The sequence below is a fragment of the Periplaneta americana genome, chromosome 17 (genome assembly GCF_040183065.1).
Source record: "Periplaneta americana isolate PAMFEO1 chromosome 17, P.americana_PAMFEO1_priV1, whole genome shotgun sequence".
NCBI classification, from domain to species: Eukaryota; Metazoa; Arthropoda; class Insecta; order Blattodea; family Blattidae; genus Periplaneta; species Periplaneta americana.
This window is the reverse complement of record NC_091133.1, coordinates 125,314,662-125,386,750: the sequence shown is the minus strand read 5'-3', so window position 1 is coordinate 125,386,750 and position 72,089 is coordinate 125,314,662. Positions and strand designations below refer to the sequence as shown.

General features: G+C 35.5%; 3 protein-coding genes across 4 annotated transcripts; all 3 read right to left on the bottom strand.

The window, feature by feature from the left end:
• Positions 1-20,346: 20,346 nt before the first annotated feature.
• Atg6 (Beclin-1-like Atg6) lies at positions 20,347-41,774 on the bottom strand. The gene is made up of 7 exons (XM_069816224.1): positions 41,483-41,774; positions 36,867-37,179; positions 36,117-36,174; positions 35,269-35,456; positions 28,575-28,848; positions 21,754-21,968; positions 20,347-21,640 (listed from the first exon to the last, which is right to left on the bottom strand). The coding sequence occupies exons 1-7, from the start codon at positions 41,592-41,594 to the stop codon at positions 21,514-21,516; spliced, it is 1,287 nt and encodes a 428-aa protein (XP_069672325.1). The 5' UTR covers positions 41,595-41,774; the 3' UTR covers positions 20,347-21,513.
• Positions 41,775-46,330: 4,556 nt separating this feature from the next.
• Positions 46,331-52,952, bottom strand: LOC138693155 (uridine diphosphate glucose pyrophosphatase NUDT14-like). Its single transcript, XM_069816845.1, has 6 exons — positions 52,777-52,952; positions 52,397-52,440; positions 48,867-48,931; positions 48,564-48,771; positions 48,254-48,330; positions 46,331-48,165 (listed from the first exon to the last, which is right to left on the bottom strand). The coding sequence occupies exons 1-6, from the start codon at positions 52,855-52,857 to the stop codon at positions 48,014-48,016; spliced, it is 627 nt and encodes a 208-aa protein (XP_069672946.1). The 5' UTR covers positions 52,858-52,952; the 3' UTR covers positions 46,331-48,013.
• A 981-nt stretch (positions 52,953-53,933) lies between these two features.
• Positions 53,934-61,383, bottom strand: LOC138692564 (uncharacterized). 2 transcript variants are annotated; one of them, XM_069815540.1, is made up of 3 exons: positions 59,672-59,794; positions 58,641-59,517; positions 53,934-54,815 (listed from the first exon to the last, which is right to left on the bottom strand). In XM_069815540.1, exons 1-3 carry the CDS (start codon positions 59,689-59,691, stop codon positions 54,126-54,128), a joined length of 1,587 nt encoding a protein of 528 aa, XP_069671641.1. In that variant the 5' UTR covers positions 59,692-59,794; the 3' UTR covers positions 53,934-54,125. The 2 variants fall into 2 exon arrangements, with proteins under 2 accessions (XP_069671641.1, XP_069671640.1); XM_069815539.1 differs by having other exon boundaries at positions 58,641-61,383.
• Between the last annotated feature and the right edge of the window lie 10,706 nt (positions 61,384-72,089).

Genomic DNA, 72,089 nt, shown 5'->3' with positions numbered 1-72,089 from the left:
GTCATGGTCTAAGGCAGCGTTTCTCAAACTTTTTTTTGAAGTGGGGACCACTTTTTAAAGTCAGAACAGTTCCGCGGACCACCTTACTCTTGTTCCCTTCGAAAGCAAATTCATCATTTTCACAGCATATTTTAAAACCAGTATACTTATATTTTAAAATTGAATTAAGGTTCGATACTTTGGTCCCCTGTTATGAATTCGGGTGGTCCCTGGCTGGATTACAGGCGCGGCGCCAGATGTGCAGGGAAAAGATGGCGAGAAACACCACGTGTATAGTGCTTTAAATCCCTCTTTTGTTGCTGAGAGTAGAGTGGGGAGTCGATAGACGGGTAGGATAATAAATTTCATAAAATGTCAGTACTGAGAGAAAAAGTGAAATTCGATTGCCATGTGTCATTTCCAAACTCTGAGATTTTAAGCTATAGTGTGATACGCAATTAGTTTGAATTTTATTTTTTCTTCTGTCTTTTTTGAAGGACCACAAGGGCAGACCTCGAGGACCACAGGTGTGAGAAACGCTGGTCTAAGGCATCCTGCCTAGAACTCGCGTTATGGAATACGCTCTGGTTCGAGTCCTCATGGGGAAAGAAATTTTCTCATGAAATTTCGGCCAGTGTATGAGACCGGTGCCCACCCAGCATCGTGATTTACTTGGGGAGCTACGATAGGTAGCGAAATCCCGTTACGAAAGCCAGCTATAACGATTGAGGGGATCATCGTGCTAACCACACGATACCTCCATTCTGGTTGGATAATCGTCCACTTCTGTTTCGGCATGTGGACGTGAGGCCAGCAGCCGGCTGGTCGGTCATGGTCCTTGGGATCACCTTCATTTCACTCAGACGCTAAATAACCATAGCAGTCTATAAATAAATATCAACTATGGGTCATTAGTAGACCTACTTTTCTTAAGGAATAACAATGAATACCGTAAGTAACCATACAATATCTACTCAAACTGTGCAATCTATATTCATAGCGTTCTGCCCCAGGGCAGAAATTCCAACCAGTTTCTGCAAACCCAACAATGTCCAATCTTCTCTATTTTCTGTCTTTCTTTTTGTCTCCTCAGGTATTTAAAAATAGGCTTAAGGACTTTACTAATAGACGGTAGTATATTATACACACTATTTAAAGGGTGTAATTGATATTTGTTATTAAAGTGTTGTATCAGTAAAGAAATGTGTTATGTCAGTGAAGTGTGTTGTGTCAGTGAAGTGTGTTATGTAAGTGAAGTGTGTTTGTCAGTGAATCTTTACAGTTTATAGTGGGAGTGCAAAGTATTTGAACAGTGAAATGTTTTTGAAGCGTTAGTGAAATCAGGATAGAATCAGTGAAATGTGTCGTAGTTCCAGTGCAGTGAGTGAGTTGACAGCGAAATGAGTGTAGTGCTGAAAGGTACTTGTGCAGGTATGAACATGTCATACTCGTGGGTTTTAGTTCGAACTAAGGGTTAAGATACAAATTAGATTTACTTTAAATGTTATTTTAAGTAATCGTGCTTCATTTAATTTAGGATGCTCCCTGTTATTATTATTATTATTATTATTATTATTAATTATTAGTATTATTATTAATTTACTATTAACTTTGTTTATTATTATCATTATTGAGTGTAATTAGTTACCACTGCCACCGGGTATATACCCATTTGCAGTGTGAATAAATACATACATACATACATATGATCCATATATCTTAATGTCGTCTATCATCTGATATATTCTGTTCCAAACTTTTCTCCCGTTCACCATTCTTTCCAGTGCATCCTTCAATAGACAGTTTCTTCCCAAACCAGTGGCCCAGCCAATTTCTTTTTATCTTCCTGATCAATTTCAGCATCATTTTTTCTTCACCCACACTATCCAATACGGCTTCGTTTCTTATTCTGTCTGTCCATTTCACATGTTCCATTCTTCTCCATAACCACATTTCAAATGCTTCTAGTCGCTTCTCTTCACTTCAGCATTATGTCCATGTTTCTGCCTCCACAAAATGCCACACTCCACACGAAGCACTTCACTAGTCTCTTCGTTAGTTCTTTTTCCAGAGGTCCGCAGAAGATGCTCCTTTTTCTTCTCTCTCGATTGGATTGCGTCATGTGTCTTTCCTGAATGGACATTCGATAGTTTACATCTGGAATCTGGAATCTTTTATCGTGGAAAGACTCATCATGTCATGTTTACAGTTTTTCTTGGGAAAGATAAATACTGTAGCTTCTCGTTGCTTTCCTCACACCACTCTCTCTTTCGCATCTTAAAAAATCCCAGCACGTCCACAGTGAAGATGAGGAGAGTGGATTTGAGTAATTATGCCCTTCGGACTTCACGGAAATTCACCGCAAGGATTAAATATCAGTTCTATCAGGGTTTTTGACCCGACCACAGACCGGGAAATCCCAATTAGCCTTTGCTCTCCGTGTAATCTATATTGAAGTAAAATGTCTTAATTTCGGAATTACAGCGAATGCCTTTTGTGTGCATATTAAATGACACAATGTAGGAATGTCCTAAGAATATGACCTCAAGAAAATAAAAATATAAACGATTATATATTCGCAACACATTAAAGAAACTGAGTTGTTGAGAAACGCGTAAAACATATAATCAGAAAGAATGAGTCATCTTCCTAACACTAATTTTTTCTATGTTTATGTCATTAGCGCAAGCTAATGTGTGAATGGAAGGGAGATACGTAGTTTGTCTCGTAAGTAAACACTCCAGACAGACAGAACAATGGAAGGGACAAAGCTACCAGAATACACAATTAAGAGGATTCACAGTTAACAACCCATCTTCTCAAGTACTGCCCACTTGCAATTGTGTAATGGTAATGGTTGGAATTACATAACCTACGGAACACCTGCCTTTGCCTGAGAGCTGGACATTTTATTGTCAAAGAAAATTTTATTCTCATGAAAAAGTACTATAAATAATTCCAGGGCCTATACGAAAAAAAGTTTCATTACTTTTTTTTTCTTTGTAGTGTATTTAAATGCACCAATGCGACTTATGTCAGTACATTTACTGGAATGTAAAAGAACTCCTACGGGACAAAATTCCGGCACGCCCGTGACGCTATCGCTATAATCTCGGCAGTTACGAGCGTCGTTATACAAAACATTATTATTATTATTATTATTATATTATTATTATTATTATTATTATTATTATTATATTATTATTATTACTATTATTATCATTATTATTATATTATTATATTATTATTATATTATATTATTATATTATTATTATTATTATTATTATTATTATTATTATTATTATTATTATTATTATAATGCGGATGACGTGGATATGTTAGGAGAAAATCCACAAACGATTAGGGAAAACACGGGAATTTTACTTGAAAGAAGTAAAGAGACAGGTTTGGAAGTAAATCCCGAAAAGACAAAGTATATGATTATGTCTCGTGAAGAGAATATTGTACGAAATGGAAATATAAAAATTGGAAATTTATCTTTTGAAGAGGTGGAGAAGTTCAAATATCTGGGAGCAACAGTAACAAATATAAATGATACTCGGGAGGAAATTAAACACAGAATAAATATGGGAAATGCCTGTTATTATTCGGTTGAGAAGCTCTTATCATCCAGTCTGCTGTCGAAAAATCTGAAAGTTAGAATTTATAAAACAGTTATATTACCGGTTGTTCTGTATGGTTGTGAAACTTGGACTCTCACTTTGAGAGAGGAACATAGGTTAAGGGTGTTTGAGAATAAGGTTCTTAGGAAAATATTTGGGGCTAAGAGGGATGAAGTTACAGGAGAATGGAGAAAGTTACAAAACACAGAACTGGACGCATTGTATTCTTCACCTGACATAATTAGGAACATTAAATCCAGACGTTTGAGATGGGCAGGACATGTAGCACGTATGGGCGAATACAGAAATGTATATAGAGTGTTAGTTGGGAGATCGGAGGGAAAAAGACTGTTAGGGAGGCCGAGACGTAGCTGGGAAGATAATATTAAAATGGATTTGAGGGAGGTGGGGTATGATGATAGAGAATGGATTAATATTGCTCACTGCTACTTTTGAACAATCAAGTGTCTCTTAGACATGAATTGTGCTGTAACCTGTAAGCTAGAGTAGGCCTGCTTTTTGCACGTCAAATAACATCCGCCCTGCAAATAAGTTATCGTACTTGCATTGAAAGGTCCTGGATGGCCATGTTAAGGGTTATATGTCATGCCTTGATCTGTTCATAGTTCATAATGCATGATAAGGTCACTTCACAATAATTGACATCAGTACAGCTGTTACCATCGAACTTACTTTCCGCCTTCTGACATTCCATTTTCAAATAAATGGAACAAGGTTGCTAATAATAAAATTAATCGCATTAATAACTACTAATTTTGTTACACAATATTAAAACTCGACTTTCATTTGTTCGACTTATTTATTCGTCTACAATATATTGGTTTGTATCTCCTCACATTTAGAAATTATTATATAAACCTTCTGTCTATATTGTGACTTTTGAACCAGCAGGATATGTTACGAAACCAGATGTAGAAAACATTAAAGAACTCCTAAATGACGTCTTTCAGAATTGCGTTTCTACAACCAACCATTTTCTTACACATCAGAATCCCCATGTTAACAATTACTGAACATACAGTAATATAACTTTTTCCCTCTTTCCATTAAAAAAATAGTGTGTAACGGTTTTAAAATAAAGGATTTAAATTTGATAAATTTGTAGAGTGTGCAGATGAGTGAAATTTAAATTAAAAGCCACACGTGATGCTTTAGTTTTCTCCCTGAAAAATCGTTGGACATAAGATATATGCCGCCTTTACTTTCTCATTAGAGGATGAATTGAATTTAAAGTCTTGAAAATACATCAAATTTATATCAATGAATATTATATTTTATACATAAAAATCACACATATTTCAGAACATGTACTCACAAACACAAAACCAAAGGCATGGATATAAAACATTTCTTCGAACCCAAGTGTTTAACGAGCATTGCTTTTAACTATAGTTACTAATATTGGCCTTAGAATTTATAACAAATTAATAAAGAAATACGCACATTTATTTAACCCGAACACTTTGACATTTAAAAATTATGTAAGCAATTTGTTATGAGTAATTATTAATTTTTAGATTTTTTATTTTACTGTAATTTATGCATGTAAATTTATTACGTATCGAATCTTCCCCTGAGCACGAGAATATTCTCTTTCAGGGGAGTGCTAGAATGTTGTAAATTTACCATTTCTTTGTATTGTATTTTTCTGGCAATAAACAATATATTATTATTATTATTATTATTATTATTATTATTATTATTATTATACTTACAAATGGCTTTTAAGGAACCTGGAGGTTCATTGCCGCCCTCACATAAGCCCCATTGGTCCCTATTCTGTCCAAGATTAATCCAGTCTGTACAATCATATCCCACCTCCCTCAAATCCATTTTTATATTATCCTCCCATCTACATCTCGGCCTCCCCAAAGGTCTTTTTCTCTCCGGCCTCCCAACTAACACTCTATATGCATTTCTGGATTAGTCCATACGTGCTACATGCCCTGCCCATCTCAAATGCCTGGATTTAAATTTATTATTACTACTATTATTATTATTATTATTATTATTATTATTATTATTATTATTATTATTATTATTACCGGTATTATTGTGATATTACAAAAATCTATTTAGATATTTTCGCGAAAATACTAGTTTTCAGCACTCTTGTTGCCCAAATACTGGTATAGGGCATGCTATCTGTCCATCCATCCATTCCTGTACAACAGTCTCATCTAGACTATTGCATGAATTTGGTCCTTATTCAGCATGTACGACTTTACTCTTATCCTAAAATGGTACAAATGAAATACAACAACAACAACAATAATAATAATAATAATAATAATAATAATAATAATTTATTTTATTTTATTTATTTATTTATTTATTTATTTATTTAGAATATTAACGTGCAAAAACAACAGCACAAGGCCAATTACAGTTTTGCACGATACAAAACAGAACAAAACAACAAATGATGATGAGAATGAATGATAGAAAATGGCAATGAGATGAAATACAAACAATATAATGGTCTACATCAATCATTGATCAAATAATAATTATAAAATTATAAAATTAGTACAATGAGAATTGAAATAATGAATCAATAGACCAAATGCAAGAAATATATGGACAAATAATTATTAAAATTAGATCAGTGAGTTAAAACTCAAAGATATACTACACATTAAATGGATCCAAGTTGAATCCATGCAAATTAGCATATTTAATGCATCTGCAGACCGGAGAGAGAGATTTAGGATTCTTATTATAAAACAATTTATGAAATCTTAAACCATTAGCAGGAATACGAAGACTGATATTGCTTATGAAAGATTCACAATCAATATCACCCTTAATGACTTTGCAAAAAAATAAACAGGTTTCCCCACGTTTCTATTAAATTCATAATCATTACTGTACTTACAAAAGAATTTGTAAAAATCTTAAATGAGATTTCAAAAAAATTATTAGTGATTTTCAATGAGTTTCAGAATGTAATGAGAATTTTCAATAAGAATGAACATATCGAAGAATTTGTTAACTTCTGATGAAAGTTCTGGGGTTAGGGGTTTATCAGTAATTGCAACATCCGGAAATTCAGATGTTTACATAATGGCAAACAATTTTGTTCGCTGAAAGCACACTGATTAAATGAAATAAAACAATTGAACAGCACAGAGAGTCTTTCATACATTAATTATCCTTCAAAACTATGCGCACGAAAAAGAGTGGAGAGGAAATTACAGTAATTCTAAATTACACAGCATAACTTTTAAATGAATAAATCTTGAATGGATATATTACTAAATATTAGAAATAGTCTTCTCTTCCATATTGTTTCTTCGTGTAATGGATTTGTTTGTTTTATTAGGTTATTTTACGACGCTGTATCAACATCTAAGGTTATTTAGCGTCTGAATGAGATGAAGGTGATAATGACGGTGAAATGAGTCCAGGGTCCAGCACCGAAAGTTACCCAGCATTTGCTCATACTGGGTTGAGGGAAAACCCCGGAAAAAACCTCAACCAGGTAACTTGCCCCGACCGGGATTCGAACCCGGGCCACCTGGTTTCTCGGCCAGACATGCTGACCGTTACTCCACAGGTGTGGACCAGTGTAATGGAGTTACAGTACTATGTTCATAATTAGAGACAGGGAACAAATATAGATTTGTTAAATAGTCACTGTTTTTTAATCCAATTTTATTTCCAGGTATAAATATCGTCTGCTGAGGATGTATGGCTGTAAATACAGCAGACCTGGTTTGATTGTTGACAATAAATAAAAGAGTCGTATCTTACCTTGAATTTTGTTTTTTTTTTCAGTACAAAATGGTCGTGCTTGATAAATAACTACATGAAAAATGTTTTTTTTTGTCAAATTGCCAATAATTTATAATTAGTAGTATTTAAAACTTATGAAAAAAAAAAACATGAGTGAAATTGCGTAAAATCATTAAAACTCATTGTCAAGTACTTGTACTTTTACTTTATAATAATTTAATTTTTATTACTTTCTTTTATATGTTGAATAATTTCCATAATTTTTAAGAAATTACTTCTGTCAGTGCTAGGGATGCCAACTTTCTGTTGCCGATTCCTGGACAAAATCAAAATTTTACATTTTGGCATAAATGGAAATAATGACAAGAAATAACCATAGAGGTGTATGTACTGAAATTTGAATACTAGATAGACAGTAGGCCTATTAACTTTTTAATCATTAGTCCCTCTTAAACCTGTATATTTTTTTCCACGTTTAGCTGCACAAATGATACTAGGATTGTCTTTAAGAAACTGGACAATTTCAGAACATGATACTCCAAAATTAACTTTTAGTCGCAACTCTGCCTTGATCAGATTTTCAGACAGTTTGTTTCAGTTATCTGTATAGATGTGACCGAGTAAACTGAAAATTCTTTCACAGAAGGCATTAGATACTGGAACTGGAATTACAAATTTCAGTAATTCACAGCATATCCACACACTGTTCATCAGAAGCATTATATCCATACACACTTCTTAAGATACTGAGGCAATCATTTCATCAAACTGAATATCCAGCTTGTTCAGACAGCACAAAATTTCAATTCCTGGATATTTCGACATACAGAGCAGAATCAAAATGTTGCCTGGACCAAAAGTCCATTTTCTGGACTGTCCAGGTGAAACCTGTAGCAGTGGCATCTCTCCTGGCATTGGCTTAGTTGTAACCCACTTCTGAGGTTGGGGCACCTGGAAGGCGGAGTTACATTACCCCGATGATATGATAGGATGATTGTAAGGTCTTAAAACTAAACTTAAGGTAAAATGTTTTTAATGTTATGTTTTATTTAACGACACTCGCAATTGCAGAGGTTATATCAGCGTCACCTGATGTGCCGGAATTTTGTCCCGCAGGAGTTCTTTTACATGCCAGTAAATCTACTGACATGAGCCTGTCGCATTTAAGCACACTTAAATGCCATCGACCTGGCCCGGGATCGAACCCGCAACTTTGGGCATAGAAGGCCAGCGCTATACCAACTCACCAACCAGGTCGACTTTAAGATGTATGTAGCCTACACCTTTACATACAAAAAATTTTGTTTTGCATAATTTTGCTCTGTAAAATTTTTATACAATTGAGAATGGTACCAGAAAGAGAGTGAAGTGAATGTCTAAATTGTTTATAAAAATTATTTTGTTTATAATTTTGACATACAACTTGAAACATGATAGCTCATGCAGTTTTTAAGATAGAGCCACAATTTTTTCACTGTTTTATAGCTAAAACTATTCTTTAGTGCCTGACATAGAGCTATTTTTCATTTTCATTTACATTAATTAAATATTATCATATATGTAACTTATACTAATATTTTATGTTGCATATGTCATGTAAAAAATCCATAGATAATTATTAACTAAATTAATGTTATTTTACTCATTGTCAGGCACTAGGGGACATTTCAAGCTTCAAAATGACACCAATATGTTCTTGGTATCACCATATTTGACTGAGATATCATGTTTAAAAGAATTAAATATTCTAAAATTACTATTTACAGGAAATGAACTACAAACTTTCAGAGCCTAGAAGACTGCATCATCATATGTCACCCCTTAAGCAGCTTCATGTCGGCCCAGTTTCAGCTTCTTTCTGCCTCTCAAATACCTCCTCCTTGTTTTAACTTCAGGTGTTGAATGTTTTTTGGCATTTTTGTCCTTATTTTCCATTGATGCAACAAATCCTGCGATGGTGTTTGTCCCAGGGTTTATGCCCATCCTCCTCAGAATTTTAATTTCTACTTTTGGACTCTTATTAAAATGACGTACAACATCACTGACACACAAATTTACAGTTTTATGACTAACAGTAAAAGATTATAAATTACTTCATTATGAAAAAAGTGTTTTCAATCTAATGATCATGCCCTGATATCTATGCATTTATTTTGGGACTAGAAAGAAGTTTATTTTCCAAGCAATGCTGGACGAGGGGATTGACAGCTACGAAGATCACTCCAAAAGTAATCCTTACTTACTTACTTACAAATGGCTTTTAAGGAACCTGAAGGTTCACTGCCGCCCTCACATAAGCCCGCCATTGGTCCCTATCCTGTGCAAGATTAATCCAGTCTCTATCATCATACCCCACCTCCCTCAAATCCATTTTAATATTATCCTCCCATCTACGTCTCGGCCTCCCTAAAGGTCCTTTTCCCCTCCAGTCTCCCAACTAACACTCTATATGCATTTCTGGATTCGCCCATACGTGCTACATGCCCTGCCCATCTCAAACGTCTGGATTTTAAGTTCCTAATTATGTCAGGTGAAGAATACAATGCGTGCAGTTCTGTGTTGTGTAACTTTCTCCATTCTCCTGTAACTTCATCCCTTTTAGCCCCAAATATTTTCCTAAGCACCTTATTCTCAAACACCCTTAACCTATGTTCCTCTCTCAGACTGAGAGTCCAAGTTTCACAACCATACAGAACAACCGGTAATATAACTGTTTTATAAATTCTAACTTTCAGATTTTTGGACAGCAGACTGGATGATAAGAGCTTCTCAACTGAATAATAACACGCATTTCCCATATTTATTCTGCGTTTAATTTCCTCCCGAGTGTCATTTATATTTGTTACTGTTGCTCCAAGATATTTTAATATAGTAATCCACAATATTTATTTAAAAATTACATTCTTATCCTACAGCTTTGCTATTTTCATAGAATGTAGATACATCCTTCAGGAACAATACGTCACTTTTCCACTTAATCCCCGCACCTTTCAATTGCCTTACACCACCTTGGAATGAGGGCCTGTATACCTGCACACTAAAAGTCTGAAGCAACACGTCTGAGCTACTCTCTGGCACCACTCACGGGAATGACTTAAATTAAATTTGAATACAAGGGGGAAGGATGTATCTATGACCTCCATAAATTGCAAAAGTTTAGAATAAAAAATAAATTTTAAAAAGTGTTGTGCATTACTTTTGGAGTGATCTTCGTAGAAGTGATGACGCAGAATTTTGGAAAATGGGACTTATCTGAAAAACCATAAGGCATAAATCGAAAATTCTTATATCAAATTAAAGGGGAGAAAATTCTCTATTAAAATAGTTATATTTTGAAAATTCTAATTTTTCATCATATTTTGCGTTTTGTGGGTGTACCTTAACCTAAATTCCAGGCCATGGGCGAACACAGGAATAATCCCCTTTAAGGGAAGAGGATGGTATTTTTTGGTGAAAAATGAGTAAATTTTCAAAAAACAATTTTTTTCCTTAAAATACTCTGTGATATGTGTAGAATACATTGTATAATATTTTGTGGGTATTTGTGCCCTTATCGGTTGTTGAGACGCCATTTTTAAACTTCCTGCGCTCTGGATTTTTAAATTACACCGCACTTTGTTTGTTGTTTCCGGAACTTCATTTTTTTTTTCAAAACCAAATTTTTCTTTAAAATACTCTGTGATGTGTGTGGAATACATTGTATAACATTGTGTGGGTATCTGTACCCTTATTGGATGTTGAGACGCCATTTTTAAAGTTCCTGCGCTCTGGATTATTAAATCACACCCCCTTTGATTGCTGTTTCTGGAGCTTTATTTTTTTTGCTACATAGCCAGACAAAAATCGATATAATTTTTGAACTATTAAAGATATATGAATGAAATTTAGAATACACATTCTCTAGACTACTAGGATACTTTTCTCTGTAACAGAATTTCCCTAATTCATTTCATTTTAAAAATAAGTCTCTCTGTTGCAAGAAAGAAAATAAAAAAAAAATGTTATTAAATTTTAATTGTTTATTTTACAAATGTAGGAACTAATATCAAAATTCTGTCATAGACAGTTTGTAGAGCGTGCTTTTACAAATAAATTGTAACATTGTGTTTGAATTTATCTTTAAAAATGGCTTGGATATATCGAGTTTAGTAAAATCCTGCATTGGGTACATTTTTTTTTCAAATCTGGCTCCCAAATAATTTATTCAAAATATTTATATTTTGTTGAGTTGCTATAGCCGTGAGCTCTCTACATACAAAAAATTAATATTTTACACCAAATAGGAAAAAGGTTTTAAAAATTACCATCCTCTCCCCTTAAGGAAAAATTCCTGTGCTCTAACCGGGAATCGAACCCAGGACCTCATGAACTATATAGCTAGAAGCTCTGACTACTAAACCATGAGGTTGGTCATGTGCCATGGATTATTATTATTATTATTATTATTATTATTATTATTAGTATTATTATTATCATTATTATTATCATTATTATTATTATTATTATTATTATTATTATTATTATTATTATTATTATTTATCAAAGATTACGAATTTCACATTCTATGAGTTTCACACATAAGAAATGGAATGTGGCACAGCCAAAACTAGTAGAGCCCAGGAGGGTTTGGAAAACAGTACAGGGAACAATACATTAAAAAGTTCTGGATGGGAGAGAAGGCATGAAATGGGTAAACAAGCAACAACAAATTTAAGAGTTAATATTTCATAGTGTATGTTCTCAGTACCTGTTACACTTTTCTTACAATGTTAAATTATATAATAATTTTCAAACATGGAGTATAACAAGGAATTATTGTTAAGTGCAATGTTCAACAACCATCTTTTCAATAATTTTACGAGGTTGTGACAGGGACTCTGGTTTTCCAGCATCCAAATATATTATAGTACTATTCTTCTTCTTCTTCTTCTACAAAAGTATTCTGGATCACTAGCCTTTCTATATATGTAAATTGGTGGGTTAATATGTAAAGGGAGTGGTATAATTACACATTTTCAGTTTCATAGCACAATAAAGTTATTCCGAATATATTAAAAACTTAGCAAGCATAGCCTACTTAACGTTCTCCTCCAAAGGAAGTCTGACTTTCCTGTCACCAGAAAGTAACTCAATTGCTGTTACTAAATAACAAGACATTTTCACTTGTAGATAATATCACCATTAACTATAATATTTACAACATTACAATATTTGTACTCTGTTGAAATTGCTGAAAGGTTATCTTTGTGGTCAACACATTTATGGCCTTCTTTCTTCAGGTTAAAGTACTTTTATGTTCACACCTAAAATTTTGTTGACCTTGATTACCTTCCTACAACAATTGTACTAATTTAACATTACATATAGTATAGCACACAGCTTGGATACTTCGTTTAGTCTTTATATAAAAAAAAAAACGAATATTTTTCTTTGCTTCACTTAGACTTTCATATATCTTCAAACATCTATTATGCTGATCAACTTTTTCATGAACAAATTGAAACACAGAAAGATACAACATACATGTCAACAAGAAATTTTAATGCATATCTTACATCTTAGATTTGATGATTTCTTTTACATACAATTTTAGGTTATATAATTTATAGATTCTTATAAATGCAATATACAATTTAGAAACGTTGCTGGGTGTTATAATGATAATTTTATTTTTTAAACTACAAGAATAGTAGAAAACGTTAAAAGTTCGAAGAACATTATCATATGACGCTTCTAAGAAAATATCCTCCTACTCATTACGAAAGTCAGCAAGATTTTTTATTTTTTTATACATCAATATAGAAATTCTCATTGAGAAATTTAACTGTATGGGACTTCAGATATGGTATCTCATCTGTTTGAATCTGTACTGTTTCAGAAATACACTTCCTGTATTCTACATAACCTCATAAATTAAGAGTAAATCATCTTCTAATGTGAAAGAAATCAGATTATTTTTGTACCGTTACAAGATGCAGTGGTGTGTGTGTAGGGTATGTTAATATGTGTAGAATGCTTTATGCACTCATAGTAATAAATGCCATAAGAAAAATTGTTTAAAGGTTAATATGATCTTACAAGTACAAAAGAGAATTCAGTAACCGACTTTCAAAAACACACACAGACACAGACATAACACCACGTGATATTTTGGACACTTCATACAATTTTCATAACGAATTCACCACACAAGAAAGAAATGTAATATATTATAATAACAATATTGAGTACGTTAGTTTACAAGAATAAGATTTATATTGGTCATCCATTTGCACACATTTAGAGAAATTGTTGTGAAACTAAAGTTTACATTACACTTGACATGTAATATTTACGAGATGTTATCCTGTTAGAACAAAAAATAAGTTATATTGACACACAGTGACGATATGATGTGATCATTTTTGAGAGCCATCATGTAATTCCACTAGTTGTTAGAGTACAGATGGCTTGTCTTGGTCTTCAGGAACACGACGTCCATTGTTTCAACATACATTTGATGAGGCTGTATTTATTATGCATGCTCAAGAACAAACAAGTGAACATCTAGTCTTGTACTAAGAACTGAACTGTTTGATGGTAATAAGTTCTGTCACAGATTCCCTTCCACATACATGTAGTCAAAGCAGCTGGAGTCACTGAACAAAGAGGGACGTGTGTTTTGTGTCACTGTATATATGTGTGAGTGAGTGTGTGCGAGGGACAGAAAGAGTGCATAGGTGTGCGTTAGGGTTGCCAAAATACGAGAGACTAAGCGATCTACAATATTTTACACAGATTGTAAATGGGGAGCATTTTGAACATCTTATTAAATAATTAGAATTTAATTTGTTGCAAGAGTTGTGTAAATTGTGGAAAAAATACGTTAAACAAGTCGACAATGAAACTGTTCCCATACCAACCAAACGTTTTGTATAAAACAAATGAAACTAAATAAATAAATAAAATACCAATCTTTCAGAAAAAAAGAAGAAATAATAGTTTGTCATTTAAAAATGTTGTCAATGTTGTCACACCCTGTACAATAAAGGCTGAAAATTTTGTTTCTTTTTTTGTAAATTTTTTTTAGTTGGTTATTTAATGACGCTGTATCAACTACTAGGTTATTTAGCGTCGATGAGATTGGTGATAGCAAGATGGTATTTGGCGAGATGAGGCCGAGGATTCGCCATAGATTACCTGGCATTTACCTTACGGTTGGGGAAAACCTCGGAAAAAACCCAACCAGGTAATCAGCCCAAGCGGGGATCAAATCCGCGCCCAAGTGCAACTTCAGACCAGCAGGCAAACGCCTTAACCGACTGAGCCATGCCTGTGGCCTTGTAAAATTTTCCTTTCAAAATATTAAATTTGAAGTGTCTGAGCAATTTAAAAAAAAAAAAAAAAGTTGAATTTATTTTTTATTTGCATTATTCTGAAAATGCGATTTGTATAAACGTTAATAAAATCTATAAATTGCAACCAATTATGCTAATTCTTTCAGAAAGTGTTTAATACGTATGTCTACACCGTTATCTACTCGTATCATTGGTTTTGATTTTCGACCCAAAGAAAAGAGTTTGAAAAATTTAGTTTTTGCTTTACTTATGAAAAACCCTGTGTATGTATGTATATAGCTGTCTCTGAGCATGTACAATAAGTTTAGTCTCGATTAAAAGGTGCTCTACTGACCAAAAACAAATGTCTCTGCTGTACAATAAAGAAATTCGTCTTTTTTTAAGGAAATCTTTCAATAGTGCTGAAGAATCATGGGTAACTTAATCATCCTCTTCAATTAAACAAAATTTACACGGTAATGAATAGCACACTGTTGCCACATGTCGGAATCATATTCACTGTCGTGAATGCTACGCATAAAAAGGGAATGTTGAGTCAGGTAATGGAAGAGAATGCCACAACTTTAATACCTGTTGCAACATTCTCTTAAATTACTCAAGTATAGCAGTTGTATACGTACCTCGATAAGGATTTCATACTTTCACAGACTTCAAAGCATTATGCAACCCACTTAACTATAACATCGGACAAGTTACAACCACATTAAATTTACACTGAAGTCATATACCTATGCACGATCAAAACATGTTTGTTATTTGTAACGGCAACTGTGAACATTCTGATGACAGACATACTTTAACCCATTTCGAATCTTTAACCGAATTCCTGGACCATGGTCAATTTAATTACTGTTAATTACATAGGAACATAATCTCTGGTAATTTAGACTAGCAGAGAACATACAAAAGTTAACCTTTAAAACAGTGGATCCCTCTAAAAATTACAGAATTTCTTACCCTACATATTTTATTTGGTAATACATTAAAATAAAAATTGTTTTCTAGGTCTACTATTAATATTTTCTTTATAAGAGATTATAAAAATAATGTTCGATATACATATTAGTCTATCAATAACTACTGACCATTGATGGCTTTGCTTTCGAGATGAGTCTAAGCAGAGATTCTACCTACAACTAATTTACTGGCTGACGATTCGATTGGCAAAGAGAATATTCAGAATTTTATATTCCCTGAGGCACTTCGTGGTTGATGGAAAAAGGGTGTTCACGTCTAGTAAATGAAATTAGGCCTTCGTAACTTTCAAATAAAGATTAATTTCCCCTGTACATCGACAATATACTAATATTGTATTTATTTGCATATAGAATGCAGAACAATGTGATCTAAGTAGTTTAACAATTCGTTTCTTCATGAAAACAAAAGCTCAATGCTCTCTTCAAACATTAAAAATTTTTTGGCCAGGTCCTGCACTCTTCTGTATGTTTATTTCTCAATTTCACTAAATAAAAGAAAGGCATAATCGTGAATTTCAATACAAGAAAATCTATTTGCTAATGTAACAGAATTGAATATTTTCTTTACAATTATTAACTCATCATACGAGGCCTGTCTAAAAAGTATCCGACCTTAATTTTTCCCGCGTAAAGTTGTGATTCTAAGGCGGCGCCACTGTGCATGGTGGAAGGAGGAACTGTAATGCGCATGCTTGAATTTTTTCACCGCATTCGCATGTGCCAGTCACTGGCTGGTGGTCGCCAAGTAAGGTGCTGTTCTAGGTGTTTGTCGGATTTAGTTTTCTCGCAAGATGACTGAACGAATTGAGCAAAGATACTGCATCAAATTTTGTCAAAAGCTTGGTGATTCTCAAAGTCAAACAATTCGTAAGATTCAGCAGGTGTTTGGGGAAGATGCGATGGGTGTAACACAAATTAAGGAGTGGTTCAACCGATTCAAAGATGGCCGCACATCAGCGGAGAGTGAGCAGCGTTGTGGCAGGCCCCAAACTGCTCGGAGTGCAGCTGTTGTTGAGAGGGTGCGAAATTTGGTGATGGCAGATCGTCGTTTGACCGTGCGGGAGATTGCCGAAGAGGTTGGAGTGAGTAAAGATTCTGCACATGCAATTTTGCGTGATGATTTGAACATGAACCGAGTGGCTGCGAAATTCTTGCCCAAGTTGTTGTCCCCAGAACAAAAGGACCTCCGTCGTGACGTTGCACAGGACCTTCTGGACACCGCCAACACTGATCCTGGGTTTCTGAACACCGTGATAACTGGAGATGAGTCATGGGTGTACGGGTACGACCCAGGAACAAAAAGACAGTCGTCGCAATGGAAGCATCCCGAGTCTCCAAGGCCGAAGAAAGCGCGGCAGGTGCGAAGCAAAATCAAGGTGATGCTGACTGTTTTCTTTGATGTCCGTGGAATTGTGCATCACGAATACGCACCGGAAGGACAAATGGTGACAAAGGAGTACTATCACGATGTTCTCCGGCGACTCCGTGATGCAGTTCGGCGCAAAAGACCAGACATGTGGACGGCGAACAACTGGCACTTGCATCACGACAACGCCCCCGTACATTCATCCCAATTGATACACACTTTCTTGGCCAAACATGGAATTACAACCGTTCGCCAACCTCCCTACTCTCCAGACCTGGCTCCTTGCGACTTCTGGTTGTTTCCAAAATTGAAGACACCACTGAAAGGATCCCATTTTGAGAGTAGAGAAGAGATAATGCGGAATGCGACGACGGAGCTGAACACCATTCCAAAAGAAGACTTCCAGAGGTGTTTCCGGCAGTGGAAGGATCGGTGGGCTAAGTGTGTGCAAGCACAAGGGGCCTACTTTGAAGGGGATTAGTGTCCCAACCCCGTCAGGTATTTGAAATATTTTTTCTGGCTAAAGGTCGGATACTTTTTAGACAGACCTCGTATAATATGCTTCTTCTGAGAAAAAAAATCTCATATCAATTTTAATGCAAAAGACTCGAAAGTGTAGGTCTGACACTTGAAAAAAACAAAATGGCTTTTTAATTGAATACGAATGTAACCATTCAATATACAATTCAAAAATAAAATAAACTTACTTATATTTCTTTATTTCTATATTAAACAAAGTTTATCTATAAAACAATGTACAATGTAATATAATCAACGAACAATATCATATCGAATTGTACTGGTATCAAAACTTAAATTTAACGTCATCTCATAGCTAGACAATACGAAATAAATAGAAGTATAAAGTTGTTCAGTACATTTCAGGCTTACATTGGTACTGTTATACAGTGCAATTAGTTATGCTTTCCACCTCAGCGCGGGGTTTTTCCTATGAGCGAGCCCCAACTCGTTTACCGCACACTGGAGTAACAATGCTTGCTTGTTGACCTTGCCGACTGTCGCAGCGCAGCTGTTCCCGAGTGTGTGTTGTGTTGCTAGTTTCTTAATTCGACAGTATACATAAAGTGTATTATGTCTCGTGAGTTTACAACGGCACAGCCTGCCTTTATTTACGATTCATATGTGATAACCCGTCCCGTGCCGTGGCGTCGTGGTCTAAGGCATCCTGCCTAGGACTCATGTTACGGAATGCGCGCTGGTTCGAGTCCTCATGGGGGAAGAATTTTTCTCACGATATTTCGGCCAGTGTATGGGACCGGTGCCCACCCAGCACCGTGATGCACTTGGGGAGCTACGATAGGTAGCAAAATCCGGTTGCGAATATTAGCTATAACGGCTGAGGGGATCATGTTAACCACACGATACCTCCATTCTGGTTGGATGATCGTCCACCTCTGCTTCGGCATGTGGGCTGGTCGGTCTAGGCCCTTCATGGGCTGTAGCACCATGGATGATTATTATTATTATGTGTTAACTCAGTCAGCTCGTGAAATTCGAAGATGATTGCAAGAAAGATTTCTGGGTGTAGATGCTCCAGTTCGTAAAACAGATAATAATCTTTATAATAAATGTCAGGAAACTGGAAGTGTCCAGCATAAGAAACCAAAAAAGCAGTGTAGGGTTCTCACCAAAGAAAGATTACATGACATTTGTAATTGTTTAGAAAATTCTTCTAGAAAATCTCTTCATCATCTTGCACAAGTGGGACTTTCATATGTTGTTGTTGTTTTCTAATGCCAGGCGTTTGACAAAGTCATTTGACCTCTTGCACTCCAATATTTGTCAAAGATATTATCATGGTCAGCCACTGAAGCACAGATTTTGAGGTGTTCCGAATCCATTTCTTGTCAAAGAAAATCTTTAAAATTGTTTTCCCCTTCATGTAATTGCTTTTCCTCTTAATTTGTTGTGTTTAACAAAATAACTTCAAGATTTATATTCAATATTTTATCTTCCACAAATGGTCATGTCATTTAAGTGGTAATTATTTTTACTTGGTAAATTCAAAATACTTCATGGCTTTGTTTGTAATAAAGTCAAAATTTAGGTACCCATTAAGTCCCTGAAGAAATTTCATTTCTGCAACTTCGATTTTCTGCTGTTTTGTTAAAGAGTCCAATATTCTAATCTATGTGATGTTGTTTGTACAGTACAGTGATTATTTTATATAATTTTATAAGTATGGTATGTTTGTTGATTCATGTCCTTTTTACTCTGTCGATAAATATTTGAAAATACTATATTCACGTATTTTTTTAAATATTTTTTTTTTGCAACAAAAATCCAGGGTGGGTCATTTGTATGAATGAAATATTTTATTTGGAGTTTCTGAAAGGGCTTGGTTTTGTTCCCACCACTTGTGCACTTTGCACTGTTGACCAGCAACTCTGCTTCTATGATATTCGGCGAATTCAATCACTTTTAACTTAAAACTCACTGTGCAGCTTGAACATTTAGTCCCGTCTTTATTCATTGTGAAAACACCGTCAGTATTGTCCATGCAAATTATCTTGATAGCTGCATTCCCTAATACTCTCTGCCTTCCCTGCAGCTTTCTGTTTCGTGCTTGGAATTCCTAAAGAATTTATACTGACTCTTACAATAACATCATTAGGTGGGATGGCTTATCACAAATAGGAGATTACTTGCTGTATTATGGGGAAGGAAAAAATAATCACCAATTAGGAACGGGAGTTTCATATGGGTCTGTGCAAAAGGTTACTAAATTATTATAAAATAACTGTGGCACATGCTCTTCAGCCAGGTGACCCTGTACGTATGCGCATATTTTGTATTTTGTGAGTGGATTCTGGAAAATGCGACGAATAATTCCTTAAAGAGATGCGAAAAATGTGTGGAGAATGAAGGTGGGGCAGTTTCAACATCTCAGTTGATAATCAGGTATGTAATGAGCCTCTTAAATTTGTTTGTTTGTTGTTGTTTTCTAATGCCAGGCATTTGACAAAGTCATTTGACCTCTTGCACTTCAATATTTTTCAAAGATATTGTCATGGTCAGCCACTGAAGAACAGATATTGAGGTTGTTTGTGTATTGTTGTATGGTTGGTTTGTTTTATTGTTTTACGAATCCATTTCTTGATTTCAATTGCACAATGAGCAGTTAGGGGACTGATATATTCCAATTCTATGCAAGTGCTTGGCCAAACAATCATGGCCTGTTGCCAATCTAAATGCAGCTACAGACGATTTGCGTGGTAAATCGGGAATTAACTGTGGATTATGATGCAGAGTGTTCCATTTTTTTCCAACATAAAAAATGGAACTCTCTCCCACTAATCACCGACATCTGGTTAACAAATGGTGTGCTCGCCCATAGGCAAAACACTCCGGCCGAAAGCAAAATTGATTGCACTGTACTATACAAGTATACGAAAATTAAAATGAGAGATATTTTTCAAATACTGTAGTTTAATAGTGTGATCGATTATTAACTACAAAGTTTCTGTTAGGATTGACATACTGCAACTTGTTTAAATTTAATAATGGTTAATAATATATAATGAATTCCTATGAAATACAAAGAAATTTCATAATTAGAATTTTTTTTACATTCCATGGAAAGTATTAATTTGAAGGGAAACATAAAACTCTACTATATATATCTTCTTTTCAGGTAAAGACAGTATATAATGTCCACCTAGTTTTTATTCTCAAATTTACTTTCAGAATAAGACTTGTTTAACAGAACAAATGTTACATAAGTTGGTCGCTCAGTATGAAATTCATAAAACCTAACATGAATTTGAAGAGAAGGTATTAGTGTCATACTGTAATTTTTGAGACCTCATACAGGTTTTCTGCATGTCAGTGACGTAACTATTTGTAATATTCGTTGTCATAATGTAATAAACAAAAATAAAATAGAGTACCTCTATTCACAAGCAGTATCATAATAACAAACGAATAATTACACATTAAAAGAATTTTAGATAACAAAAAGTGAAATTCGTTTTCTTTTGTTCTTCAAGCTATGGGGCTCTATTTGTGTGGCTTAGGGATTTCAAGTACTTCCTTCTTCTCCCCACGTCAATTCCGAGAGGCTATTTTAAGGAGATCATAACCTCTTTCATCCAGATCCTTACAAATCATCCTATTACCTCAACAATATGAAACAGTGTCAAAAGTTGACACGAATTTCTTAAAATAGCAAATCAATAAGAGGAGGACCCACTGTTTTGAAGGCCATGTAAAATGGTCTGCCCAGCACGGTGTTCCAAACAGCCTGTGTTTGGTCTAAATGGGTCACGCTATTCCATTCAGTGCTGTTAATTCTTTCATAAGTTCTCTAAACCAAAGAGTAAGGAGTATTAGTATAGAGTTATGTACATCATGAACCGAACTTATATACAGTATTTAAAAGTCTCAAAGTTAAAAAAGGTATACACTTTTTCAACTTCAATAAAATAATTTTCGGCTAATACAAATACATTTCATCGCTGTAGATTGTCAGCCTCATCCTTGGTAAACTGTGAACTAACCCACGCCAATCCCCATTTAAGGTTTGTCAGGAGAAATTTTAAAGCTTTTGTCCACTGTTCCTCAGAATTAAATTGGATTCTGAAACAAAATCACAAGAATTATCTCTTAAGTAAGTCACTCTCGCCTTCTTCTGTCCCAAAATACACACTCCATTTTAATTCTCACAAAAATCAGAAAAACGAGCAACTTACTTGATTGAATAAGAATTTCCAGTGGTCGAATCTTCAATTTTCCCCCTCTCCATTCGGTATGGGAGGCAGAATCCTGAATCACCCTTTTCTACTTCCTCTTTGAACTGTTGCAGGCAATCCAGGAAAGCAACCATAGCTGCATCAAACTTTGTATCCCAAAGAAACCGAAAACCACCTGAACCATACAGCGGCAGTTCACGGTGTTCAGCTAGCACCTAGTTTAAACATTAATTGTTGTATCATTATGTATAAGTCAATGAGCTGTAGCAGACATAAAAATAAAATCAAAACAATATCATCACAACCTCCAAATGAGTGATAATGTATTTTGATAAAATTATTTTCAAATCTGGGAAAGAATACTGTATTTTCAAAAATACCCCATGTCCTTGAATAAGCCATGCACCCCACTTTAGAAAGGGTGGGGAGAAATTACAAAAATAAAACTTACAACAAATGTATCCATAACAAATTAAAGACGAATGCAAATACAGTTCAGTTAATAATAAATAAATAAATTTTAATATTTGAGGAGAAAAATTTGCTCTGGTGCCGGGGAACTATGTACCAAGCGCTCTGACCACTGAGCTATGCTGAATTCAATCCACAATACGAGAAAAGGTTCAGAAAAGAATTAACCAAATTTCTACATACTCATACCTTCTACACAATTGATGAATTGTTTATGCTTGTGAATTGAATTATTCTACTTAAATGACATGTACAATTTTATATAGCTCAACTAAAATATGTTTTTATATTGACTTAATCTGTTTACTATGTATTGTATTTTTTGTTTAGCATAACTGATGAATTGTATGTACTGTAAATTGAATAGTATACTGTATAGGTCAACTGATGAATTGTTTAAGCTTATAAATTGAATTAATCTACTTCATATGAATTGTATAGCTTAACGAAAATAAGTTTGTAAATTGAACTAATTTGATTGTATATGTTTGTATAGTTTGGCTGATGAATTGTATATGTTCTTAAATGATTACTAGTCAGTGTAGCTCTACTGATGAATTGTATACAGACCTACTGTAAATTGAATGGTAATATGTATAGCTCAACTGATGAATTGTTTATGATTATAAATTGAATTAATCTACTTGATATTAATTGCACAAATTTGTATAGCTTAATGAAAGTATGCTACTTTGTATTGTATATATTTGTATAGATTTGGCCGATGAATTGTATATGCTTTAAATTGAATAGTAATCTATATAGCTCTACTGATAAATTGTTTGTGTTTGTAATTTGAAGTAGTTTGCATGATATGTATTATCAATTTCTGTATATCACAACTGGTTGAATTGTTTATGCCTTAAATTTAATTAAATTGTTTTGTATTATAATATAGCTCAACTTATGAATGATCGTTTGCGTTTGTAAATTTAATAATCTGATTGGCTATGTATTGTATACTTTTAGTAGAGCCATCGATGTTGGTCAGTCGACAGACTCACTGGGCTGCTGATCCGGAGCTGCGTTCGGGCTTGGGTTGGACCCCCCTTTGGACTTTGGTTTCTTCGGAGGTTTTCCCCAGCCGTGGGACTGAAGCCGGATGGTCTATGGCGAGTCCTTGACATCAACCCCTTTGATTTGATTACCCCCTTTGATTTGATTACCTGGTTGGGTTTTTCCGAGGTTTCCCCCACCGAAAAGGCAAATGCCGGGTAATATTTTGGCGAATCCTCGGACCTCATCTCATCTCACTACATCTCGCCAAAATGTAAAAAAAAAAAATGTAAAAAAATGTAAAAAAATGTAAAAAAATTGTACAAAATTGTAAAAATTGTAGAAAATTACTAAATTGTAAAACTATAAAAATTTGTAAAAATTGTAATTGTAATATTGTAAAATGTTGACATGTTCCACATCTTAAAGCTTCATTGCTCATGTAAGATCTATGGAATAAAATAAATGAATGAATGAATGAATGAATGAACAGCACCGGATCGAATCTTCCTCCTTCAGTGTTTCCCTTTGTGGCCTGACTCCAAGTTAGGCTTATATGTTGACATATATGTCTAGTGTCAACTGCCATTATATTAGGAGCGCACTCAATCGAGTGACTTATTTGGCCGGGATTCCGCAGTTATGATGCACTGCAGCTATGAGAATATTATGGATTTATTAATTTGTCCTACAGAATAATCTCTGTAATGTTGACAATTAATATTTGAGGAGAAAAATTCGCTCTGGCGCTGAGGATTGAATTCGGCGTAGCTCGGTGGTCAGAGCACTTGGTATGTTGAATCAAGAACCCGAGTTCGATCCCCGGCGCTGGAGCGAATTTTTCTCCTCAAATATTAATTGTCAACATTACAGAGATTATTCTGTAGGACAAATTAATAAATCCATGCAAATCAAGATTTCAGGTATAACTCCCTGTAAAGTTGATCTGAATAATTTCGAGGGAAAAATTGTTCCGGAGCCGGGTATCGAACCCGGGACCTTTGGTTTAACGTACCAACACTCTACCACTGAGCTACTCGTGAGCTCTAACCGACACCGATCCAATTTTTCCCTCTATATCCACAGACCTCAAAGCGGGCTAACAACCGTCAAGCAACCAACTTCGAGTGCACACTAACTCCGTGTGACTTAAATTGTGGTTTTCTGTTAACGAACAGTGACGTGTATTATGCAAATCAAGATTGCAGGTATAACTCCCTGTAAAGTTGATTTGAATAATCAAGGGAAAGATTGGATCGGTGTCGGTTAGAGTTCCCGAGTAGCTCAGTGGTAGAGCGTTGGTACGTTAAACCAAAGGTCCGGGGTTCGATACCTGGCTCCGGAACGATTTTTCCCTCGAAATTATTCAAATCAACTTTACAGGGAGTTATACCTGAAATCTTGATTTGCATAATACACGTCACTGTTCGTTAACAGAAAACCACAATTTAAGTTACACGGAGTTAGTGTGCACTCGAAGTTGGTTGCTTGACGGTTGTCAGCCCACTTTGAGGTCTGTGGATATAGAGGGAAAAATTGGATCGGTGTCGGTTAGAGTTCCCGAGTAGCTCAGTGGTAGAGCGTTGGTACGTTAAACCAAAGGTCCCGGGTTCGATACCCGGCTCCGGAACAATTTTTCCCTCGAAATTATTCGAAATTATTCTAATAAATCCATAATAAATAAATTTTATCCTGAAACAGGACATATTTCAAATCCATCCTATGTGCATGCTCTGCACACATGTCAGTTGTCATGCTTAAACGGCTGTTTACACGATATCCTACAACATTAAGAGCGTGCATAATGATTTCCATGTTCCTCCGCATCTTTGACAATTTTAAGTTTTTTGCCGTATGTAAAAAATTTCAATCTCATACCTTCTTTAGTGGGAATGATTTTTAGAAATAAAAATATAAGATGCACAAACTAAACACTTATCACTCATGAACTTGATCCTGACATGTACTGCTAATCCAAACATCATTTAACAATGTTAACAATTGAAATACCAGCGCGAGAAGGTAATGGAATGCACTACCATCTTAGGAGTTGCACAGGAGAAAAATAGGGTGATGTTGCCAACTTCAATTTGAATAATAATAATAATAATAATAATAATAATAATAATAATAATAATAATTTATTTAATCTGGCAGAGCTAAGGCCAGTAGGCCTTCTCTTCCGTCCAGCCAGACTCTAAATTCTAATTGAATACAGCTGATTACATAGTTATTACATTAATATCTAGGCCATAAAACAACATGAAAGTAAATAATGAAAGTTGGATAAGTAATGTTAGTGTAACAATAATAAGCAATGGTAAGAAATGGTAAGTAAGTAAGTAAGTAAGTAATAATAATAATAATAATAATAATAATAATAATAATAATGAGACAATTTAAATATTTATTCTGTGATATATATAACCATTAAACATTGAGAAACCTGAAACAGCTATTATTGTTAACAAGAATTGTTAGAAAAATATTTCGTTAGCCTATTCTTAAATTGGTTTGATGTCTGACAGTCCCTGACATTACTCGGTAGGGAATTCCAAAGTCGAGGAACAGCCACAGTGAAAGAAGATGAATATGAGGATGTTCGGTGGGAGGGAATGGATAATATTGAGGAGTGTTGTGATCGTGTGTCTAGGTTATGATGGGTGGATAAATTTTGAAAACGAGACGCAAGATAGACAGGAGTGGAGAAATGCAATATGTGAAAGAGAAGGGAAAGACAATGGATTTTCCTACGATCTTCTAGACGGAGCCAGGACATTTCGAGGGATGGTGTTACGTGATCAGCCCGGCGAATATTGCAGACGAAACGGACGCACATATTATGAATAAGCCATGTACATGTATTTTTTACTTGTATATTTCGGGAAAAAGTGCACGAGGTATTCGAGAAAAAGCAGTAATTACAGTGAAACAAATACTATACCCTTAAAAATAAGTTTACAGATGTTAAAGACACTGACAAATCTGTTGAACTATTTACTGTGCTTACCGAATTCCATGTCTCTGCGACAGCAATAGCTTTTTAAATAGTTGGCATGAAGTACACTAATGCTTAATTGTAACTATATATCACATGAATAAAAAGTATGAGACACTGTTTGTAGCTTTCCTATTTTCATTTATAAAGAATGTGGATTTCTTTTGAGGATTATACAAGGATACATGACGTGTATTAGGTAGAAAAAAAAAAAAGAAGATCCCAATGAGTATAACCGGGTGAAGTGTTACGAGTTAGATGTAAGGTAGAAAGACGGAATTATATATAAATTTAGTTAGCAAGATTAGAATACTTAAAGGAACGTAAGTGTGGAACGAACAGATGGTGGACAGTTAAGATCAATAAGAAGGAATTGACTGTTTAGAGTTAAGTTAATAGCGGGAGTAGATGAGTTATGAGTTGAACAGCTGTCAGGATTGCATGCTATTTGTAGGTACATGTAATAGAAAGTTATGGTGAAACCCGTATACATAAGTTGTGGTACACCATAACTAATATAAATGTTAATGACAAATAAATATCTATCTATATACAAGGATACTGCACACTTTCCACAGATGCTGCGCAAGTCATAGCTGAAATAGAATCTTTGTATCTAAGTGGTATATTTAAGTCAAGTATAAGTAATATCAAAAGAAGGTGTAGAATTCCCGAATTTCTTTTGCACATACAAATTCAAAGACCAGTAAGTTTTCTTTTGACACGACACCCTGCACAACACAATAATTATGTTAAAAAGTCCTGCAGTAATCAATCATCCCTGTGATACATATTGAAATCATATTTAAATAAGATCAACTTTGACCATTCAGTGCCACTTAACTGTATATTTGTAAATAAGTATAGCTGTAAACATTTTTCATCTTTTGTAAATAGTGTATTTGCTAAATTGTAATGTAGCAGTACTAACCCAGTAACGTATATACCCTAAAACTTATAATCCTAATATACCTAGAGGTGAAATACGAGTGAAATACATATCCGATATTCAATAGTAATAATAAAGACCGTGTCAAGAAATTTATAAGGACTTATTTTTCCATTTTTGGATTCTTCGGGACTAAAAACGCACAAAACCATACACGAGAGATTTCTATAGCTTGTACTTCGAAAATGATCCAAAACTCGTCTCTTCAGGCAAATAAAATATAAATAATTTACATTAAACACATGCACAGTTACTGTTTTCCAGTAATGGTATACACCATTAACGTTTCTTAACTACTGAAAACCATGCAACTTGGTAATGTATCACAATACAATATATTGAGACTTCTAAAATTAAGTTAAATGTGAAAACATGTACAGTAGATGCAAGTAACTGTGACCAGTATTTTTCAATGCAAAGTTGTCATATTGTGAACAAGACATGTAATTGCAAGGAAATAATGACCCTAAATACAAACTCATTTTTAGTCATACCTCTATCCATTTTGAATCTTGCCACCACCACCACCACCACACACATACACAACACAAACATGCTGCATTCAGGACAGTGGTACATAGATTACTCAACATACCCATGAGCCAACAACACTACAATGAAGAAATGAACACAATCAAATACATAGCACAAGAAAACGGATACAATCCAAACATAATAGACAACATCATAAGGAAGACAAAACTAAAACTTAACAAGCACAAAAACACGCAAAACACAACACAAACACAAGAACACAAGAAATACATCACACTAACATATGAAAACAAAAGCACACATAAGATCGCATCTTCATTCAGAAAGCAGAAATACAACATAGCATACAGAACAGAAAACACACTACAAAGACATCTCAACACACAAAAAACACAAACAAATAAATACGACCACACAGGTGTATACAAACTCACATGTAATAGTTGCGATAAGTTCTACATAGGACAGACAGGCAGATCATTCCAAACTCGATACAAAGAACACATTAAAGCAATAACCAGAAGACACAATACATCTACATACGCCGATCACATAACCAATGCTAACCATACATACAATAACATAAATGCGGACATGGAAATCCTACACACACAACCCAAGAACCAAAAACTCAACACACTAGAACAATAAGAAATATACAAACACAATAAAACACATCCCAATCAAATTCTCAACACACAGATCAATTTCAGTACACACACACTATTTGACTCCACTCTTCAACACCTTTCAACAATCAAACACACCCACATAACAGGCAGAGAAGTTCGAAATGACGCCGGGATCTAGTAGGCTCTGAGGATGGTGCGTGAAGCACTGAAACAGCTGTAAACCGCACAAATCTTACATAATTAACACGAGTAAGTCCGCTAGTTAATCAATTAATCATACCTCTATGTATGAATGGTTTCCATATGGCACAAGACGGAATCGTTGAAAGGTAAGATTCATTTTTCGAGCCAAAGCAGTAAGAAGCAGAGCTGTTTGGCCCCAAGCTGCATTAATTTCACTCCAGTCTACAGGTGCACTCGGTAGACGTCCTAGACGGAAATTATTTATAGTACCAAAATGACCGCTGTGCCAGATATGGAATGTTGCATTGAAGACATTTGTCTTCTTTAATTTTTCTAGTTGAGCCTGGGCATAATGAAGCTGGCATTCCAAGCTAGAATTATGCAAAATTATTTATATTAGCACACTGTTATCACAATATGTAAATAAACAGTGGAATACTGGGTACATTTCGCACATCCAGTAAAATACTGTCATATGTCGAGAATCACATGTTACTTTCGTAAATTATTTCCAACACTGTTTTACTACTTGGAAGTATGAAATTCTAATAAAAAAAATAATAAATTATCAAAGGTTTTGGTACCTATTTATTAAAATATTTTTACAGCAGTATTTTACTAGGAAATAGCATATCTTTACAAATCACAATTTTCGAGTTATGACACTAATAATAAATAATAATAGTAAACTGCCCCCCATTGAGGGTAGCCCTTACGGACTCAGTATATCCTCAAAAAAAAAAAAAAAAATTATTATACATATGTAAACATAGATATTAAATTTTAAAGAAGGGAAACAAAGAAAAGGGCGTGAAAAATTACAATTGCTATTAATGTGGCACCATGTGATTAATTAGGATTTGGTAGGATTTTTTTAACACAATTATCACAATGTCATCCCTCAGAGATGTTGGCAGAGCAAACTGCTGTCAAAATTCTTCGAAAAAAGCTGGTACAGTCCCTCGAGCACCTATGAGCAAGCCGAATACCTCAATGTGAATTAAGGCATATTTCAGCTTGAAATAGTTGTCTGAAGGCTCATAGATCGACTTCTTCTCAAGGTGGACCTCGGCTGACTGATGACATTCTACTTCAAAACGTATAATGGGGTCCACAATGATGCCCTGTGAGTATGATATACTGTATTTTGATGGTTTACATTACATGAAGATTCACATCCATTTCTAGAAGCTATAATTAAAAATAAAATTCTTTCCATTCGAACATGACTTTTCTAGTATGTATGTAAACTTAAACAATAAAATATTCTGAATAGTCTATATATTTTCCTACCTTTGATAGGCTACATTAACGAAAGATAAAATTCAATTTGTACACTGGGTCCAGCAAATGTTCTTGGTGTTTCTGTCGGCCAACCAGCAGCAGATCCTTCCTCTCCCCCAATATTATCGCTCCTTTTGCACATGTGAACTCATGGTACTTTGCCATATTAAAACTTACGTACTGTGTTATATTAATAACATTCGGTACTCACCCTCCATATAGTTGATGCTGGAAGTGCTGCCCATCATGTGTGATATTTAATTCATATCATATCATTCACAGGACTTGTTTCATTAAACCTTTTCACTAAATTCAGTATTGCTTTTCTATATGAACTGGGCGGCCAGAAAGTTTACGTCTAATGTTTTCTCTTCTACTACAAACAATTTCTGTTTTCGTATATATATTTTTAAAATGTGTACACATACACGTTGAGAATAAGGTTCTTAGGAAAATATTTGGGGCTAAGAGGGATGAAGATACAGGAGAATGGAGAAAGTTACACAACGCAGAACTGCACGCATTGTATTCTTCACCTGACATAATTAGGAACATTAAATCCAGACGTGTGAGATGGGCAGGGCATGTAGCACATATGGGCGAATCCAGAAGTGCATATAGAGTGTTAGTTGGGAGACCAGAGGGAAAAAGACCTTTGGGGAGGCCGAGACGTAGATGGGAGGATAATATTAAAATGGATTTGAGGGAGGTGGTATATGATGATAGAGAGTGGATTAATCTTGCACAGGATAGGGACCGATGGCGGGCTTATGTGAGGGCGGCAATGAACCTGCGGGTTGCTTAAAAGCCATTTGTAAGTACACATACACGCACTAAATGTAACCATTGTAAAACACAACACAACTTAATAAACTGCACATATTTTTAGCTGACTAACTGCGTGCCTTTACTGAAGACAGACTGGCACAGGTAATTTCAGGGGACAGGGGTTCTCCAACCATGCAACTTTCATGATCTCTATCTTTTCCCCCCCTCATTCCCTATCTCTTAGAACATACATAAATAAGAGCTAAGAGCTGATGCATGAAAGATAACAAACTAAACATTGGGATTCACAAGCCATGTAGATAAGGGGAGACAAACTCACGAGAATAGTCGAATCGGCATCTTTAGTCATAAACTTTGGAAACTTATTAATTATGGGCACTAATAAATCTATGAGTACAACAAGGCTGTGGACTATCTCCCCTTCTGTTTATAATATATATGAATCATATAATTAAGTTACGGAGAAGAAAACATTATGCAGGATTTGCTCCGTGTACTAACACATCTGGACACACTGCTGTATGCAGATTTCTTCTGGAGGTGACCTCTGGCATGTAGCCTATAATCCAAGACAAATTAGGGTATACCAGGATAATTGTAAACACTTTTCACTGATTTCAAATATATTTCAACATTACACAACCCTCAGTAACGGTAAGCATGACAAAGAAACATTGTGTTATTTTTAGATCTTTCTTTTCCCTAAAAATGGATTTAAAATAATAAGGTTGACTTTTTTTTTATCTTTTAACTGCTAGTTTACATTTACCCCTTTGAGAGGGGGTAATTGTAAACACCAATTTTCGCACGGGCTATCAGACACTGAACATTGTTCTCTATATCACTCAATAAAAGAATTGTATTCCAATGGATACCATCCCATTGTGGAATCCTGGGAAACGAGAATGTGGATGCTTTAGCAAAGAAGGGCAGCACTGCTACTTACAGACCTGTTAGTAAATCTACGTATTACTCTGTGAAGAGATTTATTAAATCTACATACTTAGACTTCAACAAACAAAATTTGATAACACAATCCCAAGGGAAAATATGGAACTCTCTGCATCAAAATCCACAGTTAATTCCCGATTTACCACGAAAATCGTCTGTAGCTGCATTTAGATTGGCAACAGGCCATGATTGTTTGGCCAAACACCTGCATAGAATTGGAATATATCAGTCCCCTAACTGCCCATTGTGCAACTCAAACCAAGAAATGGATTCGGAACACCTCAAAATCTGTGCTTCAGTGGCTAGTCATGATAATATCTTTGAAAAATATTGGAATGCAAGAGGTCAAATGACTTTATTGTCAAACGCCTGACATTAGAAAACAACAACAACATTTTTTGTTCTGTTTCAGAAGAAAGAGCTGTACTCCTTCCAACTCCAATATTGGTCACTGGTACATTTCGTCTCTTTAACCTATGATATATGACGATATAGGAACTCAGTACCCCTCCTGAACTTCACGATAACTGTAGTTACTATTTTTCACATCTGTGACAAACCTCTTTAAATCCTCTACAGTGTAGTTGAGTGGAGGTCTCTTTGATTACTGAAAAGTACGAAATGTAACCATAGTAAAACATGTTTACAATTAGCCCCATGCAATTAAAACTATGGGGCAAATGTAAACACGTCGTAATTTAATGAACTGAGGTTATGGGAGATCTCAAAACCATTGTAATAAATGTTAATTACTATACATTACTCATAAAAACAACATATTCTTGAAAAAATAGCACTGTACACTTTACTTACATTGCCAAAAATGAAGGTGAAGCAAAATTCTTTCTCAACTTTTTTTGTAGACTCTTACAAAACATTCGTTCACAACTAAGGAGTTACTCCTATTTGGCGCCAAACTGCTTTGTAGGTTAGCCAACATGTTAATTTAAATATTCCCTCAAATTAAAATTTTTATATTAACAGTTTTGTATTTCTCACAGTATTTGTTTATAATTACCCTCATCTATCCTACCTCAGATTTTGGACTTAGCATTTCTATAGATAACTGAAGTCATGGCCTTCAAAGGGAAATATCCTATTCAAAACAAAACTTGTATTAATAACACTTATTAAACGAGTCAACGCTTTTAATTTCTTGGGTTACAAGATGTCATTTAGTATAAATGAAGATATGGCAAACAAAATATCAAAATATATTAGTCACTGGGGTATTAAATCAAGGTTTTAAACCATCACGAGTACAGAAATACACCAGACTCCAAATCTATAGACTCTTGCTAGACCTTTTGAAAGGCATGATACAGCAAACACGTTGCATACTTTAATATATCAGGAGAAAGTCCAAGTTTGCGACCCACTTAGGCCCGATTGTATAAACCATTTAATCTTAGATCAGAGGTTAAATTGATCCTTGTTTCAGCTGAACTTGAAATTTTGTGTTGTATAAAGTCTAATCTGAAATTAATTTGTCTCAAACTAAAGTCAACTTTGACTGAAGAAATTTCTCCGATTAAGTTAGATGATCCAAGTTCAGTTATTTCTTTTCTGTTTGAAATATACGAGTGACAGATCGTGCAAATAAAATATCCATTATTATTAATATTAATAGATATGATAGGTACATTTATATATATTTCTTTCAATTTCTTACCTTAATACACAACCTTATATTTTATAAGGCTCTATCGTGTTCAGCAGTATTAAATAACATAACCTATAATTATATTATATTTATAACAACCATTAATTATTAATGGATATGATAGGTACATTCATAAATTTTCAATTAACTGTATTACTAAACGAAAATTGTCGTTTTATGAAGCTTTATTATGTTTAGCAGTATCAAACACCATAACATGATAACAACTTGGAGAACAGTCAACCTTCTTCTTATTGTCCGCCATTATTTACATCGCAATAAAAACCAGGGTCTCCAACAGAGTGTAATACGGAAAGTCGCGAAAAAGTAGTTGTAAAGTCGCTAGATTTCTCATTATCAACAAAGAAAGATTAAATTTTGTCACTATGGGGTGCTAAAAAGGTCAAGTTAGAAGAAATTGTTGTTGAAAAAGAGTTAAAATCGCTAGATTGGCAACACTGAACAAACCTGTATAACATTGTCCGCGCATCACGTATTTCACCTGTTTATGCGATGTTGCCAAATCCTTTTCACGTGAACTTAGATTGCATTTGAACCAAGGTAATTTGATCGCAGAAAAGTTTTATACAATAGAAGAAGTGTCTGAACTCGGTTTACTTTTCGATCTCCGATCAAAGTTGATCTTTAGTCAGGGAGTTTTATACAATTGGGCCTTAATCGAGAATGGCCATGAGTTAACTAATATCAATGAAGTTTTGCACGTAATACTTCCCCTAAATAATTGCATACACATTACCGCAGCTGAAGATTTTCATATAGCCCGGGCAACTAAATTAGGCATACCGCTTCTAAACGAACATATTCCAAACTTACACAACCCTTTATTCAACTTGAACGCATATAACCCACGTGATGGCTTATCAACCTATAACCATTCTCCCCCCCCCCCTTCCACCGTCAACTGTGACCTAGTTCACGTAATATTTGTAAACACTGTGCACCAAACAGTTGTCTTCTCACCTTCAGCGTCTTCAGGGATATCTCCACAGCACTCATGATACTGATTCACCAAATTTCAGTCAGTTCTGGACATCACTACATACACCAACCTGTTTCAATTGCAACTTCATCACACATGTTTTAATTTAATTTTAGTATTTAATAACTTTTAATAACTTTGATCATGGCTCACATAGCCCAGTTTTAATATTGTAATTTTTTAAATTTCATTGCATGTTCACCTATTTCTAAAGAGTTTAACAGGTGTCGTATTAGCAAATTCATCAATCGATATTGTTTTACACGATACTTATTATGTAGTAGCCCACTTCCATTTAGCTCCTTTTAAAATCTTAACAAAGATTTAATAATATAAATAGAAAATTACTAATTTCATCATAATTACAAATAAATAATAATTTAATAAAAAATTTCAGTAAAATAATTAAATATTAATAAATCAAAATTTTAAAAAATAAAATTTTAACATTTTGATTTTGATTGGTTTATTTATTTGTATCACACACACATGTACCACTTTCATGTACATAGGCATAAACTTTTCTGAAGATGGCTTAATCAAGCCGAAAACGTTAAAAACCAAATAAATGTGACAAATTATTGCAAACTAATATTTGTTAAATAGATAAGCATTGACGGTTCCTGACAAAACTCCTATTGTTCTTGCTAGACCTGTTCTAACGTACGGCAGTGAGGCATGGACCGTCAGGAAGACAGAAACGTTTGACGGTGGCAGAGATGAGATTCATGAGGAGAACCGCGGATTGTTCCCTTCTCGAACAACATGAAAGACCAACATGGACCCTGTCAAGTATATTCAATAATACTGTGCAAATCAGAAATCACACGAATGGAGGACTCCAAGCAAAAAACCTAAACAAATCATGTCCTATGGGCCATGGCATTGGCTGGAGACTGTAACAGATCCACTACGGTCCAATACTTGAACTGCAAATGATGAATGATGAGTAAATTTATTAATATAACATAGCAGTAAGTTTTAATCTGGTGAAGTGCTACGAATTTGCGAATGCAAGCACAAACACCGGGAACATTTGCTGGGGCTCACTGTACAAAAATGAAAGCTGATGATAGTAATTAACCTAAAAGAAGCATTTCTAACCTTTTAGATTCATCATCAGTCAGCATGAGATCACGTCGATGTCTAGTATATTCCCGCCAATATCGCTCTTCCTCTCCATCCAGTCTTTCATGTTCAGCTTCTTCTTTGGCAATTGCCTCTTTAACGGCAATTTCTGCTTCTTGTAGTGTTGCTAACTCCTGCAAGAGCCTCTGCTCTTCTGCCTTTAACTGAAGCATTGAAACCCAGTAAGCATAATTTTTCTACTAGTAACATGCTTACACAAGCATTTCTTTGATGTGCAATAATTACAAAGAGTGAAGTCCAAGAACAAAATATAACAGTATCGTGTAATTAAAATTTATAAAACAACTCTTATATTAAATGATCTTAACTTATCAGCATTATACAGGGCTTTCAATCTCGAATGCCACAACTCTTCTGAAAACTCCGCATGGGGAAGTAATACATATTCTCAGTACTCTGCCAAACACTTTGATGCTGTATTTATCACGTATATGCACAATCAGCTACACTTATTGTTTTTACAGTCGAATGTAGGATTTAGGCCTAGTGAAGTGTAGGCTTTGAAACATGAAAAGTGCATGTTATCAGTGAACAGCTTTTCTAAGTTATAAATCAGTGGTGACCAATTCAGATGCTCTTTTGAAGCAATAAGTGCGCCCACAAACAAGCAAGCCAGCCGTGAAAACACTGCGATATCATTTAATAACACGATCAATTCTGTAGTTTAATGACAAACAAAGACAGGTGCTATTACAGTGGCAAAGAGCTAGCAAATGGCTAGTATGTGTTGAGGTGCTCGTGACTGGACACCCTAATAATGCCATTATTTATTGTATACGATTTATGTCAGTTACTTTACTCACATCTGCTAATTCTTTTTCCAGTGATTCTATACCTTGGTCTTCTTCTTCAGCTTCTAATCTGTAAATAAAATGCAAAGTTCGGTTACAATCAATATTTACAAAATTACCACATACAGTGCCATGGATAAGAAAATATTATAACTCAACCACCAACAAATTTAGACAAGTCATTTGCTGCAAAAGACAGTGCACCTCATACGGCTTGACAGATTTCATGAAATTGGAAATGTCAGCAACAATGAATTAAATTAACAGTGTTGCTAATATAAAATGGAAATAATGAATAATGTTGGAACCAAAAAACTTTGTGAATTCCTCTGTCCCTTACAACAAACAGCATTTAGATAAATGTATTAATTATGGAGTTATGCAGCTTTCTATTGGTATTGTTCATCCCACATCCCGTGTACTAAGAGTAAAATCATACTTTTTAATCATTATGAAAGAAGAAATTATTAAAGCTCAACAAAATGTAATACTGTTAAACTACTGAATTTCGGAAACATAAAACTACAAAGTATCTATTAAATTGGATATTTAAAGTCTAAAAAATAATTCAGTTTTCTGCCACACAATGAACAATGCCCCATTCAATATGAAAGAAGAAACAACTATACTTAATGCTTCAAGATCAATAGATTAATTATTTAAATAGGAAAATGAACATTTTATACAAATGTGTGCTCCTAATAGTCAGACACATGTACCAAAGAAGTAAGAAAGATCATTCCAAACTGTTACAAGTGTAACCTTTTCAGAAATTCACTGTAGTCATTCCACTCGTCCTCGGTAAGTTTGAGCTGCTGATCCAAGAGGTCCAGCAGAGCATCCGTACACTCCTCACACAGAGGATGGTCCACCTGTGAGTTGCCTGAGAGGATGTCGAACAGGTTTGCAGTCACCCGCATGCGATGACTCAGGCTTTCAGTTTCACCCTCATCGCCAACTAGCATGAAACCATTCGCTCCATTTCCTGACTCTGTCAAACGGAAAGCGGGGATGTAGCGGTCCAAACTCCCTGCTTGTGATTCCAAGTCTACCTCTGGGGCTGCATGAATTGGAACTGCAAGACAGTATGAAATAATAAGTTGGAAAAAAAAAGAACAATAATTTCAGTAGCAACCTAGCAACTACTACTTTCTTTCATTGGTAAAAGCGCAGAATGAGGCAATACTTACTTACTGGCTTTTAAGGGACCCGGAGGTTCATTGCCGCCCTCACATAAGCCCGCCGTCGGTCCCTATCCTGAGCAAGATTAATCCAGTCTCTACCATCATATCCCACCTCCCTCAAATTCATTTTAATATTATCTTCCCATCTACGTCTCGGCCTCCCCAAAGATCTTTTTCCCTCTGGCCTCCCAACTAACACACTATATGCATTTCTGGATTCACCCATACATGCTACATGCCCTGCCCATCTCAAACGTTTGGATTTAATCTTCCTAATTATGTCAGGTGAAGAATACAAAGCATGCAGTTCTGCGTTGTGTAACTTTCTCCATTCTCCTGTAACTTCATCCCTCTTAGCCACAAATATTTTCCTAAGAACCTTATTCTCAAACACTCTTAATGTCTGTTCCTCTCTCAAAGTGAGAGTCCAAGTTTCACAGCCATACAGAACAACCGTTAATATAACTGTTTTATAAATTCTAACTTTCAGATTTTTTGAAGCAGACTAGATGACAAAAGCTTCTCAACTGAATAATAACAGGCATTTCCCATATTTATTCTGCGTTTAATTTCCTCCCGAGTGTCATTTGTATTTGTTACTGTTGCTCCAAGATATTTGAATTTTTCCACCTTTTCGAAGGATACATCTTCAATTTTTATAGTTCCATTTCCTACAATATTCTGGTCACGAGACATAATCATATACTTCGTCTTTTCGGGATTTACTTCCAACCCTATGAGGGAATACACAGGAAAAATACTTGCCTTTCATTCGCTGATAATTTCCCTTGCAAAAAAAAAAATCAGTGAGGATAATCTATACAAACGGAACAGTATGTTTTTGTTTTAGTTATGTGTATATTATTATGTAAAAGAGAATAAATTGGTGGGTGTGTACAGAGTCGTTTTTTACTCTTTGTATTTATTCATGTCTTGTTTCCATAGTTACTTCAGAGCAAAAGTGACATAGGTTATATAGACTATGTAATGCCTTGAATTCTGCACTTCATTCTTTTCTGCTATTGGCTCAGGGTATATTTACTACATAATAGGTACTGCAAGCTGTAGAAAGTGTTTCTATGTATATTGTACTCTTGTAGCTTCACTTTGTACGTGATAATCCTGATGTACATGCTCACTGATAAATATCTAGACTAGACGGCAGTTTGGAAGGCGGTCGGCTGCTATATGCGCCATAGCATTTCTGGTATGTGATGTCACAAGCTTGTACAGTAGAACCAATTGGAATCAGCCTGTAACATGTACTTCCTGAGTTCGTTTGTTCACGTGTGAGTGTTTCAATACATTGAATAAGTAAAACTAACATTTACTGTGTGTGTGTGTGTGTGTGTGTGTGTGTGTGTAAGATAAATAAATGGAAGGAGAGACTGTAAAAAGACAAGTATTACACAGGCAGGCGTGGAAAATATTGTTTAAGGTGTGTAATTATTTTAAAAACGTTGACGAGCAGAACGCTGCCGGCCATCTTGATGCTGGCTGCAATGTTGCAAACGTGCAAGAAACAACTGCAGAAGCATGTGGTGTGGGATTGAGAACAATGCAAAGAATATTGTTAGTGAAGGAAAGAGTTTATGTTTGGTGTCATGCTTACAGTAATCAATGGCTAAGGTCATTATTGTCTTTTGATAATTTAAATTCTCTCCTGCGCTATTTGTATTGCACATGCTCGTGAAGTACGATGCGGCAATGTTGTACGCTGCCTTGCTCTCTCTATCTGTCTCTCTCGACGCAAATACTAGCTGACTACTGCCTTCCAAAATGCCGTCGACTCTAGTTTCCATAACTCAATACGGTCCATCTGTGGCTGGCTATGTCAGGAATGATTTAGATTACTTACTGTATATGAAATTATTTAATAATATCATAGTAATTTGTTGAGTTGGGTTGAGTTAGGTTTTTGTGTAGGCTTGGCTGGCTCGAGGTAACTTGAATACCTATAGTGGGGTAATATGGGTAACAAGTTACAATTTATTGAATACAATTTTACCTAATCTTCAAACACATCCCAATTTAATATAGGCCTAGTTCACAATTATCTATCATGGAGTGTTAAAAATTTGTGTTGATCACACCGATACTGCCTGATAAAAAAGTTACAAAGGATTACCTTCTATAAGAATGCGGATATTCTCATAGGCTACATACTGATTATGTGAGGGCAACCTAAAAATACAGCAACAGAAAAAGCAAAGAATCTCGCCATCTAGGACTATATTTCGGACTATTTAAGATAAAACACGTATAATTTCCATCTCGGTTAACAAGAGAATGGATAATGTCGTCTGTTATGTAGATTTATGAAAATAAAATTATGTAATGACATGTTCGATATGTACTGTTCTCCAACCAGGAGATAAACCGTGAAAGGAATGTGCTTACTATTGCGTCATCTATTGGAGCGCAGTAGATAGATAATAATTATTAGTGTTATCACGTCAGTTTAAAAACCATGCGCTCTCCTGCATATGTTATTTCCTGTATGGAGGGATTAAAAGACCAGGGGCCGTATTCATAGACGTTTTTAGCGCGGGCTTCCGGTGGATGATCAGCGTTTTTCGTATTCATAAACCAGTGTTAGCGATAGGATATGAGCTACTGGAGCTAAATACAGCTGTGAGCAGCATGGGATGAAGATAAATATGCAAACAAGACGAAGAGCATGGTTATCGGAAGAAAAATAAAGAGGTAAACGTGCAAATGCGAAATGAGTCAGTGAAACAAATAGACACCTTTGGATACTTGGAATGTACTTAGCTACTATAAATAGCCTAGAAACATGAGCTGCTGCCATCGAAAAGAGGAAAGCAATAGCAAAGAAAGCTTTCAATAAAATAGAAGCATCTTCTGCGGACCTCTGGAAAAAAAATTAAGGGATAAGTGAAGTGCTTTGTGTGGAGTGGGGCATTGTATGGGGCTGTAACATGGCATTACGATGAAGTGAAGAAAAAGGACAAGAAACGTTTGAAATGTGGATATAGAGAAGAATGGAGCATGTGAAATGGACAGAGAATAAGAAATGAAGCTGTGCTAGAAAGAGTGGGTGAAGAAAGAATAATGCTAAAATTGAGGAGGGAGAGAAAAAGAAATTGCCTATGTCAATGGCTGAGAAAAACTGCCTAGTGAGATGCACTGGAAGGAATGGTGAACAAAAATTCAAGGCAGAAAAAGATATCAGATGATAGACAACATTAAGATATGTAGATCGTATGCGAAGACTAAGAAGAAGGCAGAAAATAGGAAAGACTGGAGAATGCTGAGTTTGCAGTGAAGGGCGGAAAACTAGGAATGAATATTGCAAGAGATGGATACCCATAACAGATCTATGTGGGCTTATCACTTCTACTTGCGAATTAGCTATAAGTTAATGATAAAGTCTTTGTTCAAACTAGTAGCTTAAACCATATAAACAAGTTACTTGTAAAAACAATTCAACTTTTTTTGTAGGTACCGTACCGGTACTTCCTAATGTTTTAATAAAACATAATTACAGTAGCTACTCCAGTACATGTCTAATTACCACCATTCTCATCTTCCATCTTCTGTAACAGTCTATTCTGTTACCTAGTTCTTAAATCTGTAGCAGAGTATAGGCCTAGGAGTCAGCAGTAGTATAACTTAAAAAAAAAATCCTATTAAATTGTGGCATATACTGTAACCAAAATCGATTTGGAAGTCTATAGAGAGTAGGCCTACATCTACAAAGAGGTTTGGTTATATTTTCCTATGCAAATATCTTACGTATATTCAACCATTTTCAAATATCAATTAGGCCTAAATATTTTAAATTTAGATCGCTTAGGTGTATTCTCTAGGCATTCTTACTTCATAACTTTTTTCAATTAGCTATTAATATGGGCCTATTTTGTGGCAAATAGTATTTTCATGCGTAATACAAGCCTATCTGCTGTGTCAAAATCAATTACACAACTCTTAGGAATTAAGAGAAACTGTGTGGCTTCTCCATTAATTAATATGTAGGTTTAAGTACTACGAGACAGAAAAAACTATAATATAAATAACTACTACATAAAGGAAATGTTAAAGTCAATAACATTATTAACTTATATGCTAGTTCAATATTCTTAAACCTACAGGAGTCATTCCGAAGCTCTTACGCAAATCGAGATTTAACAGCGAACATTAAAATTACATAAAATATTTCATTAAACTTACGAGACAATTCGGCAAGCGTATGTTCTCCCAAATTTCCAAATGTAGAATCAAGTTTTAGTGGTTGAAGACATCTTTGGCATACAAAAGAAACACTTGTTTTTGGTTCACCCATTTTACAGAAAGTAAATAATTCGCATTATTAGCTTTGATATTTTTTCTAATGTTACATTTACGTTGTCTTTGCACGAAGTCGTTACAAATACATGTAAATAACCTGTATTAGGACTTCTTTCTGGTAATCAAAGTTATACTATTACGATCAACTCGTATAAACCTCCACAAAGACTGAGTAGACAGACAACAAAATGCAACAGCTGATTTGGATAATGTCTGATATATGGAAGACAGGGTTATAACAAGTGAAAATCGAAATATTCCTATCTAATGTTGCAATTGCGGAACTACGGAAGAAAAAAAGAATGTGTTCTACTTAGAATACATGTCATATTTTATAAATTCAGCTTGTTGTATACAAATCAAGTAACATAAAAAAAAGGAAACAATAATATATTCTGAATAATGTATAAAATGTTACACATTCAGAATTTACTAAAATCTCAATCTTCAGTGGACTTCCTGGTTAGTTAGTGACGTCATGTTCGTCCTTTCGAACGGCGCCAATTCAAATATCTTTAATCTTGCCTTCAGCTCCTGATGAGTGATACAAACTTGAGACTTTAGTTTTGTAAGTTGTAGCGTCATTACGTCAGTTATATTCTTTTTAGTATTTTTATATGGTAACAATGCCTAACGGTGTCTGAGAATAAGGTGCTTAGGAAAATATTTGGGGCTAAGAGGGATGAAGTTACAGGAGAATGGAGAAAGTTACACAACACAACTGCACGCATTATATTCTTCACCTGACATAATTAGGAACATTAAATCCAGACGTTTGAGATGGGCAGGGCATGTAGCACTTATGGGCGAACCCAGAAATGCATATAGAGTGTCAGTTGGGAGGCTGGAGGGAAAAAGACCTTTGGAGAGGCAGAGACGTAGATGGGAAGATAATATTAAAATGGATTTGAGGGAGGTGGGATATGATGGTAGGGATTGGATTTATCTTAAAAGTCAGTAAGTAAGTAACAATGCCATCTGTTACTTTAACGATTCTTTCACTTTGAAATAATATAAATGTGATCAGAGGTTGTGAAACCTACCTGCACATCAGGGGAAGAAGAAACTGGACAGGGAAGTTTCCCTCCCTCGCTATGCTTCTACTTGTAGCTAGCTAACTCACAAATGGCCTATAATAATAATAATAATAATAATAATAATAATAATAATAATAATAAATTAAGCTTCCTTTATGAAAAGGTTGCCAGATTTGACAAAGCGTATTACATATAATTTGGAAACACACCTAAAAGGTAAAACGATTTACATTTGAAATGGTTAGGGAATCGAATATACAAAACATCAGAAAAATTTACACCTAAGTAGCGTTTGTGCTCATTTACAGTTTAGAAAGGGATAGTAGTATCATCGGATATGTTAGAATGATTTGAATGACATATACCGCGAGAAAAATAATAGTACGGATTTATTGGCATTGATATCTAAACCAATCAATAGCCATCGGTTAGGATAACTTGAAATTTCCTTTATCACTCCCATACAAGTGATTTCTCAATATCTGAACCGATCCTTTGAGGGTACTAATGGCTATTTCCTTCACAATGCTGTGTGTTAGCCCCAGGTTTTCACATTTGTTAGCTTTTCTCAAGAAACTAGTAACAAAACAGACACCAGTGAACTTCATTTCATTTTATTTTTTGGTAAAGTTGTGAAGAAAATTAATGGAAGCAAATTTGAAGGGAATTTTTTAAGAAAATTACTGTGATTTGATCTATTACTTACAATGAGTACTAAGTATCAATTGCATTTCCCCTTTAGCAATATTGTCAGGATAAAAGAAAAAAATTGGTAGTGATCCTCCAACCCAGAGGCCATTGGAAAAGGATCAGGCATTAAATTATACATGTGATCCTATTCACCTCCTCTTTCGAATGAATATGATCACGAATCCTATTCATCCCATCTTTCGGGTGAATATGATCATGGAACAAAAAAAATATATAATGGGTATGTAATAAATATATTGTGACGGCTGCCTCGGGAATCGATCACTCGTCCCACAGAGGGCAGGGCGTGCGGAGAGAGAGGAGGCCGCAGCCACGCAAACTGGATGGGACGGACGTAAGGAGAACGATGGCACGCTGGGCCGCGGCAGAGAGGAGGAAGTAAAGCAACTGCGACTGAGGGGAGAAATCCAGAGAAGTTTCGGGAAACGCCATCCTCTCGGCATCTGTAGATTGTTCGCGAAATCGTAGTTTCTGGAAACTATGGTTTAGTGATAAATAAGAGACGTGAAGAAGGAGCGAGTCAGTTGTTGTAGTATTGTACAGTGAGTTCAACTTGTGAATCAGAGTGCCCAGGAGTCTAGGGTTCGACACGCGAGTGAACTTGAGCAGCATCCAGGCGGAAGCAACGCAGTTGGAAGTCTTGAGTTCGAGTGCAGTGGACTGTCTCTAGGAGTATTGAGTTCGAAGTTCAGTGGACTGTCACTGCAAGTCTTGGGTTCGATATACTGTGAACTTGAGTGAATGAGCTAGAAGAACTAGCCAAGGCAAACAAACTGTGAACTGACAGTTATGTTTTGTAAATAGTGCTTTGTGAACATTAGTTGAGATTAGCAGTACATTGTTGTTCTCAATAATCCAAGTAAATTGTCATTGTCGTCTGTGGAGTGCAATAACGAATACTGTGTTGCTGTGTGGAGTGGAAATCTCATTGTTGACGGGAGTGTTTAAATTCAGTTATAGAAAGTGATTATTGTTGTGACAATAAAAGTTATATTATTGTTTTGAATAAAGTTACAATATGTAAATGAAATGAACTATGATTACAATAGGCTTCTATGCCAAAGACTCATGATTTGGTTATGACTAAAATTTTTCCTCTATAGCTTTTCCTGTGGAAAATGTTATGAGAAGTTTGAAATTGATCCTAGTCGCCCCAGAATCTACAGAAATTGAAGTAAAATACGTAAAAATGTAAGAACTGTAATATATGCATAAAGGTCATTCGTTATCTTGTGAAACCAAATGCTTGTATGCACCACAGCTCATAGTAAGAATCTTATGGTGAGGGTAAGCGAGTGAGCTAGCTAGTTAGAAGTGGAAGTGTAGTGAGGGAGGGAAGCTTCTCAATCCACTTCTTCTTTCCTCTTACACGCAGGTAGGTTTCACGAGATACTGAATGGTCTATAATCCAGTGTCAAAATTGTAACTTTCTCCCACCTCCAGTGGCTGATAGCGTAATACTTGTACTACACAGCTCAGTTATGATAACTCTCAATCATAACACAATTTCTGTAGATTCTAAATAGAAGTTTGAGCTGTAGAACAGATCTATAGTCCCGTCGATCTAATTTTCGGCAGCCAATCGCATTGCAGGTCGGCTACATTGAAACGTGTGCGTCTTGTGATTCACTGATGAAGACGTTATTCATTTCTTAAGGCTCGATAAATAATATAATCGCCCGCCATTTTGGCTCTTTCATTGGCATTCGCAGAAAGAATATGAAAACGTTATTTGCCGCTTAATTATTTGTAGAATTACAGTGCGTTTGATTTATCATAGGAACTACGACATGATAATATTTAACGGTGTGGCAAATAGATTCCTTGTCTGGTAGCTCCGCAACGAAAGAACAAAAATGGCGAACGATACTACCTACCTAGACTTTATAGAGCCTTCACTTCCTAAGACGTAAGCAAAGAGGAGGAGTCACACCGGGAATAACAGCGTCGCGACTATAGTTCACAATATCCATCAGTTTTCTTCTTTATAGGTATTCCCTTTAGGAGCAATGAAGGTGCATAAGGGGCATAGAGGTAGAACTGCATGCTTGTAGCCCTCAGTACTGGACCGAGGTGGTGTGGTAGGCAGTATGATCCAACTACCTTTTACCCCTGGAAAAGATCCAGTACTCAGTTTGACACGAGACTTCAGTTTTCTCTCTTCTATTTGTCATATCACTTTCATTTCTTTTTGTAACCATGTTGTCTCTGGTATGTCAGTGTGGACTATATTTGGTGGGGATGTGGGTAGGAAACTTACCTGATGTGCAGATACGTCTCACTACATCTCGCCAAAATGTAAAAAAAAATGTAAAAAAATTGTACAAAATTGTAAAAATTGTAGAAAATTACTAAACTGTAGAACTATAAAAATTTGTAAAAATTGTAATTGTAATATTGTAAAATGTTGACATGTTCCACATCTTAAAGCTTCATTGCTCATGTAAGATCTATGGAATAAAATAAATGAATGAATGAATGAGGCTTTCCTCTAAAATAGTTTGTTTCCCACAAATTACCTTTCCTTGACTTACGCCCTTTTAAAAAATACCGATTCAATTAAACCTGTCACAGTAACTTTTACTGAACTTTACACAATAATAAAAAATTTTAGAGGATAATTCGCGATTTTCGATATTTCGCGCAAGTTCATGCATTAATTACCGTGAATTACCGGGAGTAGACTGTATAAGGAGGGCTTATGTAGGGAAGCAGGTCTTCATATTCTCTGATAGCCAGGCTGCCCTTATGGCTCTCAACATGGTTCTAAATTGCCTCAATATACTGTTGGCTAAGGAGTTTCGTGTATTTAAGTACTCCAAAGCAATTCCCATGTATAATTACAGGCTGTTTATATTTATGCTTGGTTTATTAGTAACGTTTTCTTTCCCAACTCTGCATAAGTCTCATATGAAAACTATACACGGTTTATTAGTAAGACTGTATACGTTAAATGGCTGTTTGTTTGAATAAACAATACAAAGATATTACACTATATTTATATGAAACATAAATATGTACATTTATTTATGGAATGATATATTTCTATGACATCCAATGAGGTGGACCAATCACCTCACTGTAAACAAGTAGATGACTAGTTGATTGTTTAAAATCATCCATAGACACACGCTCACACTCCCAATTCCCGTGCTAAATATCTCGCATGTTCTCTGGGCTAATTATTTCTTATATGTACAAACTGCAATATAAGTACAATTAAAATCCATGTTGAATCTTTCGTACACTACTTTTAACACTTGAATATAAATAACTGATTAAATGGCGATCTTACTCGTGTTAATTATGTAAGTATGTGCGGCTTACAGCTGTTTCGGTGCTATTCGACACCATCCTCAGAGCTACTAGATCTCGGCACTATCTCAACTTCGCTGCCTGTTGTGTGGGTGCGTTCTTGTGATGAAGAGTTGTGTCAAATAGTGTGTGTGTTCTGAAAACACACTACAAAGACATCTCAACACACAAACAACACAAACAAATAAATACAACCACACAGGCGTATACAAACTCACATGCAATAGTTGCGACAGTTTCTACATTGGACACACAGGCAGATCATTCCAAACTCGATACAAAGAACACATTAAAGCAATAACCAGAGGACACAATACATCTACATATGTCGAACGCATAACTAATGCTAACCACACATACAATAACATAAATACAAACATGGAAATCCTACACATACAACCCAAAAACAAAAAACTCAACACACTAGAGTCGACGGCAATTCAGAAGGCGGTTGTCTGCTAACGTTTGCGTTGAGAGAGACAGATAGAGAGAGCAAGGCAGCGTACAACATTGCCACATGGTACTTCACACGCACGTGCGATACAAATAGCACAGGAGAGAATTTAAATTATCAAAAGACAACAATGATCTTAGCCGTTGATTACTGTAAGCATGACATCAAACAAACCCTCTTTCCTTCACTAACAATATTCTTTGCACGGTTCTCAATCCCACACCACATGCTTCTGCATCGTTTCTTGCATGTTGGCAACGTTGCAGTCAGCATCAAGATGGCCAGCAGCGTTCTGCGTTTTTTAAATAATTATACGCCTTAAACACTATTTTCCGCGCCTGCTTGTGTAATACTTGTCTTTTTACAGCCTCTCCTTCCATTTATTTATCTTACAGACACACAGTAAATGTTAGTTTTACTTATTCAATGTATTGAAACACTCGCACATGAACAAACGAAATTGGGAAGTGCTTGTTATAGACTGATTCTGATTGGTTCTACTGTACAAGCTTGTGATGTCACATACCAGAAATGCTACGGCGCATATAGAAGCTAACCGCCTTCTGAAATGCCGTCTAGTCTAGAACAATATGAAATATACAAACACACTATAACACACCCCAATCAAATTCTCAACACACAGATCAATTTCAGAACACACACACTATTTGACACAACTCTTCATCACACAAACGCACCCACACAACAGGCAGCGAAGGTGAGATAGCGCTGAGATCTAGTAGGCTCTGAGGATGCTTACATAATTAACAGGAGTAAGATCGCCATTTAATCAATTATTTACAATTAAAAGTTTCACGATGTTCAATGCAATGTCAAAGTTTCGGGTGTTTGCACCAAAATGCAATTTGTTCATATGAGCAAATAATTTTTTTCAAATTATATTGTAGATTTATTTTGGAAAAACCAGAGTAGAGCAAAGAGGAATCCTCCAGGACTCCGTACCGTGTCTTTCTCCAAATACTTCTTTGCTTCCGCCACAGTCATTTCAACGAGCTCAATAAATTCTCCTTCCTCCAGATTGCCACCTCCTGAAAAAGGAATACAAAGCACTCAAGCAACTAAAAATGTGAAGTAAGAGTTAATTTATTAGTATCATTTGACTTGTGATCGTCTTACCCTTTCCTACTTTCATGTTATCAGTCACCTCAGCATAGAAGACGGTCTGAATATCTCCACAAACACCTATACCAGACCTAAACCAGACATAAATAAATTGTTGATCAGCCATTGTTAGATCATCGGTGGTTGGGGCGTAAGTCATGGCAACTATTTTTTTTTCTTCAAAGTTAGCAATGGTATCATCAGTTATCATATAGCATCCATGTTATAAGAGCAGAGAAATAACAAGCACAGAAAATAATTATTTGAAACAAATGTCATAATGTAAGTAACCATAACTCGTAAAATGAAAATTATATGTGCACACCTGTATGAAATGATTCTTTCAAGATTAGAAACTGGCACGTCATATCCACACTCCTCCAGAACTTCAATTCTTGCTACTTCTTCTAAAGGTATATTCTTGTCTACTATACCGGCACATAGTTCAATTGTGATGCCATTTTCTGCTGGATACTTATTTGTATCTATCTTCAATTCTCGATCTTGATCAGGAACAGCTGCAAAGTAGACAGCTGTAAAAATAAAACAGCGCAGCATAGAAATATAAAGTTGGAAGCAAACATATAGGAAATATAGCAACTTGCAAAAGAAAAGCTTCAGTACATACCTGGCCGAAACTGCTTCACAAATACCAACACTTTTCTTGTTGTGTTGTATATTATTATGGAGACACTGAAATGAAAAATAATGTTCTAATATATTGGTAGTTACTGAAGAAATAAGAAGTACGAAATCAAATGTAAGCTATATTTATTGCTTAATCGCAGCATAGGAAGTTTTTAGTCTTTAAAATATTTTTGGTGGAAAGGTTCTGTAACAAGTACACAAATTTCAGTATATTCTTACTGTCACAGTCATATAGAGGCTATAGCACTTAACAGTAAAACCAATGTACAAAAAGGATATAAATCTATTATTGCTATTACAGAACCATATTAAGAACATTTTTAAAAGTGTCTGAGAAATATATGTGCCGGTACAGTATATTTATCATTATTTGGAATCCGACAATACAAGCTTACTAGTTTTAGAACAATTTGCATTTGAAAAACAAAAATTGATCAGTCAATGCAGCTAAGTTGGTAAAATACAATGAAGTCTGTAGTTTTAACGCTAATTAATTTGCATTAAACCTCATTTATCAGCTTTAACACATTATCACAAAAGTTTATTGTTTACCTACTTGACATAACTACACTTTTAACATCTACAAATAAGATTACCTGGAACAAATTATTTATGGTTAAGGCTAAACTAGGAACAATGGTATTTGTTTACTTTAGTGAACTAATTTATTTACTTCCTCACCTAACCCACTCTAGCCTAAGATTATCAGATTTTATTTACAATTTCCGGGAACAGAGAGTGACATATAAAAATACTTTTAACATATCTCTTAGACTGCCGTTCACTTATATTGTTTCTATGTAATTTAAAGAATTAAAATACTGTTACTCATTCTAAACTACGTGTGAATTTTCTAAGCAAATCTTCTCTAGATTCCAGTCTTTTTAGCAAATTCCTGACAGGTCAATGTTGAAGTTGGTTAAGGTACCAAGCACGGCTCGAACAGTTTCTACACTCATTCTGGATTTTTGGGATATCCACATCATGCTCACTGAAGAACAAAACTTTCAATTGAAGCATTACTTCCAAGAAGACAAAGATAATTCAATCAACAGGCAGTCATTTTCTCAGAAAAGAAAAGAAAATTCCACCCCATTTTGAGCAAAGGGTAGCATTTTCTTCATTCCATTTTGCCACTTTCTCTGAAGCTACATATTTCTTCAAGCAAGAAATTTATTAAATAAATTATCTTATCCAGATCAAGTTTATCTACATTTGAAGAAAAATAATGGACTGTCTCTTCAAATTTTTCTCTTTCTAGAGGATGTTTCAGCAATTTAAGTACATTTCACAGATATCTTACCTTGTGAATGAATAACACAGGAAGTGGAATATTCAACAGCAGTTTCATAAAATTCATAAGAGTCACTTCTTCTAAAGATGCCGAAAGATGTGTAATTGATGACAGAATAAATTTTTCTTCCTTTTTGGAATTCAGTTTTTTCATTAACTCACATAGATAGCAATATGGAAGACTTCACTGCAGTTATGTCGTCACCTACAGTTTTGATTATGGCATGATAAAGCTGTGAAGTTACATTAGAAATATTTATCAGAACAATGTGCAAGGATCATTAAACCATATTAATAATTAACAATCAAAATCCGGATCAACTTTTGTAGCCTTGCGTTGTAGAAGTCTGCTATCTGGGATCATAACCAGTGTTTGACAGCCGTCTGCATCTCTCTGTTGATCTTAAGGTATGACAAATGTCTTAATTCTGGTGACGAATATGTTGAAAAATAGCTCACATAAGCCCGCCATCGGTCCCTATCCTGAACAAGATTAATCCAGTCTATCATCATATCCCACCTCACTAAAATCCACTTTAATAATATCCTCCCATCTACGTCTCGGCCTCCCCAAAGGTCTTTTTCCCTCCAGTCTCCCAACTAACACTATATGTTTGCTTGTGAGAAGAAATTGGCTATTGAAGGAACAGTGAACAGAAGAAAAGTTCAGGGCAGAAGAAGATATCAGAGGATAGACAACATTAAGATATATGGATCAAATGCAAAGACTAAGAGGAACGCAGAAAATAGAGAAGACTGAAGAATGCTGGGATTGGGAAGGAATGGTAAATGGAAGAAAAGTTCAGGGCAGAAGAAGATATCGGATGATAGACGACATTAAGATATATGGATCAAATGCAAAGACTAAGAGGAATGCAGAAAATAGAGAAGACTGAAGAATGCTGGGTTTGAGAAGGAATGGTAAATGGAAGAAAAGTTCAGGGCAGAAGAAGATATCGGATGATAGACGACATTAAGATATACGGATCAAATGCAAAGACTAAGAGGAACGCAGAAAATAGAGAAGACTGAAGAATGCTGGGTTTGGGAAGGAATGGTAAATGGAAGAAAAGTTCAGGGCAGAAGAAGATATCGGATGATAGACGACGTTAAGATATATGGATCAATTGCAAAGACTAAGAGGAAGGCAGAAAATAGAGAAGATTGAGAATGCTGGGTTTGCAGTGAAAGACTTACCGTTGGACAGAAAACTATGAATGAATGAGTTTTATGAAATAGGTTCTAGGAATAATATGAATTATGTATCACACAAGATGGGCAACACTTCCAGCAGTGGAGTGTGAGTACTGAACGTTATTAATATAGGCCTAACATAGACCTAGTCCTCGTACGCAAGTTTTAATGTGACGAAGTGCCATGAGTTAGCAGATGCAAGCATTGGCAGTAGCAAGGGGGAGTGGACCTGCTGCAGGTTGGCTGACAGAAACACTGCGAACATTTGCTGGGACTCACTGAATCACTGTCACGAAGATTCTATACAGACAACTCTGCGCTTCTTGGGAATTTGTATTTTTTTATTTCTTTCCTTTTTTCTGAAGTGACATTCCTACAATATCTGCAACATTCTAAGTCTGTATGGTCATTTAAAGGTATTTTAGGCCTACTTAATATTTGGAGGTGATGGAAACATACAAAGGGACAAATTTCAAGACAGGAAGTGAACTGTTTCTATAATTCACTTCCTTATAATGACTTTTATACTTCTTGGTTAAACTAGCGCAGACAACTTCCATTTGTACTCTGCTTATACACCTTCAAGTGTTCAAAGCTCTTTCCACAGTCACACCAACATAAATAAAGTTTCACTCTAGTATACACTCATCCTATGCCTTGCATATACGAATCTATGACAGGTTAGGTTAGTTTAGGCTTTGTTATGCCTTGAATATACGAATCTGTCCAGGATTTTCAAGCGCTGGGAAAAGACTGGTGAATTTTTTTGTTTTGTGTTGTCAGTACTGGTCACTTCCGATCACCAGAACTAACTAAGCGCTAGTTTCACCAAAAGTGTATTGTCTCTACTTTACTAATATCTAAGGATGTAGTAGATAAAGAGCATTTCTTGAATAAAATAAACTGTACACCACCAACCACAAATTATTTATAGGCCAATACAGCGCTGAAAATGAATAAGTGGACACAGTATAAATCATTTAAGAAATTCTCTGAATCCGAAGGATTATGAATTTTCCCTACCTGTCATGTATTTTTATCAAGTCCCATATTTTTTCGACACCATTCTGTAAAAGATTTAAAAAATAAACCTTATACTTTCCGGCGAACTTGAAAGTTTAACTTAGCCTATATGTGGCCTATACAATTGGAGGTGAGAAAAAAAAAAAAAAAAAAAAAAAAGAAAAAAAAAAGAGTATTAAAACGATCGCCAAAATAATCTGTTGGTGTACTAAAAGACGAAGTAGCTGACGTACCATCAGAATATACATATGACACTCTTAAAAGACTAGGATACAGATTTCACGCTACACGTGATATGTTCATGCTAGGTTATGTTCAGTTTCGTTCTTACTTCAAGTATACAAAAAATAAATACATTTACAACTTGATGCCATAAATACCTGTGTATAGTGCATTCTTAACGGTTTTACGAAATTAGAATCACCCATGGGGGTTAGTTTAACGTCATTTATGTTGTCCATAACTTCCGGAATTAATTTTTCCTTAATTTTACACAGTCTTACAAGTCCAGCTCGATCCTCAAAAATACCTCTACGACATAGTTCATAGTTTCACCACAAGATGCCACGGCGAAAAATTGAAGTCGCCATAAACTCGTTGGTTATGGCGCATTGCCAACCTGTACAAATGAAATACGACATACCAACCTTTACCAACATCTAAAAAGAGTTTCAACAAACTCTGGCTCATTGTTTCATAGGATAGACAGGGAGGTGCAGACGGCTGTCACACACTGGTCCCAATCCCAGGCGGCAGGCTTCTATGACACAGGGTTATAAAAGTTGATCCCACGGTATGACAAATGTCTCAATTCCGGTGGGGAATATATTGAAAAATAGCTCAACAATTGCTGTGTCTGTTTCAATAAATTTTTTCCCATCAAATTGTTTTTTTTTTCTGTAAACGGCCCAAGGGAATCTTATTCTTTTACAGCCCTCATAATTGCGCTCGAGTGGCCAAAATTTGTGTAAGTGCTTGTTTTGGCATTATTAACATGGTGGAAGAAAAAATATGAACTTAGTTATCTGCCTCCATGAGAATGTTTGCTTGTTAGTTTCTTCGGGATGGGTGCTCCATACTATCATCTTTGAGCTGATGGAATATGATCGGTCTGCATAGGAACTATTCTGTATTAGAAATTGCATATAACATAAAGGAGAAACTTTCTTCCCCCATGAAGGCTCGAACCTGCATGCATTCTGTAATGTTAGTCCTAAGCAGGATGCTTTAGACCACGATGCCATGACGCGGGACTTTTGGTGTCCTATATGGATTTCATATGGGACAAGTTTTCAGGCTTTAAATACCGGACATGCCTATAATAAGAGACACCTGGCAACCTAAATTATTCTTTTTTTTTTTTTTTTAACGTCCAATAACTTCCTGTTTCTCTTCAATAATATGCCTTTGTGTCAAGGTATGAATAATAATAATAATAATAATAATAATAATAATAATAATAATAATAATAATAATAATCATTACCGTAATCATATGCTAAGACCATAAGTCAAAAATAAAATAACTTCGTCCCTTGATAGTATTTCAGTTGTTCTTCCAATTTATTTTATGGATGTAATGATAAAACAACGATATTGTGCATGAAAACATTACATTTTAAACAAGTAATTAAACATGTATTAATTTACATAAACGAAATAGAAGTTTACATTGAAATATATTGAATAAACACAATTTTTTGTACATAAGATGACTTATAACACTCTACTTAACGGCGTCTCCTCCCAATGACAGTAGGTTGATCGTCCTTATCCCAGCTTACAGTTCTAGGGGCTAATTCTGGATCCGGGGCAGATATTACTCTTTGCTGTGTACCGGTATCAGATGTTTGCCTTGAAGAAAAGTTTTTTATATTTTTACCTGCTGCTTTCCCACCTTTAGCTTTTCCTTTTCCCTTTTCATTAACTTCATCACGTGGAATTTCCTGTACAATCATCGGCTGCTCCTGAGGATAACCTATGGCTTCACTGACGTTTGCCACATTTTTGTCTCCCTCAATCTTCTCTTGATTTTCATTCTGCCAGTATATGTTTGGAGCCATGAATTCTATCTCCAGCTCTGATGATGTATTTGAATCCCCACAACCGCAGCTATCATCATCGTCCTCATCATTCTTTTTCGCTGGAATTCTAAATTGCAGAGGCACGTTATTTTCTTCTGGGACAAGATTGATGGGGTGCATTGAGATGTAGTAAGCACCATTGCGACGATGAATGTGAAGTGTAGGTGGGAGTTTAGGAGTGTCGTCTTTTTCTTCTGTGACTTCTGGTAGTGGTTCCGGCACTTCACACTTTCTGAATGACAGGTTCTTTTCTTCTATACCTGCTGCTCTTTGGACGGCTCTTATGATTCGGGTTACTCCTCTCGAAACAGCCCCTGGCCTCCAACCGGGTCGAGGCTGCAAATAAAAATAATGAGATCTATGCATAATAAATCTAACTTATTCCTACATTATACAGACATCTGCATCCAAGATTTAGAGCAAAAGAAACTTGATGCTTTTCTCCTCATATTAGAGTCATGTGTACAAAATATTGATTTCTAAACACACACCTTCATCTCAAACAGCAGAAATAACTAAAATGCTCTCTCAATTAATATCACTCAATAAAAGAATTGTATTCCAATGGATACCATCCCATTGTGGAATCCTGGGAAAAGAGAATGTGGATGCTTTAGCAAAGAAGGGCAGCACTGCTACTTACAGACCTGTTACTAAATCTACGTATTACTCTGTGAAGAGATTTATTAAATCTACATACTTAGACTTCAACAAACAAAATTTGATAACACAATCCCAAGGGAAAAAGTGGAACTCTCTGCATCAAAATCCACAATTAATTTCCGATTTACCACGAAAATCGTCTGTAGCTGCATTTAGATTGGCAACAGGCCATGATTGTTTGGCCAAACACCTGCATAGAATTGGAATATATCAGTCCCCTAACTGCCCATTGTGCAACTCAAACCAAGAAATGGATTCGGAACACCTCAAAATCTGTGCTTCATTGGCAGGTCATGATAATATCTTTGAAAAATATTGGAGTGCAAGAGGTCAAATGACTTTATTGTCAAACGCCTGGCATTAGAAAACAACAACAAAATATTGGTTTAAAATTACAAGACTAGCTAAATATTTTCTGGGTACTGGTACTATAATTTTTGTAAATATTAAGCGCCTATTAAAAATAAAAAATTCTTCTGTAGTCGATTGGAGAAAGCTGCATAACCGAGCAACTTGGCTCAGACTATAATGTGTCAGACTCGAATGTGGGAGGTCCCGGGTTCAAACCCCGTGGTCGGCCAATCTGATTGGGTTTCTTTTCATGGTTTCCCTCAGTCACAAAGGCAAATGCCAGATTGGAAATTTAGATACTGTGATTCATCACCACCTTAATCATCAGTTTCATAAACATTAATCAAAATGTAATATCATTTAGGAATAATTACCTATATATTATATATTTTATTCCTAAGTGATATAGTGTGTATTGAAGCAAGTAAAGAAATAGGTTTGGAAATAAATCCCGAAAAGACAAAGTATACGATTATGTATCGTGACCAGAACATAGTACAAAACTGAAATATAAAAATTGAAAAATGTATCCTTTGAAAAGGTGGAAAAGTTGAAATACTATCTTGGAGCAACAGTAACAAATATAAATGACACTCGGGAGAAAATTAAACGCAGAATAAATATGGGAAATGTCTGTTATTATTCGGTTGAGAAGCTTTAGTCATCCAGTCTGCTCTCAAAAAAGGTGAAAGTTAGAATTTATAAAACAGTTATATTACTGGTTGTTCTTTATGGTTGTGAAACTTGGACTCTCACTTCGAGAGGAACATAGGTTAAGGGTGTTTGAGAATAAGGTGCTTAAGAAAATATTTGGGGCTAAGAGGGATGAAGTTACAGGAGAATGAGAAAGTTACACAACACAGAACTGCACACATTGTATTCTTCACCTGACATAATTAGGAATATTAAATCCAGACGTTTGAGATGGGCAGGGTATGTAGCACATATGGGCGAATTCAGAAATGCATATAGAGAGTTAATTGGGAGGTCGGAGGGAAAAAGACCTTTGGGAAGGCCGAGACGTAGATGGGAGGATAATATAAAAATGGATGTGAGGGAGGTGGGATATGATGGTAGAGACTGGATTAATCTTGTTCAGGATAGAGACCAATGGCGGGCTTATGTGAGGACGGAAATGAACCTCCGGGTTCCTTAAAAGTAATTTGTAAGTAAGTAATTAAGTGATATAGTGTTAAAAGTTGTGTAATCAAGATGTATAATATCAGTTATCTACATGAAGACAAGGTATCTATAACACAAGACACTAGAAGCAGGAACTTATAAATATTAAAAAAAAAAAAGGCCTACTGAAATACTCATGGATCCTAACACGCGATATTACCACAGATGTTAAAGCGTGTATAAATAAACTAAAAAAACCTGCATAAAGACAAAGGAGCAGATCACTAGACGCAACTTTTCATTTTTTAGAAGATTTTGAAACAGTTAAATCTTTCTGATTTCGCTGAACTATATACATTTTTTTTAAATATCATGGTGCTGCAAACAGCACTGACACTTAATAAATAATAATATGTACAACAACATTCTTCTTTAGCAGGCAATTGTCTTTTGACAACGATAATAATAGGAGTTATATTTTTCTGAAAATGTGTATCCGAGCTTACAGTTTATCTGTATCTTGCATTTACAGGAAAAATGAAATTGTATTTCAGCAGGGGTGTATTTCAGGCCTGCCAGGCCCTGGTGGCGCCAAGATACTAGGTACTTTTCGAGGTTGGACGGTGCCAGGGTACTTTTCTGTTTTTCATACTGTCGTCAAATTTTGCATTTATAAATGTAATATTTTTTATTATTCTATATACACGTTTAACACTTATATATCACTGATTAAATTTCCAACTTCTTTACTGTGTTAATATTTAGGATTTACCTTGCTTGACTAGTTTAGAAGTCTTTGCTTCTCTGATTAGACTTTGGACAATGAAGCACAAGACTTCGAAACTAGTCAAGCAAGGTAAATCCCAAATATTAACATAGTAAAGAAGTTGGAAATTTAGTAATTAATATTTTGTTCATATTTAAACAATTTCATAGTGAAATCAACTCCAGAGATCTAACAATCTCTTTGTTTTGTTTCAAGAAGTCACTGCAATTTTTTTTCTATATGTAACCAACCGGTTCTATTCAAACAGAATGGCCCATTATCTTGTGCTTGGCCCAGTAGCTTATGCTTCGAAATTCCAGAGCCAGGGAACTTTTCTTTTTATACATCTTGATTACACAACTTTTAACACTGTATCACTTCGGAATGTGTATGATAAGACTTTCCTGTGTTAAATTTCAACGTATCTCGTTTACATGTTTCGGGTTCATCTTCAGAACTGGTCGTTATTGGTCTTGGCGCCACTTGTTCTGTTTCCTGTGAGGGTGTGTTCCTGTGGTATAGTGTAGAGTCAAAGAGTGTGTGTGTTTTGAAGTTGAGTTGTGTGTTGAGAATTTCGTTGGGGTGTGTTTTTGTGTGTCTGTATATTTCATATTGTTCTAGTGTGTTTAGTTTCTGGCTTTTTGGTTGTATGTGTAGTATTTCCATGTCTGTGTTGATGTCTCTGTGGGTGTGGTTAGCATTTGTGATGTGTTCTGAATATGTGGAGGTGTTTTGCAATTTTGTTATGGCTGTGATGTGTTCTTTGTAACGTGTTTGAAACGATCTGCCTGTCTGTCCTATGTAGAAGTTGTTGCAGGTGTTACATTTGAGTTTGTCTACGCCTGTGTGGTTGTATTTGTTTGTTTGTGTGTTGAGATGTTTTTGTAGAGTGTTATTTGTTCTGTATGCGATGTTGTAATTTAATTTCTTGAATGAGGTTGCAATTTTGTGTGTGTTTTTGTTTTCGTATGTTAGTGTGATGTATTTTTTGTGTTATTGTGTTTGTGTTGTATTCTTATGTTTTTTGTGATTATGTTTTGTCTTACGTATTATGTTGTCTATTATTTATTGTTTATTTTTAGAAATGCAGGGAAATCAATGATTTTTCTTACTAGCCTATTTCCTTTTCAGAGTTTTGATAATCCATGAATTATAAAGTCCTCAAATGATTGCAATATAAATATACATACTCTTATATAGCCCTACATATTTACAAAAAACTCGCACGGACACACACACACATATACATTCAATATTACCTTTAGTCCGGTGGCAGTATCTGGGGGATACCAGCGCCATCCCATTCTGGCAGGAACTTGATCTACAGGCTGTAAACAATGCCGATGACCAATTTTAACACCTGGGTAGGTGCCACCCAATGAATAAACGAAACGCCGACGGCTTTTTGGTGGAGGATGCCAACACTTCCTTTGCTTTCTTTTCGGCTTACATTTTATTTTACTTCCAAATATCATAGCTTCAGAGAATGATATCTGTCCTATATCATCAATATTGAAAGCAGGATCTTCTGCTATTCTTTGCATCATACCGGGAGTCGACTCTGTTCCTCGCACTCGTGTACATACACAACCGCTTGGCAAGTCTTCAAGACCAACAGCACCACCTCGGTAAGCTGGAGAGAGCGCGCCTGTGGTGTCGTAACGTATAGGAGGATTGTGGGTTGCTCCACACTCGGATTCCAGTCCAATGAATTTGTCACAAATTCCCTTAGCACCTCCCCTGTATGCGGGTGAAAGGGCTCCTGTTGTGTCATACCGTACGGGAGGATGATTGAATGCTGATGACAGGGCTCCGGTTGTATCGTATCTTGGTGCTGGCTGAAGAACAACGATTTTACCTGTGGCTGTTATGCCTCCATATGCCGGAGACAAGGCACCTGTTGTATCATAACGGACTGGCGGATAACGTGTTTGCTCTTCTGATTTCAATTCTATTTCTTCTACATTACTAGAAGTACAATCACACGTTAACATCCTTCTCCATGCTTCAGATTTTCTACGAACTTCTTCAGGACATTTTTCTTGGTCAAACTCTGGATCATAGATATTCCCTTGGCTGCAATAAATTGGCATCACTGGTACAATGTCTTCCTCATCCCTCTCGCTGAACGGAGGCCTGGACACAGAACAAATGGAACATGTTCTTGTAACGATATCAGCTTCAAAACTACACGAACACTCACATTCATCAATGGGGTGAGGCTCTGTAAAGTCATCACTGGCATCATGGCTAGGGCAACATCCACAAAGGAATTGAACTCGTTGCTCACCTGGACAGTCTTCGGCGCATGATGGTACTGGTTGTCGTGGAGGAGGACTTCCTTCGCAGGGTTCACAGGTTTGTGGTTTCAACTGATGTTTGGATTGGTGCATATTGCACCGTGTTGATTTCGGAGGGCAGGAAAATGACGATGAATGGCAACAACTTTCACAAGGCTGCTTTTGAGGACAGCTTTCATCATTCGATGATTTCGATTGCCTTACAGGAGATTTGGACTGACTACAAACATCGCAAGGAATACATGGTGGCATATTGGATTCCTGAGCCCGCTGACACACGGGGCAAGACAATCCAGTCTGACAACACTTTCTGCATGCACTACTAGGTGGCATATTCAACTTACGGCAGTCATCACATGGTATACAAGGCGGTAGTTTTAGATGTGATGTCTTCGACCGGCATTTAGCACATGGCACGCGAAGTGGTAGTTTCGACTTTTGATAGTGGTCGCAAGGAATATTAGGTTTCAACTTAGTTTGACGACATTCAACGCATGGAATACAAGGCGGCAACTTTAGTTGTTGTGACTTTTCAGTTTGCAGAATTTGACGGCAATGCTCGCATGGGATATCAGACGGTATTTCTGATTGGCTACTAACATTCGGAGACTGTTTGCTTGCAATACGCTCGGCGAAGTCCAAAGGCATTCCTCGATTATCACATTCTATAGCGTCACACCATTCTCTAATAACTGAAGCAAGCTTTTTATCGCTATCAGGAGGGCATTCACACGGAGATATATCCAGTTTGTTTCCAGACTTAAACCCACAATATTTAATTTTAGAAGTACTTTCCTGCTCTCCCGTAAAACTGTAAGGTGATGTAGTCGTGATATCTGGACCCGATTCATGTGCTGGTTTGCTACTAGGTTCATCTTCAAGTGGAGATACACACACACAATCCTCGCACTTCAACGCTTTGTCTTCTTTACTATTTTTGAATAGAAAAGATTTTGTTTCGTTCTTGAGTTTGAACTGTGTAACAATAGACTGACCAAAACAGGAAAGACGAATAAAAAGAGAAATGAATCCCGCATCTTCACCATTGGAGCTACGAAGATTATAAGTGTCTTGAAGTTTACAGGAAATCGGTAAATCTGTGCTAGAGTCCATTGCTTTACGAATAGTCTTGCAGATGTCTGTGGTTAAGAAAATGTCAGTCAAACCAAGGACTTGCGGTGGGCACATTCCTGGATGCTTCCTTAAAAGAATGATTCGTAGTGGAGATTGCTGAATTGATCTGACGAGTTCTGTAGGTTCCATTGGAAAGAGACATGATTTTCCACTACTGAAGTCAGCAATCGTCGCAGCATCAAGACAATCCTGTTCCCGAAAATCTTCTTGATTTATTTCAAAATACGGAAAATCTATAAATTTCACTTTTACACTTAATGGTATACTAGCTTCTGCTTGTGTTGTGTAATACTTCTCCAAAATACATCTTCGTAATGTAATTCTTTCAATTAAAATTTCAAGTAGAAACAACTGTTCAGATGCATTTGCCATCTTTCGTAAATATTATAGTATGCGTTTATATAAGAATTTCACTCGGTCAGAGTCTGACTTTTTACAAATATGATTTTTTATAAGCTGCTGATAACACTAGAATTTCACAATAGGCCTATAATAATTAGTTTCGTGCTAGATCATTTTTAAAACCTGATAATTTTGTGTAGTTATGTTCAAATTTCACATTATAACAGTCTGTAACTAAGTAAACAATGTTCAGTTGTCAGGTTTCATTTGTTATTTATTATTGTTATGTTTTGTATTAAATGAGGATATTTCGATTATATCTGCATTCTGTTATTTCTCTTATATCATTAAGTTGATCATTTAAATAGATTTTAGTATTTTCTAGTAATAATTCCGGTTATATAAAATAAATGTCGCACCGAATTAGTCGCGTTTTAAATTTACTGAAATATGTAGAAGTGGATGTATTTTTAATAAGAAAGGGTACATTATTATTATTATTATTATTATTATTATTATTATTATTATTATTATTATTATTATTATTATTAAGCCTTACAAGCTATGAAAGTTCTTGGCTGCTGAGTTTACAACATAATATCACTGCAATCTGTCGTGATAAAATACGTTACCGGTATCGTATAAAAATCAGTGGCGGTTCTTTCAGGACAAATAGCTCAGGCTACATCTTTGTACCTTTCTGCTTATGTGAGAGATTCATTTGTAACTTTACGTTTCTGCGTTATTTATTATTACTGTTTGTATTTATTTTGTATGCGCTATTTAACAGAATGAAAGAGAAGGCACCAGGGCAGTAATCGGCATTTCTTGACTAGCGAACCAATCCCGTAAATACAAGCAAGGCGGAAGGGTAAGGCATGATCTTCCTCCCCTTAGCCATCACTTGTTCATTCAACGTTAAACAGTTTGGTTATCCTCCCTTTCCTACCTTCCCCTTTGCTGTGTATCGCGGGCTGCATTTTACATGACGTAATCTTGCCGACGATTACACTAAGGTCTTAATTCTGTTAGATTAAATATAGATTAATACAAGTAAATAAATAAATAAACAAATAAATAAATAAACAAATAAATAAATAAACAAACAAATAAATAAATAAATAAATAAATAAATAAATAAATAAATAAATAAATAAATAAATAAATAAATAAATAAATAAATAAATAGTGAATAAGTGAATAAACAAATAAATAGATAAATAAATAAATAAATATATAGATAAATAAATAAATAGATGAACAGATAAATAAATACATAGAAAGGTAAACAAATAAATAAATAGATAAATAAATATACAAATAAATAAATGAAGAAATAGATAGATAAATAAATAGATAAGTAATTGAATGGTGAATAAACAAATAAATAAATAGGTAAATAAATAAATAAAAATCATATAAATAGATGACAATAATTTAATGTAATTTATTTTATGTAGCTGTCTCCATGACAGGAATAATAATAATAATAATAATAATAATAATAATAATAATAATAATAATAATAATAATTTATTTACTAATATTTATTGTGCTGTACAACAGCCTGGGGCCAATAACAGTTAATAATAATAATAATAATAATAATAATAATAATAATAATAATAATAATAATAATAATAATAATAATAAATCGTGGTCAGATACGGAAAATAAATGCAGTATTGAAAACAAAATTTTATATAAGAATCAATGATTACCTTGTAATTAACATGTTCCTCTTTAGATGGCAGCACCATTACATGCATCTGTTCGAGCTGCTTCTGTACAGTTTGGGTAGGTGGCAGAACCTGTTGTGATTGACTCTGGTTGATTATGCGATGGCTGAGAACTAGACTGTTCTTTTTTTTTTAGTTGGTTATTTAACGACGCTGTACCAACTAGTAGGTTATTTAGCGTCGATGAGATTGGTGATAGCGAGATGGTATTTGACGAGGATTCGCCATAGATTACCTGCATTCACCTTACGGTTGGGGAAAACCTCGGAAAAAACCTAACTGTGGCTCAGACTGTCCAACTTTTTATAAGAAAGAAATCTGTGTTTCATTGTGTTCCAGTTCTTGTCTGCATATATGAATCGAACAAAATTGTAAATATTCCTCTCCATAAGGTTGCCATGAAGCTATTCCAAATTGTTTCATGACGCTTTGAATATCAGGAGCTTAAAATAGCTCTCCTGAAAAAAAAATGGTTGTGACAAAACAAACATCATTGATTATATAAAGATCTTAATTCATAGGTACTTATCAGAGCACTTATAAAAATTAGCTAAATATTAAAAGCACACGACATTCCACATCTAAATACTGCACTGCTTAGCCGAGAGTTAATAGAATATTTAACTTTTGCAAGATACGAGCTTTGATTTGTGAAGCGGGCCATAATAAGGTTTTTGGTAATTTTGTTCTGTAGACAAATTAATGTATTAGTATCTTTGAACAAAGCACGATTCTTCGCGAAGTCATGATCATTCCACCACTAAAATATAATCCTAAATACCTGCTTGCAAACTCAATTTAAAGTAGGCTAGACAGGTATCTAAAATTGAAGGCTAGAAGTTTAGTGGTACAAATTTGAGTTATCTCGTTTAGCGGCAAAGATTTATAATCATCAACGTTTGATTAACAAAAAATTTCATTATTATTATTAATTAGTATTAGTCTATTACTATTACTATTATTATTATTATTATTATTATTATTATTATTATTATTATTATTATTATTATTATTATTATTTCATCGATTATTTTACTGGAAGCAAGTAAAGAGATAGGTTTGGAAGTAAATCCCGAAAAGAGAAAGTGTATGATTATGTCTCGTGACCAGAATATTGTACGAAATGGAAATATAAAAACTGGAAATATATCTTTTTAAGAGGTGGAGAAGTTCAAATATCTTGGAGTAATAGTAACAAATATAAATTACACTCGGGAGGAAATTAAACACAGAATAAATATGGGAAATGCCTGTTATTATTCGGTTGAGAAGCTTTTATTATCCAGTCTGCTGTCAAAAAATCTGAAAGTTAGAATTTATAAAACAGTTATATTACCGGTTGTTCTTTATGGTTGTGAAACTTGGACTCTCACTTTGAGAGAGGAACATAGGTTAAAGGTGTTTGAGAATAAGGTACTTAGAATAATATTTGGGGCTAAGATGGATGAAGTTACAGGGGAACGGAAAAAGCTACACAACACAGAACTGCACGCATTGTATTCTTCACCTGACATAATTAGGAACATTAAATATAGACGTTTGAGATGGGCAGGGCATGTAGCTTGCATGGGCGAATCCAGAAATGCATATAGAGTGTTAGTTGGGAGACCGGAGGGAAAAAGACCTTTAGAGAGGCCGAGACTTAGATGGGAAGATAATATTAAAATGGATTTGAGGGAGGTGGGATATGATGATAGAGAATGAATTAATCTTGTTCAGGATAGGGACCAATGGCGGGTTTATGTGAGGGTGGCAATGAACGGCCGGGTTCCTTAAAAGCCAGTAAGTAAGTAAGTAAGTAAGTAAGTTAGTAAGTAATTATTTCATCGATTTTCTCAGTAACTGCACGAAAACTATGAAGAGTGCTTCCACAACACGAAAAAACCGTGCTGCTGCTACTGCTATGTTCAGATTAGGGTGACGTGTCTGATGACCTGCGAAAAGAAAAATAATGTTAAAGACGGAAAATAACTATGCGTATAATAATTTATATTGTAAAGAGAGGAGAAGGAAATGAAGGGAAAGGAGAATGCTTGTTATCAAAATTGATCATTAAGTTTCAGTCGTCATATTAGCCTGCAGACTATTTCAGACCAGAATACCACATCTGATCACTTACCAGAGGTAACGGAAAATATCTTTGTGCGAAATCGTGCGTGTTTGCTTGGTTTCCGCACAAAACCAATCCGCGGAAAGTCTAAAATTCCACATTCAGTATTCCCAACCTAACAGACATAACAATTCCCCTCTTCTTACCGCTTAAGTGATATATTGATTTTACTGCTTTAGGCTTTTAACATATTATTTTTAGAGACGTTCAATATAGTAATAATTATAAATTGAAAACTTACCACTGCAATTTCACCTAAATTGCACTGCTAATTATTGTTTTTAAATATTTGCAAAAATTAAGTAACTTCTACACCTCCACTAAAGTTACTGCATTCGTGATGCAAGTAACATTAAGGAAGCCGTGAAAATAGAAAAAAACTGGTGGTGGTGCTCCAGTGACTCTGAATAACTGCACAAATGTAACAATTAATTTCAATGTACAGAATTAGATGTCAAAGATATTTTCCATTTCTAAACATCTCCTTGACCGGCAAAATTAAAATTGCCGATGTCATTACTGCAATATGTTACATAAATAATATTGTTAAAATATTAAAATGAAAAATAAATCATTACATAGATAGATAGATAGATAGATAGATAGATAGATAGATAGATAGATAGATAGATAGATAGATAGATAGATAGATAGATAGATAGATAGATAGATAGATAGATAGATAGATAGATAGATAGATAGATAGATAGATAGATAGATAGATAGATAGATAGATAGATAGATATTTATTAGCCTTAGGAAATACAATGATTTCATGGCATCGTCAGAGTGAATACATAATAAATATGCGGTTACATACATGTTTTTCCGACATACAAGATGTCTACAATAATATACAAATAATATACAAACAATACATTCAGTAATGAAGTCAATTCTCCACAACCTTACCGTTTGTTTTAAGTTCGCATTTATAGACTGGGAAAAAAAAAGACAGACGTATATCACGGCCTGCTGGAGTATAGTAAACACAGAAAACATTTTAAAGCAACAATGTTGAAGATAGATATTTTTGTTTTGCAAATTTGCCGTCATTGAACAGAAACCCCACACCTGTGGAATAACGGCTAGCGCGTCTGGCTGCGAAACCAGGTGGCCCGGGTTCGATTCCCGGTTGGGGCAAATTATCTGGTTGAGATTTTTTCCGGGGTTTTTCCTCAACCCAATATGAGCAAATGCTGGGTAACTTCCGGTGCTGGACCTCGGATTCATTTCACCGGTATTATCACCTTCATCTCATTCAGACGCTAAATAACTTGAGATGTTGATAAAGCGTCGTAAAATAACCTACTAAAATAAAAATTGAACAGAAGCCAAGGTGGAGATTTCATTGCAACTAATTAGAAATTCCTCTTTCAGGTATGTAATAAACGATCTTCGCACAAAATAATGTACGATACACGAGCGGTATGTTTTCTTTCAATTCTCGGAAATTAAAAAAGCTCAACTACGTTTCGCTTTTTCAAACTTTTCCTCGAACATGAAAACTTCAACATACCGCTCTTGTAACGCATATTACTATTACATGTTCTACTATGAAGGATGGGAAGAGAAAGCGGTCTTGTGTCTTATATTGGCCATTACATTAGCCGTCAGTGCCGTTTTCAGATCATTTACGAATATTATAAATTAAAGACCTAATTGGCTTAACAGAAGGACCTTATTGCCGACACTCGCAGCCTCGTGGTCGGATCACTTCTCGCTGACTCACATCTTGAGTGGATAATGGAACGAATAAAGTGGCGATTACATGAGATGTCTCATGCAGCCATCTCTGCAGACTCATTACTCGATTTCGCTTCCGACACCCATCAGTCACAGGTGAGCAATTTAATTTTTGGGGTTACGTGAAGAATTTTAATTTAATTGCACTTTTATTACAGAGCAAATTCAGTGCTAGTGCTGTGTTCAAACGGCAGCTTTTGTAGATAAGAATCTGGGGGATCCGAGTTCGGTTCCTTATTGCTCCTTTTCTTCTGCTTTGGCGTCGTCTTTGCATTATGCTTGCCATATGAATGAGGTATGAGTTCGGCGTCCCGTGACAATTCCATAGGACTGAGTTTGCCCATGTCAATTCTAACGCGTAAAAGCGGGCCCATCTTGCTCTTTTACTTGATTATGAGTAATGACCAGAGAAAGCATTTGGTGTACGTAAACCGTTAAGTTAATTGCTACATGCACTATATCGCGATGTATTGGAGAACAAGGAAGGGAGGGGGTGAATGTCATCGTGTCGCTACAGTAACAACGACTGGAGTACAGTTCCTGCAGCAATTTATCTTTACTATTCAGTAATTTCACTTTGTAATATTAAATAACCTATTGTTTATATTGTGCATTTAATTACAAGATACATAGTTATGTGTTTTACATGATATTAATGTAGCTACATAAGAACAATATATTGTATATAAATACAACATATAAAACATAGTATTATGTGCGAGATCGTGCGTATTTGCTTGTTTTCCGCACAGAACCAATACGCGGTAAGTGTGAAATACCACATTCAGTATTCCCAACGTAACACACACAACAATTTCCCTCTTCTTACCGCTTAAGCGCGACATTCATTTTACTGCTTTAGGCTTTTAACATATTATTTTTAGAGACGTTTAACATAGTAATAATTATAAATTGGAAACTTACCACTGCAATTTCACCTAAATTGCAATGTTAATTATTGTTTTTAAATATTTGCAAAAATTAAGTAAAGTCTACTACTCCACGAAACTTATTGCATTCCTGATACAAGTAACATTAAGGAAGCCGTGAAAAAATTAACAAGATTCCAGATTCCGATGTTATTACTGCAATATGTTATATAAATGATATTGTTAAAATATTAAAATGAAAAACAAATCATTACATAACCTTACCGTTTGTTTTAAGTTCGCATTTATAGACTGGGGGGGGGAAAGACAGACGTATATGACGGCCTGCTGGAGTATAGTAAACACAGAAAACATTTTATAGCAACAATGTTGAAGAAAGATATTTTGGTGTTCCGAAGTTGCCGTCATTAAACAGAAACCAACATGGAGATTTCATTGCAACTAATTAGAAATTCCTCTTTCAGGTATGTAATAAACGATCTTCGCACAAAATAATGTACGATACACGAGCGGTATGTTTGTTTTCATGTTCTCGGAAATTAAAAAAGCTCAACTACGTTTCGCTTTTTCAATCTTTTCCTCGAACATGAAAACGTCAACATACCGCTCTTGTAACGTGTATTACTATTGTTTTGTACTACTTTTCTCTTCTTCATGACTACATTTGTTACAGTGCACGACAACATACTTCATTAAGCTTTTCTGCTTTCATTTCGTCAGACCACAATAATCGCATTGATTTTTCAAACAGAGCTGGAATGGTAACACGATTTACTTTCTCTACCTCTTCGAATGTCAATAGAAAGTTTTTGCCCACACCTTCAGTTTGAAGTGCCCCAACAATAACATTAGCAACAGATCTGTTTGCAATATTTGTCGTTTCGTCTATAGTTATCCACAATTTTTCATCTTTTAAGGTTTCCGTAATTTCATGTAAGACATCTTCATAACATTTTGCTAAATAACCCGCACGCAGAGTAGATTGTCGGGGTGGTGTTCTACCTGTATATTTTAGCAAAAATCATCTGACACATGGGTGTTAAAGTTTTTTAAATGGAATATTTGCCCTAACGAACATGTGGCACAAGTATTGGTAAAAATCACATTCCACATTTGAACTCGTGGGAATAGCTTCGATTTTTTTCGAATTCAGCAACTTAAAGTATTCCTTGTGTCTTTTAGAGTTGTAGTGTTTTTGTACATGGTGTCTCTTGTTCCCCAGTAGATCGACTTTACACACCATGCATGTAAGTTTTTCACCATCTGTAGGAAAGTGCTGCAATTGTACATGCCGAGGCTTCTTTTCTTTCGGCATATCGTAAACTATGTTGTAATGTAAAGGCAATCAAATGTTTTGCACTTACGGTAAACACAAATAGAACTAATTAGGACTGCGATAGGAAAAAAGTGAATACAGGAAATAGTGTAGAAGGACCAATAAAGTAGAATATGCAGAAAACAGGAAAATTCAAATAACCCAGGAAATGCACAGGTATTGAAAACTATCTAAGACAGCACGTGTAACATCAGAGAGCTCTGGGCGTACAAGGACTGTACCTTGTAGGTAAGACCTCTTCCCCCACCTCGTGACGTAATCAAAGCTCTCGGTATAGTAAACTTGTGTCCACTGATAACGTACCCCATCTGCTCTCTTTGGTAATGAGTAGGGCTAGGATTTTGATGAAATTGCATCTTTTTTCTAGTAAGCCAGAAACATAGCTGCTTGAGTATTTCCTATGTTATGAGATAAAATGAATGTTTTAAGACACATTTGCTAGGGCATTTTTTTTTGCATTTTTTGCCTACTCATAAGAGGATCTTTTGTTTTATTTGGACAATTTTTAGGCATTTTCATTTAATTTTGGCCATAAATCCCCATCTATACTAATAGAGATTGAAAGACACTCTTTCAGCTTTCCCAATGACGGGACTGCCTCATTGGATAAAGCATAATAAACATACTTACTTACTTACTGGCTTTTAAGGAACCCGTAGGTTCATTGCCGCCCTCACATAAGCCCGCCATTGGTCCCTATCCTGAGCAAGATTAATCCAGTCGCCACCATCATATCCCACCTCCCTCAAATCCATTTTAATATTATCTTCCCATCTACGTCTCGGCCTCCCTAAAGGTCTTTTTCCCTCCGGTCTCCCAACTAACACTCTATATGCATTTCTGGATTCGCCCATACGTGCTACATGTCCTGCCCATCTCAAACGTCTGGATTTAATGTTCCTAATTATGTCAGGTGAAGTATACAATGCGTGCAGCTCTGCGTTGTGTAACTTTCTCCATTCTTCCGTAACTTCATCCCGCTTAGCCCCAAATATTTTCCTAAGAACTTATTCTCAAACACCCTTAATCTCTGTTCCTCTCTCAAAGTGAGAGTCCAAGTTTCACAACCATACAGAACAACCGGCAATATAACTGTTTTATAAATTCTAACTTTCAGATTTTTTGACAGAAGACTAGATGACAAAAGCTTCTCAACCGAATAATAACAGGCATTTCCTATATTTATTCTGCGTTTAATTTCCTCCCGAGTGTCATTTAGATTTGTTACTGTTGCTCCAAGATATTTGAATTTTTCCACCTCTTCGAAGGATAAATCTCCAATTTTTATAGTTCCATTTCGTACAATATAATAAACATATTGAGTGAAAACAGAAACAGACCACAAACGAGAAATGAGGGGAACGAACAAAAGGGAAAATTAAGTACAGGAAAGATAATAGCATGCATATAACAGGCCTAAACATAGTAAACAAACAGATTAGACATTCGAGGAAAAGTATCCCTTTTTAGGAAACAAAGTACAGATGGTATTTTAAAATCGCAAGTGATCCTCTGATAGCGGCAAGGGAAACATCACGAATGAAGTCGTTGTTCAGCTGGAAATTTGTGCAGAAACTAGCAAAGAGGCGAGGCATTGTGCCCCTAGCACCAACCATTAGCCCAACTACTTCAATGGATATATATTATTTTAATGTACCGAAGTACATATGATATTTCAATGCAGATATTCTGCGTCATCATACGATGAAAGTGTGCTGAGGTGCACTCGTTATGAGTGACTAGTTGGCCGGGATCCGACGGAATAAGCGCCGTCTTAAATCACGAAGTGATTTACGCAAATCATATATATTATTTTAATGTACCGAAGTGCATATGATATTTCCATGCAGATATTCTGCGTCATCATACGATGAAAGTGTGGACTTCGGTCCTGCGTTCATAGACATCTATGACGTAGTGCATAGGGCGGCCACTAGAGGGAACCCAAGAGTTGGAGCTTAATCTGAGACGATTCTAACCGGCGTCGGAGTTGTATCCGGTGTGGCTTAGTGGATAAAGCATCAGCACGTAGAGCTGAAAACCCGGGTTCAAATCCCGGCGCCGGAGAGAATTTTTCTCCGTTCCATTACTCTTTCATCGTATGATGACGCAGAATATCTGCATGGAAATATCATATGTACTTCGGTACATTAAAATAATATATATGATATGCGTAAATCACTTCGTGATTTAAGACCGCGCTTATTCCGTCGGATCCCGGCCAACTAGTCACTCATATCGAGTGCACCTCAGCACATGTGTGGACTTCGGTCCTACGTTCATGGACATCTATGACGTAGTGCAGAGGACGGCCACTAGAGGGAACCCAAGAGTTGGAGCTTAATCTGAGACGATTCTAACCGGCGTCGGAGTTGTATCCGGTGTGGCTTAGTGGATAAAGCATCAGCACGTAGAGCTGAAAACCCGGGTTCAAATCCCGGCGCCGGAGAGAATTTTTCTCCGTTTCATTACTCTTTCATCGTACTTCAACGGAGGTGAGGTGATATTTCTCCAAATAGAATGGAACTGTGGGCTCATAAATTCTGCATTTTTCTGCGTGGACGTCAGCGGACTGTTGTTCCTGTGCCTCGAACCTGACTGTCGGGTCGATAATGTAGGCGGATGTAGAGCCTGGTGGAATGGCAAGCATGTCAACCCGCCGACAGGATCCCTCTTGAGAGATGCCATGGACTTCTTCGTGCACAGTGAGACCTTTCTTCCTCAAGGCTTCGGCAATCATGGACCTGATTCTGTGATATCTAGAGTTCCGCAGTGTCTCGCTGAAAGGACAGGCACCCAAAACGTGTAGCCGAAATTTTTCTGGTAATTTTCGATTTTCCAAAAATAATTGGTCCTAACATATATAATTAACCACCCTGAAACCGAAAATCGCTTTTTGAAATTTTTGTTTGAATGTCTGTCTGTCTGTCTGTCTGTATGTTTGTTACCTTTTCACGCGATAATGGCTGAACCGATTTATATGAAAATTATAATATAAATTAAGGTCTCTGTAACTTAGATTTTAGGCTATATTACATTCAAAATACGTTATTTAAAAGGGGGGTTATAAGGGGGCCTGAATTAAATAAATCAAAATATCTCCCTTATTAT

Excerpts from the sequence above, each read along its gene's own strand:
- Atg6 (XM_069816224.1), bottom strand. The coding sequence starts at position 41,594 with ATGGGTGAACCAAAAACAAGTGTTTCTTTTGTATGCCAAAGATGTCTT. Across the intron at positions 35,457-36,116 it reads TGGAAAAAGAATTAGCAGAT|TTAAAGGCAGAAGAGCAGAG; the intron begins GTGAGTAAAGTA and ends TCAATGCTTCAG. Across the intron at positions 21,641-21,753 it reads GGAAATTCTTATTCAATCAA|AATCCAATTTAATTCTGAGG; the intron begins GTAAGTTGCTCG and ends ATTTTGTTTCAG.
- LOC138693155 (XM_069816845.1), bottom strand. The coding sequence starts at position 52,857 with ATGGACAACATAAATGACGTTAAACTAACCCCCATGGGTGATTCTAAT. Across the intron at positions 52,441-52,776 it reads TAAGAATGCACTATACACAG|AATGGTGTCGAAAAAATATG; the intron begins GTATTTATGGCA and ends AATCTTTTACAG. Across the intron at positions 48,772-48,866 it reads TGTGAAGCAGTTTCGGCCAG|CTGTCTACTTTGCAGCTGTT; the intron begins GTATGTACTGAA and ends TTATTTTTACAG.
- LOC138692564 (XM_069815539.1), bottom strand. The coding sequence starts at position 61,187 with ATGGCAAATGCATCTGAACAGTTGTTTCTACTTGAAATTTTAATTGAA. Across the intron at positions 54,816-58,640 it reads ATACTGCCACCGGACTAAAG|CCTCGACCCGGTTGGAGGCC; the intron begins GTAATATTGAAT and ends TTTTATTTGCAG.